Source organism: Diuraphis noxia, unplaced genomic scaffold (genome assembly GCF_037042655.1).
Source record: "Diuraphis noxia isolate RWA-SAM2 unplaced genomic scaffold, SU_Dnox_SAM2 contig0003, whole genome shotgun sequence".
Lineage (NCBI taxonomy): Eukaryota > Metazoa > Arthropoda > Insecta > Hemiptera > Aphididae > Diuraphis > Diuraphis noxia.
The window spans coordinates 49,424,031-49,496,119 of NW_028301713.1; the positions used below are offsets into that span (position 1 = coordinate 49,424,031).

Sequence of the window (72,089 nt, forward strand, 5' to 3'; positions counted from 1 at the left end):
TGGGTTTTTTTTAGTGATTACATTTATCGCATTTATTATTTATAAATAAGTTTTTTCACTTACTTAATTAGTGTTTTAGATGATTTTTAAGGTCATTTTTTGAAGTTTTTAGGGCATTTTTGCACTTTTTTAGGGCTCTTTTGCATTTTTTTATGGCATTTTTGTGTGTTTCTTAGGTTATCATCATCTTAACTCTACTTATAATATAAAATAATAACAACATTGCAATATTTTAAATTTAAATTTTATCGTTATTATTCTATCTTCAATATTTGAATTAAAAATAGAAGGAATAGCTCCTATTTTTAAGCGATATTTGCTTCTATTTCCAAGTTCCTGTAGATTATAGAAAAGTAAATATTTTATAACAAATAATTAACAATGTAAAAATGTTAATTATTACAATAGCAACATCCGGTGGGATTGAGTATGCAGACACCATATCTTCCGGAAGAAGATGATCAGCACACACAAATTGCGTAACATTGTCTTTGCAAATATACTTGTTGATTGCCAAATTCCATGCCAAAGAATTATTCTTTGGAACTTTAAATAGAGAAATCTTAGGTTTTTTTTACGCTTGAACATCCCAGAATTGAACACTTCCTTACTTTCATTTTAAATTTTCAAATGTAAAAACAAAATCTAAAATGTCTAGTATCGAACTACCGAAGATCAAATAATAATTATAAATGTATAAATAAATTATTTTCACTATCAATTTATTAAAAATATGGCGGTATATTGTTATCAAGGAATAAATGATAGTATCGTGCTTAAAAACCAGGTTGCGCTTGAGAGCATAAAAACCCCTAGTATCAAGAGTACAGACATTTGCGACCCGTCCCGCTATACACTCCTCATCATTTCGAGACCAGTCCATTTATAATCATAGTTCGTGACCGGTAATAACGGTGCCCGTTAAAGTGTTGAAAATAACCGATTACGATAATCAAATAACCGTACCGGTATTTGGAGCGCATGAGCAAAGGCTTGTTTTGGTAAATAACGTTATCGGATTCATACCGTATTTTTAACCGGCGTTGTGCAAAAACTCCCTATTTAACGGGTACGGTAAATTAATTTATCGTGTTAAATGATCGGCTAAAAAATACACTGATTATTAAAAGTTTATAAATATTCTTATAATGTCTTTGGTAAACTAATGACCAGTGACCACATTTAATTTTATTAAATTAAAAAATTAAAGTAATATAGTATGAACTCCTCAAGTAAAAAGGAACGTTTAAGATTCAGTACGGGAGATGACTTAGTCTTTTACGGGAAGTCTTATGTCATAATCCGTATAATGATTCTGGACAATGGTCCATCATTAAAAAAAATATTATTCTGTAGTTAAATAAACAATTTACTCTTCGAGCGATAAAAGAACACGTTGAGTATTTGTTGAAAATTTGGGCAAAAGAAGACCGTGCTAATTTGTAAAAGTAATTCATAATCATATTCATAGGCGCAGTAAGGGGGGGGGGGGCGATTAAGCAATATTTTTTTAATAGATTAAATAGATTTTACTTGAAGCTTGTTAAAATTATTGAGACCATTTTATTAACAACCAACAAAATAATTTATTGATGTTTATTTTATAACACGTCTATTGTAGTTTATCAGTTACAAATTATAATATTCATATTGAATAAAAAGATAAAAATATAAATGTATAAATAAAAATGGGAACAACACGTAATTGAATAATTACAACATTGTAATGATAAATATTTATTTAAATATTATGATATCGACTATCGGGTACCGTATTTGGTATTTATATAGGTACTAGGTAGGTACGACATTTACGGTAATGCAAAAACTATAGTTTTACTTATTATGCTATTTCTCATTTAACGGAACGTTAATTTTACCGTAAAGTTTAGCGTATCTCTGCAAAAACTCTCTAATAATTTAAAAAAATGCAATTTCCTAGCATACCACCTCTAGACTAAAAATGTAAACTACTAAAGATTTCGTTTGTGATGCTATGTGTTCATGAATCATATTTTATGTTACAACCCCTAAAAACATCAAGGAATCTTTATTGGAGGAAACAGAAAAACGACTCAAAATCAGTTTTTCTTTGCTAATTTGCTACTGACATTCTGTACTGACTTATTTTTCAATGTTTTTGCTTTTTGCTCGTTATAATAAGAAGGTATACTTAATTCTATAGGCATTTCATGCATTATTATGATTATACCAATGAATTTTCAAGTTTTTCTGTAGAATATAAAGTTTAATACATTATAATTAGGGTAAAAAAATCATTAGAACTTAATTTGAATTAGAGTTCATAGTTAAAACATATTCTTACTTATATGTCTACTATCAGGCCATGCATATAATTAAACATTATAAACCCGTAATTTAAGGTTAATATTTAATTATAATAGATTATAACAGCTTTTTTTATTTTAGAAACTCGGAAAATTTAATGCAGTAATTTAAAAAAAAAAAATCTCACTACTTATTTCAACCATGTCGGATGTAATATAAACATAAGATTAAAATTTAACATATTTAAAATGCAAATTATAAATCGTTTAAAATTAAATTATTATTTTAAGTTAAATCAACTTACGTTCCACTATAATAGACACAGAATATCCGATGATAAATAATACGAGTATAATATATTTTATGATTATTAAATATTTACAAATGTTATGATTAAAGTGTAAAATCAAGTGATTTGAAATGTTCGCAATGAATTTTCAAATTTTTCTGTAGAATATAAAGTTTGATACATTATAATAAGGGTAGAAAAATCATTTGAACTTAATTTGAATTAGAGTTCATCGTTATAAAATATTCTTTTTTATATGTGTACTATCAGGCCATGCATATAATTAAACATTATAAACCCGTAATTTAAGGTTAATATTTAATTAGAATCTATATATATATATAAATGGAGACAAAAAATTCGAAATTGCATCAGTTGAGAATGGCTGGGCCGATTTGGCTCAAATTTTTTTAAATGATAGAGAATGTCGGGGAGTGGGTTTATAGCATAAATTATGGACCTAACTGCAGTGAGTTAGAGGTTTAGAGACAAAAACTGGGTTAAACCCGTGGCGCCCTCTAGCAGATAAAAATAAAAATAAAATAATAATATAATTAATAATACAAATATCGATAATAGCAGTGCTTGAAATCGATTAATATCAATAAAAATCGTAAAAAAAAAAATATTTTTATATTCTGGTTGATATACATTTTTTATTTAAGACCCTTAGAACTTTAGAGTAAAATAATAATAATAATAATAATAATAATAGTTGGCACATTATTCATTTTATTTTGAAATATTATCGTTTTATGTAATTTATGAATTATTTCAATCAAAAACGACTATTGTTTTTTGGATAGAATTTTTATGCTTGAATCATGCCTCCTATGAGAAGAACAAACATTGGACGGCGTACACGTAATGCAAGAAATATTAATGAATTTAGACTTGCTCATAATACACAGGCCCGTGCTGCACAAACGCCACCTCAAACTCGACAACATGGTAATATAAGAAGAAGAAGTTCAGATGTAGCCTTGAATCGCGCTGCTTTCGAATATGATTCCGCAGTCGCTTACAAAGATCTTTTGTATGTTGATATCGGCTCATTATATATCGTATGCCAGCATTGCAAGGCATTGAAGTTTCGATTGGAAACCCCCGGCTTATGCTGCACTGGTGGCAAGATTATAGGAATAAGGAATAAGGATGTCGATAGCTTGAATTTTACAATTCAGAGTAAAATTGCTGGAGAACTGTGTTCATACAAATCCGTTGACAGCACGACCGACGAAAACGAAGCGGTCAACTATCCGACAGAATTTTTGAACTCGCTTGATGTGCCAGGAACTCTACCGCATAATTTACAGGTGAAAGTGGGTTTGATCATAATTATGTTGCGGAATCTAAATCCTCCTAAATTGTGTAATAGTACACGATTGTCCGTCAAGAAACTGATGAACAATGTAATACAATCAACGATCATCAATGGCAATTTCAAAGGGGAGGAAGTCCTTGTCCCACGAATTCCGATCATTCCAACATATCTTCCATTTCAGTTTAAGCGGATTCAGTTTCCCGTTATATTGGCTTTTGCGATGACAATCAATAAATCGCAAGGCCAATTGTTGGATGTCTGTGTGATCAATTTGGAATTTCCATGTTTTTTCACGGGCAGCTGTACGTTGCCAGTTCGCGTGTTGGAAAACCGTCATCGTTGTTTATTTTTGCACCAGAAAACAAAACGAAAAAAAATTGTTTATCAAAATGCAATGTATTGATTTCTGTAACAATTCATTATAAAGGAATACTTGAATTTAATTATCAATCTAGACTTTATTTGAAGGCTTTAAGTTCACCGGGTCAAAATAACTTAAAAAAAAAATTTAGGCAAGGGTCGGCTAGTAGATTATAAATAACAGCTTTTTTTATTTGAAAAACTCGGAAAATTCAATGCAGTAATTTAAAAAAAAAAATTTCACTACTTATTTCAACCATGTCGGATATAATATAAACATAAGATTAAAATTTAACATAAATAAAATACAAATTATAAATCGTTTAAAATTAAATTATTATTTAAAGTTAAATCAACTTACGTTGCTCTATAATAGACAGAATATCCGATAACAATAAATAAGTGTATAATATATTTAGTAGGTTAATAACCTAACCTAACCTAACCGTCTTTCTAACACACGTCTGTTGATTAAATTGAGTTCATAGTTTTAACATATTCATGCTTATATGTGTACGATCAGGACATGCATAGAATTAAACATTATAAACCCGTAATTTAAGGTTAATATTTAATTATAATAGATTATAACTAACAGCTTTTTTTATTTTAGAAATTCGGAAAATTTAATGCAGAAATTTAAAAAAAAAGTCTCACTACTTATTTCAATCATGTCGTATATAATATAAAAATAAGATTAAAATTTAACGTATTTAAAATTCAAATTATAAATCGTTTAAAATTAAATTATTATTTCAAGTTAAATCAACTTACGTTGCTCTATAATAGACAGAATATCCGATAACAATAAATAAGTGTATAATATATTTAAGAGGTTAATATAATATAATATATAATATAAAATTAATATAATATATTTAATAACCTAACCTAACCTAACCTAACCGTCTTTCTAGCACACGTCTGTTGACCGTCGTGCACGTACAGTACCGCCGTCCGCTTATCGCGTCTTTTAATTATCGCGTCATTAGAATTAATGAGTTCTAATTCGAACCGTATTATTCAGTATAATTATCATCGTTTTCCATATATTCCATACGTTTAAACAAAAATAAAATCTAATCCGTTACCACCGTACTTAAATCGGCTGTAGGCCACACCCTGTAACTTATCAACTGCTGTACCATGCAACGAAATAAATCAGACTCAATTAAATCTAAAATCGAATCGAAATTATCTCCGTTAGTTATCACAAATACCACTTCTCACATGACGCAGGACGAAACTTATGCAACCTACCACTTCAGCCAACAACCAAGAATGGAATACTGTTGATACCAACAAACGCATTAGGTCACCTAACAACACTACTTTGCCTCGCACAAAACAAACAAATGAGTCGCCAAATTTCTCCTCACCAAACCGTTATTCTCTACTTAACACAGACGAAGATAATATGGATACCGTAACAAGCACAGAAATCAACGAGTCACCTCCTCCACCACCTCCTCCGCCACTAATTTTCCTAACATCTCAGACTGATTTCGTCACTCTGTGTCAAAACTTAGATCAAATAACGAAAACCGAGGGATTCCTCTGCAAGTCCAACTCAAAAAGCATTAAAATAAACCTTCACTCGGCCAGTTTTTACCGTGCCGTTATATCATTGTTCAACGAGAACAAACTTGAATACCACACGTACCAGGCATATGAAGAAAAATCCTACAGAGTTGTTATTAGGAATCTGCACCATACAATCCTTACTGATTACATTAAAGATGAAATTGAAAAACACGGATTATGTTAAAAAATGTCACTAACATCCTAAAATCTCAATCAAAAGAACCCCTTCCATTATTCTTTGTAGACCTAAACCCTTCTCCAAACAACCAAGACATCTTCAAGATAAACAATTTACGTTTTTTTAAAGTCAAATTCGAAGCCCCACACATCAGACGGGATCTAGTCCAATGCCATCGCTGTCAACGGTATGTCCACACCAAATCATATTGCAATCATCTGCCTAAATGCGTCCGATGCGGCGATAACCATACTTCGGACCAATGCTCCAAATCCAAGGACCTCCCTGCTAAATGTGCACTATGCAGTAATGCTCACCCGGCAAACTACAGAGGCTGCACGGTACATAAGGATCTTCAACGTCTCCGGAAAAAATATCAACCAAACACCATCTCAAGAGAAATAGCACAAAACTCAGTCTCATCTCAAATCCAACCCAACAGTCATCCTCTTCAAGAAACAAGTCAACTTCACAACAATGTACCCACAACTACTCATAACGAACCCATTAACACTCAGCACTCATCATACTCACAAGCAGTAATAGGTAACAAATCAAAGAAATCAGATTTAAATAATACTAACGACCATACTTACAGTTCCAATCAAAAATTAACAAACCAACTAACAACGTTCATTTCTGAATTCACACCTCACAAATTAGAACTCCAGACAATACTTAATGATCTTAATATAGACATAGCCATGTCGTCCGAATCTCATCTTACTCCGTCAAAATCTATCAAAATACTCGGTTATAAAGCTTATCAAAGCAATCACCCTGACAACACGGCTCATTGATACTTGTTAAGAATAACTTGCCCCATTCCTCTCTTCCTATAATCAGTGAAACTTACATCCAAGCAACAATCATTCTTGTTCCCGTTAATAAACATATTAATCTGACATAGTCCAACCCATCCCAAAAAATACCCACTCCCGAATCACATTAAATTTCTTCTCCAAGAAAAACGAAAAGCTAGGTCCCGGTGGCAAAGACACAAATACCCCATCGATAAGATAAACAAACCTTCAACCAATTAAACAACAAACTAAGAAAAGCGCTCTCACAACACAGCTCTAGAACTTATCAAAAATACATACAAAACTTAACAACTCAACACTCTTCTCTCTGAAAAGCGACAAAAAAATTCTCAAAACCGTCTCAACTCCCTCTGCCCTTCGGAAAGAAGATAACACATGGGTTGTTTCTGATACTGATAAAGCAAACCTATTCGGCCATCATCTATCCAAAACCTTCACACCACACGACATCAATCTAAATCACACCCAAAACCAAATAGTCACACAATCATTGGACTCTGCATTACCAATGTCACTCCCAGCTAAACCCACTAGTCCCGGAGAAATCGAGTTTATTATCAAATAACTCTACAACAAAAAAGCTCCCGGGTACGATCGGATCACAAATCTCACCGCTAAAAACCTACCAAAAAAAATTATTATACTACTTTCGTACATCTACAACGCAATGTTGCGTTTATCTTATTTACCCCTAACCTGGAAATTTTCTGAAATTATACTAATTCCAAAACCCAACAAGCCTCCAGAAAAAGTTACATCATACCGACCCATAAGCTTATTACCAACTCTATCAAAAGTATTCGAAAAGATCTTACTAAAAAGACTCATTCCTCTAGCTATCTCAGCAAACATAATCCCAGATACACAATACGGTTTCAGACCGAACCACTCAACGATCCATCAACTTCACAGAGTAGTCGACACCATATCTTCGCCACTAGAAAAAAAAACATTACTGTGTTGCCGTTTTCTTGGACGTAGCGCAAACGTTCGATAGAGTCTGGTTTGAAGGCTTAATGTTCAAACTAAAAAAAATTCTGCTTGCGCCTTATTACTTACTTATAAAATCATAACTTAGTGACCGTACTTTCATCGTACGACAGAAATCATGTTACTCAAACTACTTTGACATTCTTGACGGAGTTCCCCAAGGTAGCGATATTGCCCCTTTTCTATATAATATTTTCACTCACGACATTCCAAAATCCTCCTATACCGAACTTGGTTCCTACGCGGATGACACGGCAATTTTAGCAACCAATGAAAATCCCATTATAGCCTCAAATATGATACAAAAACACCTCAATATTATACACCTCTGGACAAAGAGGTGGAAAATCAAAATCAACGAAACCAAGTCCTCCTTCATAACATTTACCTTAAATAAAAATACATGTCCTCAAATTTCAATGAACAACATTCCAATCCCTATATGCACACAAGTGAAATACCTTGAACTTATCCTTGACACTAAACTAACCTGGAATCCTCACATAGTTGATAAACGAAAGGCCCTTAATTCCCGTCTACACCTCCTAAGACCACTATTGAGATCTAAAATGAACATTGACACCAAATTACTAATTTATAAGTCTTTACTCAGGCCGCTATTGACATACGGCATCCAATTATGGGGAGCCGCAAAACCCTCCAACAACAGATCAATACAAGCCTTCCAGTTCATCTGTCTCTGTATAGTTTCTTCTGATCCATGGTACATAACAAACTCCAACCTTCACAAAGACTTAAAAATACTAACCCTAAATCAAATCTCTAAAACATACTAAATCGGATTTCATAATAAACTCTAATCACACACTAATCCACTAATCAAAAAATTATCATCTAAAACTCTACCCGACAACCCTCGACGGAGACTAAAAAGAAATTAGTGTAGGGATCTTTTACATCAATAATCATTAGTCTTTAACAAACGCACCTGCTGGGTGTTATCAATGGATAACTTCCCAATCATAATATTCGCCGTCATTTTATAAAGAAGATACTTTTTATCAAATCTAATTATTGTACAAAAATTTGTATAGATTGTAGATGTATTTTAAATAATAATAAAAAAAAAACTTATTTTTAAATAGAGTTCATAGTTTTAACATATTCATGCTTATATGTGTACGATCAGGACATGCATAGAGTTAAACATTATAAACCCGTAATTTAAGGTTAATATTTAATTATAATAGATTATAACTAACAGCTTTTTTTATTTTAGAAATTCGGAAAATTTAATGCAGAAATTTAAAAAAAAAAAGTCTCACTACTTATTTCAATCATGTCGTATATAATATAAAAATAAGATTAAAATTTAACATATTTAAAATTAAAATTACAAACCATTTAAAATTTAATTATAATTTAAAGTTAAATGAACTTACTTTTGTCTATTATAGACAGAGAATATCCGATAATAAATAATACGAGTATAATATATTTTATAATTATTAAATATTTATCAAGTGTTATGATTAAAGTGGAAAATCATGTGATTTATTTGAAATAATAGCAATGAATTTTCAAGATTTTCTGTAGAATATAAAGTTTGATACATTATAATAAGGGTAGAAAAATCATTTGAACTTAGAGTTCATAGTTATAACATATTCATGCTTATTTGTGTACGATCAGGACATGCATAGGATTAAACATTATAAACCCGTAATTTATGGTTAATATTTAATTATAATAGAATATTACTAACAGTTTTTTTTATTTTAGAAACTCGGAAAATTTAATGCAGAATTTAAAAAAAAAATAGTCTCATTACTTATTTCAATCATGTCGTATATAATATAAACATAAGATTAAACTTTAAATATATTTTAGATGCATATTAATATAATTCGTGTAAAATTAAATAATTATTTACTATTAAATCAACTTACTAAGTTCTATATTAAACAGAGAATAGCCGATAAATAATATATAATACGTGTATTATACATTTTATAATTATAAAATACTCATCAAATGTTATGATTAAAGTGGAAAATCATGTGATTGATTTGAAATGTTTGCAATGAATATTTATGGTTTCGGGTAGAATATAAATTTCGAACCATAAAATTACGGTAGAAAAATATTTTGAACTTATTTTGAAATAGAGTTCATAGTTATAACATATTCATTTTTCATACATATATGTCTTATATCAGGCGTTGCAAAGAGTTATACATTATAAACACGTAGTTTAAAATTCATATTGAATTATAATAGATTATTACTAACAGTTTTTTTTTATTTTAGAAAATCGGAAAATTTAACGCAAAAATTCAATAAAAAAAAAAAATCTGGCTACTTATTTCAATCATGTCGGATATAATATAAACATAAGATTAAACTTAACCATATTTAAAATGCAAATTATAAATCGTTTAAAATTAAATTATTATTTAAAGTTAAATCAACTTACTATGTTCTATATTCAACAGAGAATGTCCGATAATATATAATAACTGTATAATATACTTTATAACTATAACATATTTATCAAATGATATGATTAAACTGGAGATTCAAGTGATTTACTTAAAATATTTGCAATGAATTTTCAAGGATTTTGGTAGAATATAAATTTCGAAACATAAATTTTGGTAGAAAAATCATTTGAACTTAATTTGAATTAGAGTTCATAGTTATAACATATTCATTATTCATACGTATATGTCTACTATCAGTCCATGGTGCATGCATAGAATTAAACATTATAATCCCGTAATTTAAGGTTAATATTTAATTATAATAGATTATAACTAACAGCTTTTTAGTTTAGAAAAACGAAAATTGAATGCAAATCACACTACTTCTTTAAACCATGTTTAATATAATAATATAAACATAAGATATTTAAGTTGCATATTATAAATCGTGTAAAATTATATAATTTTTTTAAATTAAATCAACTTACTTAATGCTATAATAGGCAGAGAATATCCGATAATAATTAATAAGTGTATATTAAATTTTATAATTCTAAAATATTCATCAAATGTTATGATTAATGTGGAAAATCAAATGGTTTTTTCAAATGTTTGCAATGAATTTTCAAGTTTTTCGGTAGAATATACATTTTGAACCTTAGAATTTAGGTGAAAAATCATTTGAACTTTATTTGAAAAAGAGTTCTTAGTTGTAACATATGTATACTTATATGTCTACTATTAGGCCTTGAATATAATTAAACATTATTGGTATATAGTTTAAGAATAATATTTAATAATAATAGATTATAACTAACGTACCACATCTACTTATAAAGTATTCTGCAAATTGAATGTAAAAAAAAATCACATTTCTTATTTTAATCATGTCGGATATATAATAAAAACATAAAAATCATAAGATTAAACTTTATACATATTTAAGATGCATATTATGAGTCGAGTAAAATTAAATAATTATTTAAATATAAATCAACTTACTACAGACTATAATAATGAGGGTATAATATATTTTATAATTATAAAATAAAAAACTTATTTTTAAATAGAGTTCATAGTTTTAACATATTCATGCTTATATGTGTACGATCAGGCCACGCATAGAATTAAAAATTATAAATACGTAGTTTATGGTTATATTTTTTTATTATGGAGTATAGCTAACAGCTTTTTTATTTTAGAAACTCGGGAAATTGAATACAGATTTAAAAAAAAAATCACACTTCTTTTTTAAAGCATTATTATTATAATATAAAGATAAGATTAAACATTAAATATATTTAAGATGCATATAATAAATCGTGTAAAATTATATAATTTTTTAAAATTAAATCAACTTACATTTTGACTATTGACAGAGAATATCAGATAATAATGAATGAGTGTATAATATATTTTATAATTATGAAATATTCATCAAATGTTATGATTAAAGTGAAATATCAAGTGATTTATTTGAAATGTTTGCAATGAATTTGCAAGTTTTTCGGGGGAATATACATTTCAAAAAATATTAATTAAGGTAGATAAATCATTTCTACTTTATTTGAAATAAGAGTTCTTAATTATATCATATTCATACTTATTTGTTTATTATCAGGCCATGCATAGAATGAAACATTCTAAATACGTGGTTTAAAATTAATATTTAATTACAATCGATTATAACGAATAGGTTTTTTTTTTAGACACTCGAAATTTAAATGCAGTTGTTTAAAAAAAAAAATCTCACTACTTATTTCAAGCATGTCGGATATAATATTATAAACATAAGATTAAACTTTAAATATATTTAAGATGGATATTAATATAATTCGTATAAAATTAAATAATTATTTAAAATTAAATCAATTTACTTACTCCTATATAATCGACAGAGAATATCCGATAACAATTAATTAGTGAATTATACAGGAGGATTCTTTTATCAAACAACACTCTTCATTTTTGAATGTATTGACTTTCTTCAAATTTTTTTGTTTTTCAAAATTGTAGATTTACACTCTTCTTGAATTGTATATTTGTTTTATATTTTTCACCCTTATTAGGTAAACCATTATCAACTTTTGATTTTCAAATGGTAACCTATGCATAAAATTTCATAAATTAATAAAGCCATTTTTTTTATTAATTATTACGTTATAATTTCGAATTTAGCGCTAGTAGTTTATGGGTTATAGGTATTTAAGGTTTAGATTGGCAGAGTGGAGTGTTACGGGGTTACCCCTCAAAATGTTTGTACAGTACTCCGCTTGTCTAAACTTAAAATACTTATAACTCATAAACTACTCGTCTTAAATTCGATTCTTATGTATCAACATTTTTAGAAATATATACTGCTTTGGAATATGAAATTAAAAAACTATGTTGCCTTTCATAAAAGTAAAAAACTTAAAAAATGACAAGGATAAAAAATATTTTAAAATATAATTTTTTAATAAAAGCGCTGTTTTTTAACAACTTCAAACTTTGTAAAAAAATATTTTGAAAAAAGTCAATACTTTTTTAAATAATGAGTGTTGTTTGATAAAAGAATCACCCTGTATATTTTATAATTATAAAATATTATTCAAATGTTATGATTAAAGTTGAAAATCTAGTGATTGATTTGAAATGTTTGCGATAACTTTTCAAGATTTTTAGTAGAATATAAATTTCGAAGCATAATAAATTAATAATTAGGGTAAAAAATGATTTGAACTTATTTTGAAATAGAGTTCATACTTATAACATATTCTTACTTATATGTCTACTTTCAGGCCATGTATAAAATTAAACATTATAATCCCGTAATTTAAGGTTAATATTTAATTACAATAGATTATAGCTAACAGCTTTTTATTTTAGAAAAACGGAAAATTGAATGCAGATGTTTAATAAAAAAATCACACTACTTCTTTAAATCATGTTTAATATAATAATATAAACATAAGATATTTAAGATGCATATTATAAATCGTGTAAAATTATATAATTTTTTTAAATTAAATCAACTTACCTATTACTATAATAGGCAGAGAATATCCGATAATAATTAATAAGTGTATAATAAATTTTATAATTATAAAATATTCATCAAATGTTTATTTGGTTTATTTCAAATGTTTGCACTGAATTTTCAAGTTTTTTGGTAGAATATAATTTTTTAAACTTTGAAATTAGTGTAGAAAAATCATTTGAACTTAATTTGAAATAGAGTTTTTAGTTATAACATATTCATACATAAATGTCAACTATCAGGCCTTGCATATCTTTAAACATTATAAATACGTAGTTTAAGGTTAATAATTAATTATAATAGATTATAACCACGGTTATCTTCTCAGGTTGGAGCTTGCGGATATGCTGCACGTGTAGCTGCCGTGTCGAAACGGTGACCAGAGGTACTAACAACGCTAGGTGTTACTGGCCCGACATTAACACGTCTCATATAGGATATTAAATGGTTTTTTGTTTCTATCTTCTAAATAACATAATTTAGCAATAATTAGTACATAACTAAATTTGTTGGCCACATTGTTTTCTATCGGTTGATCAAATTATATTATTTTTATCACCAATATACAACAATTTATCGGCGTTGTGATGTGATCGTGACTACCGACTCGTGAGCCTGTTTGACCCCCGCGTTAATGTATTGTCTGATGTTTACATTGCCAATAAATAATTAACCTCGATTGTAATATTTACTATTATAATATATTTTGTATTATATATAATGTATAATAAACTATATATTTTTATTTTATTTTTTATTCATAGGTACATACAATTTCCAGTTATAACATTTAATAGTTTTGTTTTTTAACTTTTCCTTCACAAAACTGTATATATAATAATATTGTTTGTTAATCGGAATGTAATTAGGGAAAGGGATTAGGTCATTGATTACTTTTGAGTCTTTAATATTGATTAAAATTTTTTTACCATTTTTAAGTTTTTTAATCTAACCTAACCTTTTTTTAATTTTTAAGCATTTATGTATAGGTTTAATAATTTTAACATTTAACCGTTATTAAAAAATGTGTAGCTCGCGACTGCCGACCATATCATAACGCCGATAAATGTCCGTATATTGGTGATAAAAACAATATGATTTGGTCACCCGATAGAAAACAATGTGACCAACAATTTTAGTTATGTACTAATTATTGCTAAATTATGTTATTTAGAAGATAGAAACCAAAAACCATCTAATATCCTATATGAGACGTGTTAATGTCGAGCCAGTAACACCTAGCGCTGTTAGTACCTCTGTTCTCCACTTCGACACGTAATAAGGTCGCGAGCTCCAACCTGTGTTGATAGCCGTGATTATAACTAACGTACATTGTATAAATAATATTCCGTCTGAAAATTAAATTAAACATTTCTTATTTAATTAATGTTGGATATTATATAAACATAAGATTAAACTTTAAATATATTTAAGATTTATATTAATATGCATTTTTACGACGATGGACTTTCACTAGACTTCTTATTTAGAGATTTTTTTGTTTTGGTGTAACTTTAAAATAAATGACCGCAGATACTTGAGATTTTTACTGAATGTTTGTACAGGTATTTTATATTTTTCAAAATTTTCAAAATATTTGATTTGTTTTGAGCTGTTTACTGAAATTTTAATTTTTTAACTATTTTAGTTTTTTTTTCTATTAATATCGATAAAAGTTTATTTGTTGGATAGAAAAGCTTGAAAGTTTAATTCAAGACACTTACATATTGTTACAACAGTAGTTGAAAAATATTAAAAATTCATAGTCACGATTTTTTTTTTATAAGCATTTAAATTTAAAATTTTGACTAAATACGTAAAGATTACGCTTCAACGTTCAATTGTCAGATTTGAAAATTTAATATAAAGCTCCTAACATATTTATAAAATAAGTACATAGCCTTACATTTTTTAATAAGCATTCAAAGTTTGAATTTTGACAACATACGTAAAAATCACGACAATTCGCAAATTATATATAACATAATATGTTATGATTAAAGTGGAAAATCAAGTGATTTATTTGAAATGTTTGTTATGAATTTTCAAGTTTTTTGGTAGACTATAAATTTCAAAACATAATAATTAGGGTAGATAAATCATTTGAACTTAATTTGAATTATAGTTCATACTTATAACATATTCTTACTTTATGTCTACTATCAGGCCATGCATAAAATTAAACATTATAAATACGTAGTTAAAGGTTAATATTTAATTATAATAGATTATTAGCTGACCCGGCAATCCTTCGCTATTGCAAGATTTTTCAGATATTAAATTGCTATTTATTATCTGGATGTTTTTGAATGTCTTTTTATTCTAGACCACTTTTAGTCATGTTTTCGTAGTAATGTAGCCATATAAATTTAGCGTTGCCACCACGGATTCTTCATAATGTTTAAAAACATTTTTTTGTATGTATTGGTAAATGTTTATGTATGTAATGTAAATTGTGTATGTACATTTCGTAGGTATAACTATGGATGGAACAAAAGATATGAATTATGTCAGTATTTTGATAATTATTCAAATACTTATAAAATTTCTTTGAAAACAACGTTATCAACTTTTTCTGGATCAGGAGAAAAAATATAAAAATTAAATTTGGATGTCACACTTGACAGGGTGATGTATAGTTGACCGTGAGAAAAACATTGAACGCTTATTTCAATTCCAGCAACGTTAAGTGTTTGTCCCTGTGCTTTATTTATAGTCATTGCAAATGCTAATTTAACAGGAAACTGAATACGTTTAAACTTAAAAGGTAAATCTGAGGGTATAATTGGTATAATTGGTATTAATACAGTTTTTCCATTACCACAGCCTGTTAATATTATACACTCGAGTAATGAACTTCTCAATTTTTAATCGTCTTGTACCGTTGCAAAATGTGGGTGGGCTCAAATTTCTCATAATTACCATAATTTTTTAGGTAAGTCATTGCATCCTGTGTTTTTTCATGAAGATACCCCCCCCGTAAAACTTGATGGAAATATAACTAATTGTCCAATGTTATTACTTTGTTCATTTGAGCGCAATGCGTCCTGTAGATGAATATAACTTTCAGCACGTAATGTTTTTTGATTGTGTCTTATAAACGCCAAACGCTAAGATTCAATTTTGGCATACTGATCAACTATATATTGGTTAAATAACATGCCATATCTAAGTAAATGATTTGAATTATCTAGCATTTCATTATGCAATAGCAATAATATTTCATACATGAAACTGTTTTTTGTGTAGGAACTCTAGTAACAGGATCGACTTGAGGGATATCCACCTTCACCGTGGGAGAACATCAATGGATATTGAAGACTGTCGTAGAATTGGTGCAGTTCAGAAATTATTTGAAGATTGTCATCACGACATCACAGTACAATGTCTCTTTTGTCGAATTGTTGTCCTGTAATTATAATTCGCTTGTTGACGGAGCATTGTAACGATTGAGATGTTCACCATTCGGAAATTTGTTAGAGTGAATTACCAATTTATAGTCTGTAACATTAGAAGGAATGCTTTCAATGGCTGTTTTTAAAAGACTTTACATGCCTATTATGAGTATTTAACATGTCTTGTAAGGATCTCATTAATACGCTGTCGAGGATCCCTCTTGAATTTATGTTACATCGCGTAGATACTTGTGTATCAGGATCGAAAATAAAATAAATCTTCAAAAATTTATGGTCATCAGGATGATATGGAAAAAGACTGCCGGCAACGTGGTAAACGTGACCCTGTACTTTAAAGGTAGGCATAAAATGAATGAAGTCATTTGGAAAGCATTTTTGTAATAACGAATATCGCGTGTGAATTGATTATATTTTGTGTGACTTCCATTAATAAGGGAATTCAATGGTTCTGGTTGTATAATTATATCATATAATTTTACTTTGCCGTTAGAGCTACGTAAGGTTTTGCATTCGTCTTTCCATCTCAGAGCAGAACAAAACTGGCAAACTATTGTAGGATTTCCTATAAAAACTGATGGGTTATTATTGTAATCCACCGTTAACTCATAGTTCATAGCAGAATAATCATTTCTCGACTATGAACCTCTGCCCTAAACAACATCATCATTATTTGACTGTCGTTCTCTACGTACTACAAGCATTCTTTTGGCTTCATTCTGAGATCGACCAATGTTTAACTTTCATCTAGGCATTTTAAAAATGAAAGTAGTACAATCAATTACGCCTTCAAATGATTAAACCAGCCAACAATCAATAGTGTTTATATATTTTCCAGGCGACGCGAGCGCACAATACCTGCCTTGGTTATTAGTAGTATACAATATGACGTACAATAATATATATATATATATATGTGTAAAAAGTGATTCTTTTATCAAACAACACTCATTATTTAAAAAAGCATTGACTTTTTCAAAATATATTCTTACATAGTTTCAAGTTGTTAAAAAACCAACGCTTTTATTAAAAAATTATATTTTTAAATATTTTTTACCCTTATCATTTTTTAAAAATTTCTTACTTTTTTAAATGACAACATAGAGTTTTAATTTCATGCTCCAAAGCAGAAAATTTTTCTATGTATTTTGATTCATAAAAATCGAATTTAGGACGAGTAGTTTATGAGTTATAAGTATTTTAAGTTAGGCAAGCGGAGTAATGGACAAACGGGGTAACCCCGTACCACTCCACTCTGCCAATCGAAACTTTAAATACCTATAACTCATAAGCTACTAGCAATAAATTCGAAATTTTAACGCAATATTTAATAAAAAAAATAGTTTAATTAATTTATGAAAGTTTAAGTATAGGTTACCATTTGAAAATAAAAAGTTGATAATAAAACAAATATACAATTCAAGAAGAGTGTAAATCTACAATTTTGGAAAAAAAAAATTGAAAAAGTCAATACTTTTTGAAAAAATGAGTGTTGTTTGATAAATCAATCATCCTGTATAGGTATACAATTTAAATTTTTATTATAATTAATAATAAATAATTATTTATCAACTTAATCGGACCTTAAATCTTTTCCGTGATATCCTCTTTAATTTAAAAAAAATTGCACGACGATTGGATAAGTAGTATCGGAGTTTATCACAAACAAAAAAAAAGCAACTTCAATCTACATAATAATATATATAGATATAGATATAGATAAATAACAGTTTTTTTTTTAGAAACTCGGAAAATTGAATGCAACTATTTCAAAAAAAAAAAAAGCACGCTACTTATTTCAATCATGTTGGTTATAATATAAACATATGATTAAACTTTAAACATATTTAAGATGCATAATATAAATCGTGTAAAATTAAATCAACATAATTTCACTTAATAGACAAAGAATATCCGATAATAAATAATAAGAGTATAATATATTTTATAATTATGAAATATTTATCAAAAAATTGTATAAAATAAATGGTGATCCAACTAATCGTGGTAACTTTCCAACGACGTCCCACATAACGCCAACAAAGATTTAGGATGGTTTTTGGAATTCTTGGAAACAGTTGTACACTTTATTGGTATTATGTCATCGAAATTTTTCAAAAAATTCATAAAAAATAAACGGTGATCCAACAAATCGTGGGACCTTTCCAACAACGTCCAACAAACCGTCAACAACGGTTTAGGACGGTTTTTGAGTTTTTGGAATTGTTTGCCGCTGGTGCGAAGTTAGTGGCACTTTTTCAAAAAATCATATAAAATAAACGGTGATCCAACAAATCGTGAGACCTTTCAAACAACGTCCAACAAATTGTTATCAACAGTTTTGGATAGTTTTTTTATATTTGATTTAGTGTTGGCCGCTGATGAGAACTTGGCGGCACTTTTGGAAAATTGAACATAACTTTTTTTTATTGCCCAATAAATTTTAAAAACTTTCCAACAAACGTCCAACAAAATTGATGGATAGGTTTAATTGAATTCAGTTACCTTAGTGCCGCCAAGTTCACGGACATGACAGGTATTCGACTTAATTTTAGATTCTGAGCGGAGCGAGGAATGTTTTGATTTTACCATAATGTGTTTGGGATTTTTAATTTTTAATTTATAAAATTTGATTATAATAGATTATACCTAAAAGCTTTTTTTTTTTTAGAAACTCGGAAAATTGGATGCAGTAATTTAAAAAGAAAAAAATCTCATTACTTATTTCGATCATGTTGGATATAATATAAACATAAGTTTATACTTTAAAATATTTAAAATGCAAATTATAAATCGTTTAAATTTAAATTATTATTTAAAGTTAAATAAACTTACGTTTCTCTATAATACACAGAGAATATCCGATAATAAATAATACGAGTATAATATATTTTATAATTATGAAATATTTATCAAACATACCGTTTTGATAATTAAACTGGAGATTCAAGTGATTTACTTGAAATGTTTACAATGAATTTTCAAGGTTTTTGGAAGAATATAAATTTCGACACATAATAATTAGGTTAGAAAAATCATTTGAACTTTTTTGAAATAGAGTTCATTGTTTTAACATATTCATAATTATATGTGTACCATCAGGCAATGCATAGAATTAAACATTATAAACCCGTAATTTAAGGTTAATATTAAATTATGATAAATTATAACTAACACCTTTTTTTTAGGCGCTCGAAAATTAAATGCAGTTATTAAAAAAAAAAATCTCACTACTTATTTCAATCATGTCAGATATAATATAAACATAAGATTAAACATTATATATACTTGGGATGCATATTACAAATCGTGTAAAATTAAATCAACTTACCACATTCCTCTAATGGAGGACATAGAATATCCGATAATAATTAATAAGTGTATAATATATTTTATAATTATGAAATATTTGTCAATTGTTATGATTAAAGTGGAAAAACAAGTGATTTATTTGAAATGTTTGCAATGAATTTTTAAGTTTTTCGGTAGAATATAAGTTTCAAAACATAGTAATTAGGATAGAAAAATCATTTGAACTTAATTTCAATTAGAGTTCTTACTTATAACATATTCTTACTTATATGTCTACTATCATGCTATGCATAGAATTAAATATTATAAACCCGTAATTTAGGGTTAAAATTTAATTACTATAGATTATAACTAACAGCTTTTTTTATTTTAGAAACTCGGAAAATTCAAGGTGGTAATTTAAAAAAAGAAATTTCACTACTTATTTCAATCATGTCGGATATAATATAAACATAAGATTAAACTTTAATGATATTTAAGATGCATATTATAAATCTTGTAAAATTATATAATTTTTTTAAATTAAATCAACTTACCCATTACTATAATAGGCAGAGAATATCCGATAATAATTAATAAGTGTATAATATATTTTATAATTATGAAATATTTGTCAAATGTTATGATTAAAGTAAAAAATCAAGTGATTTATTTGATATGTTTGCAATGAATTTTCAAGTTTATCTGTAGAGTATAAATTTCGATAAATTATAATTAGGGTAGCAAAATCATTTGAACGTAATTTAAAATTGTGTTCTTATTAGTTATAACATATTCATATAATAGATTATAACTAATGTACATTTTATTTTACATTTTATTAGCATATTCATAATTATATTTCTACCACAAGGTCATGAATTTAATTTAGCATTATAAACTAGTAGTTTAAATTTACTTTAAATATAATAGATTATAACTAACAGCTTTTTTTTTTTAGAAACTCGGAGAATTGGATGCAGATATTTAAAAAAAAATCAAACTTCTTATGTAATTTATGTTGAATATAATATAAACATAAGATTAAACTTTAAATATATTTAAGATGCATAATATATATCATGTAAAATAAAATAATTATTTAAAATCAAATCAACTTACGTTCTTCTATAATGGACAGTGAATACCCGATAATAATTAATATGTCATCAAATGTTATGATTAATGTGAAATATCAAGTTATTGATTCGAAATGTTTGCAATGAATTTTCATGTTTTTGGTTGGATATTTCGAAAAATAATATTCATGGTTAAAAAGTAATTCGAACTTAATTTGTATAGTTATTTATCAGTCATCCACTCGTCTAATTTTTTTTTTATAAAAAATATATGTACAGGTTAGCACATTTTAGTTACAAGCACATTACTTTCGTTAACACAAATTAATTTTAAAAATTACAATATTGTTAAAGCCAAAAAACATAAAAATTACCTACCTAATTTAACTAGAAAAAAAAAAATAATAATTTTATGTTTACTTTAATAATATAAATTATAAAATATGATACCTAACTTATGTTTTTTTATGAACAATAGATTTCATGATTTTAAAGTATTTAGAATGTAGGCGTTTCTTTTTGTAATTTTTTCAATCATTTATGTATTTATATTTGAACTAGCTACACGATTTGAATTTTAAATAATGTTTACATTCACAATAAAATTAATCAAAATATGTTTTTTTTGGCGCTATGTCCGAGAGTAGGCCCGAAAATATGTGTTTATACATATGTTGTCACAAATTATAAGAACAATATTTTAAGTTTTTATATATAAACATAAGAAATATTTTTGTTTCAATTTATGCGTGGATAATTTTAGTGTAGTTAGTATAAATTATTTAAAATAAAATAGGTATGGATGATCTTAAAATCAACCTTAAAAAATAATATAAAATTGTTTATTTTTAAAGGTATTTATTTATATATAATAACAGATCGCGGATCCTGTGTGTGGCGTACGTAGATAACATTTAGCTAAAAATGATAATTTATCAATCAATACATAATCATAATCTAATCTAACCAAAATATAGTCCGATGAATAATAGAGAACCAAATTTTTGTATAGGTAAAGAAGTAATTTGTAAAGATAAAGAAATATAACAACATGTTTTGCATATTAAAACTGTGTATTAAAATAACTGTAATGATTTGTATCAATGTAATAACTAACACTTTTAAAAAATTCTTAAAAAATAAACGGTGATCAAACTAATCGTGGGACCTTTCCAACAACGTCCCACATAACGCCAACAAAGGTTTAGGATGGTTTTTGGAATTCTTGGAAACAGTTGTACACTTTATTGGTATTAGGTTATCGAAATTTTTCAAAAAATTCATAAAAAATAAACGGTGATTCAACAAATCGTGGGACCTTTCCAACAACGTCCAACAAACCGTCAACAACGGTTTAGGACGGTTTTTGAGTTTTTGGAATTGTTTGCCGCTGGTGCGAAGTTAGTGGCACTTTTTCAAAAAATCATATAAAATAAATGGTGATCCAACAAATCGTGAGACCTTTCCAACAACGTCCAACAAATTGTCATCAACAGTTTTGGATAGTTTTTTTATATTTGATTTAGTGTTGGCCGCTGATGAGAACTTGGTGGCACTTGAACATAACTTTTTTTTTATTGCCCAATAAATTTTAAAAAACTTTCCAATAACATCCAGCAAACTTCCAATAAAATTGTTGGATATGTTTAATTGAATTCAGTTACCTAAGTGCCGCCAAGTTCACGGACATGACAGGTATTCGACTGAATTTTAGATACTAAGCAGAGCGAGGAACGTTTTGATTTTACCATAATGTGTTTGGGTTTTTTAATTTTTAATTTATAAAATTTGATTAAAATAGATTATACCTAAAAGCTTTTTTTTTTTTTTAGAAACTCGGAAAATTTTATGCAGTAATTTAAAAAGAAAAAAATCTCATTACTTATTTCAATCATGTCGGATATAATATAAACATAAGTTTATACTTTAAAATATTTAAAATGCAAATTATAAATCGTTTAAATTTAAATTATTATTTAAAGTTAAATAAACTTACGTTTCTCTATAATAGACAGAGAATATCCGATAATAAATAATACGAGTATAATATATTTTATAATTATGAAATATTTATCAAAAGGTATGATTAAAGTGGAATATCAAGTGAAATGTTTGCAATGAATTTTCAAGTTTTTCGGGGGAAAATAAATTTCAAAAAATATTAATTAAGGTAGAAAAATCATTTGAACTTTTTTGAAATAGAGTTCATTGTTTTAACATATTCATACTTATATGTGTATAAGTATACTATCAGGCAATGCATAGAATTAAACATTAGAAATACGTAGTGTAAGGTTAATATTTAAATATAATATATTATAACAATAAGCTCTTTTTTTTTTAGAAACTCGGAATATTGAATCCAGACATTTAAAAAATAAAATCACATTACTTAATTAAAGCATGTTGGATATAATATAAACAAAAAATTAAACTTTAAAGATATTAAAGATGCATGTTACAAATCAATTAATATTAAATAATCAATTAAAATTAAATCAACTTACCTATATCTATAATTAACAGTATATATCCGTTAATAATTAATAAGTATATAATATATTTTATAATCATCAAATATTCATCAAATTTTTCATATTAATGTGGAAAATCAAGTGATTTATTTGAAATTTTGGCAATGAATTTTCAAGTTTTTCTGTAGAATATAAATTTCGATAAATTATAATTAGGTTAGAAAATCATATGAACTTAATTTGAATTAGAGTTCTTACTAAACACATTCTTACTTAAATGTCTACTATCAGACGTTGCATATATTTAAACATTATAAATACGTAGTTTAAGGTTAATATTTAATTTTAATAGATTATAACTAAAGTACATTTTATTTTACAAATTATTTACATATTCATAATTATATTTTTACCACAAGGTCATGAATTGAATTTAACATTATTAACACGTAGTTTAAATTTACTTTATTTATAATGGATTATAACTATAACAGCTTTTTTTTTAGAAACTCGGAAAATTGGATGCAGATATTCAATAAAAAAAATTTCACTACTTATTTCAATCATGTCGGATATAATATAAACATAATATTAAACTTTATATATATTTAAGATGCATATTACCAATCGTGTAAAATTAAATCAACTTACTTGTTGTAACTAATGGACATAGAATATCCGATAATAATTAATAAGTGTATAATATATTTTATAATTATGAAATATTTGTCAAATGTTATGATTAAAGTGGAATATCAAATGATTTATTTGAAATGTTTGCAAAGAATTTTCAAGTTTTTCCGGTAGAATATAAATTCAAAAAGATAGTAATTAGGGTAGAAAAATCATTTTAACCTAATTTGAATTAGACTTCATAGTTATAACATTCATTATTCATACATATATGTCTACTATCAGTCCATGCATAGAATTAAACATTATAAACCCGTAATTTAAGGTTAAAATTTAATTATAATAGATTATACCTAATAGATTTTTTTTTTTAGAAACTTGGAAAATTGAGCGCATATATAAAAAAAAAAATCACCCTACTTTTTTAAACATGTTGGATATAATATAAACATAAGATTAAACTTTAAACATATTTAAGATGCATATTATAAATCGTGTAACATTAAATCAACTTACTTGCATCTAATAGACAGAGAATATCCGATAATAATTAATAAGTGTTTAATATATTTTATAATTATGAAATATTTATCAATTTTATTGTTATAATTAAACAATTTATTTGAAATGTTTGTAATGAATTTTGAAGTTTTTGGTATAATATAAATTTCATAACATATAGTATTTAGGATAGAAAAAATCTCTTGAACTTAATTTGAATTAGAGTTCATACTTATAACATATTCTTACTTATATGTCTACTATCAGGCAATGCATAGAATTAAACATTATAAACCCGTAATTTTAAAATTTAATTATATTTAATTATAATAGATTATAACTATAAGCTCTTTTTTTTTAGAAACTCGGAATATTGAATCCAGACATTTAAAAAATAAAATCACATTACAAAATTAATGCATGTTGGATATAATATAAACATAAAATTAAAATTTAACGATATTTAAGATGCATGTTACAAATCAATTAATATTAAATAATCAATTAAAATTAATTCAACTTACTTAGATCTATAATTGACAGTATATTTCCGTTAATAATTAATAAGTATATAATATATTTTATAATCATAAAATATTCATCAAATTTTTCAAATTAATGTGGAAAATCAAGTGATTTATTTGAAATTTTGTCAATGAATTTTCAAGTTTTAACTGTAGAATATAATTTTCGATAAATTATAATTAGGTTAGAAAATCATATGAACTTAATTTGAATTAGAGTTCTTACTTATAACACATTCTTACTTAAATGTCTACTATCAGGCGTTGCAAATATTTAAACATTATGAATACGTAGTTTAAAGTTAATATTTAATTTTAATAGATTATAACTAAAGTACATTTTATTTTGCATATTATTTACATATTCATGATTATATTTTTACCACAAGGTCATGAATTGAATTTAACATTATTAACACGTAGTTTAAATTTACTTTATTTATAATGGATTATAACTAACAGCTTTTTTTTAGAAACTCGGAAAATTGGATGCAGATATTCAATAAAAAAAATATCACTACTTATTTCAATCATGTCGGATATAATATAAATATAATATTAAACTTTATATATATTAGAGATGCATATTACAAATTGTGTAAAATAAATCAACTTACCGTTCGTAGCTAATGGACATAGAATATCCGATAATAATTAATAAGTGTATAATATATTTTATAATTATGAAATATTTGTCAAATGTTATGATTAAAGTGGAATATCAAGTGATTTATTTGAAATGTTTGCAAAGAATTTTCAAGTTTTTCCGGTAGAATATAAATTCAAAAAGATAGTAATTAGGGTAGAAAAATCATTTTAACCTAATTTGAATTAGACTTCATAGTTATAACATTCATTATTCATACATATATGTCTACTATCAGTCCATGCATAGAATTAAACATTATAAACCCGTAATTTAAGGTTAAAATTTAATTATAATAGATTATACCTAATAGATTTTTTTTTTTTAGAAACTTGGAAAATTGAGCGCATATATAAAAAAAAAAATCACCCTACTTTTTTAAACATGTTGGATATAATATAAACATAAGATTAAACTTTAAACATATTTAAGATGCATATTATAAATCGTGTAACATTAAATCAACTTACTTTTATCTAATAGACAGAGAATATCCGATAATAATTAATAAGTGTTTAATATATTTTATAATTATGAAATATTTATCAATTTTATTGTTATAATTAAACAATTTATTTGAAATGTTTGCAATGAATTTTGAAGTTTTTGGTATAATATAAATTTCATAACATATAGTATTTAGGATAGAAAAATCTCTTGAACTTAATTTGAATTAGAGTTCATACTTATAACATATTCTTACTTATATGTCTACTATCAGGCAATGCATAGAATTAAACATTATAAACCCGTAATTTTAAAATTTAATTATATTTAATTATAATAGATTATAACTATAAGCTCTTTTTTTTTAGAAACTCGGAATATTGAATCCAGACATTTAAAAAATAAAATCACATTACAAAATTAATGGATGTTGGATATAATATAAACATAAAATTAAAATTTAACGATATTTAAGATGCATATTATAAATCCTGTAAAATTAAATCAACTCACATTCAACTAATAAACATAGAATATCCGATAATAATTAATAAGTTTATAATATATTTTATGATTATGAAATATTTATCAAATGTTATGATTTAAGTGAAAATCAAGTGATTTATTTAAAATGTTTGCAATGAATTTTCAAGTTTTTCGGTAAAATATAAATTTCAAAACATAGTTATTAGGGTAGAAAAATCATTTGAACTTAATTTGAATTAGATTTCATACTTATAACATATTCTTACTTATATATTTACTATCAGGCCATGAATAGAATTAAATATTATAAACCCGTAATTTAAGGTGATAATTTAATTTTAATATATTATACATAAAAGCTTATATTTTTTTAGAAACTCGGAAAATTGAATGCATATATTTAATAATAAATCACCCTACTTCTTTAAACATGTTGGATATAATATAAACATAAGATTAAACTTTAAACATATTTAATATGCATATTATAAATCGTGTAAAATTAAATCAACTTACTTGCATCTAATAGACAGAGAATATCCAATCATAATTAATAAGTATATAATATATTTTATAATTATAAAATATTTATCAAATGTTATGATTAAAGTGGAAAATCAAGTGATTTATTTGAAATTTTTGCAAAGAAATTTCAAGTTTTTCTGTAGAATATAAATTTTGATAAATTATAATTAGGTTAGATAAATCATTTGAACTTAATTTGAATTAGAGTTCATACTTATAACATATTCTTACTTAAATGTCTACTATCATGCCTTTCATATAATCAAACATTACAAACACTTTGTTTAAATTTACTTTAATTATAATTGATTATAACTAACATCTTTTTTTTTAGAAACTCAGAAAATTGGATGCTACTTATCTAATATATGTTGATTGCAATAGAAACATAAGATTAAACTTAAAACATATTTATGATGCATAATATAAATTGTGTAAAAAAAAAAATTATATAAACGATAATCAACTTACCTAGTCCTTTAATTGACAGAGAATATCCGTTAATAATTAATAAGTATATAATATATTTTATAATTATAAAATATTCATCAAATGTTATGATTAAAGTGGAAAATCAAGTGATTTATTTGAAATTTTTGCAATGAATCTTCATGTTTTTCGGTAGAATATAAATTGCAAAACATTGTAATTAGGTTAGTAAAATCATTTGAATTTAATTTGAATTAGAGTTCATACTTATAGCATTATAAATACGTAGTTTAAGGTTAAAATTGAATTATTTTCAATTATAATATATTATACCTAAAATCTTTTTTTTTTTTAGAAACTCGGAATATTGAATGCAAACATTTAAAAAATAAAATCACACTACTTATTTAAACATATCCAACATGGATATAATTTAAACATACCATTAAACTTTAAAGATATTTAAGATGCATATTACAAATCAATTAATATTAAATAAACAATTAAAATTAAATCAACTCACGTAGTTCTACAATTGACAGTGAATATCCGTTAATAATTAATAAGTATATAATATATTTTATAATCATCAAATTTTGTTTTTTTCTATATAGACTAATTTTATTGAACAAAATATAAAATACTAGAAACTTTCAATAAATAATAAGTGGACTGTATATTTTGTGAGTGTCGTACCAATTGGCTGGTCCGACGACAACTAACTAATCCGTGGGGACATATTACGGCACAAGCATACAATGATAATTTTATAGATAACAATTTTATATATTACAGCGATACTATATATAAGTATGTATTTCGGTGTTCACGCCGTAACATGGGCCCACCTTGAAACACGGTTTCAAAATATAACACATATTATAAAAAGAATAATTAAACAATATAAATGACTTATTAAATATAAATTATTACAAGCAGGTTTCATAAGATTTTACAATAACCAATAAAAATAATAATAATAAATGTAATAAACTAATTAGGCGGTAGAACTAATATTTCACTAAATAGGTGAACAAACATCGAAAATAATACACAATATTATTGACTATCGCTACAATTAAGATAACAATGGTCGGTCATTAAATAATAATAAATATGTATATGCATCAATATGGATACTTAATAGTTGATATTAACTGACCTATATAATATTTATAAATAGTATTCTACATTTGTACAAGTGTAATGAGGTGAATATGTATAGTAAAAAAAAATATATATATAAAAAAAATTAATTAGCACGTAACCGGTGTGCTTCATGTGTCTATGGGTAATGGACATAATAGCCGAACAGCGCGCTTTTTGGGTCCCAAATTCGTATACACCGTAGCTACTCTTACGACACCATCAGGTCCTGGGTGAACATTTGTGACTCTGCCTAATAACCACTTTAAAGGAGGTAAATTATTTTCCTTTATTAACACCATCGTCCCAGGTTGAATGGATGGTCCTCTGCATTTGGACCACTTGTTTCGTCCTTATAGTTGCCCCAAATATTCCTTGCTCCATCGTGCCCAAACGTGTTGGACAAGTTGCTGCACTCTTTGCCACCGAGACAATCTATTAATAGACATATCTCTGTCGTCAGGTTCAGGCAGTGCGCGGAGTGAGCTACCTATTAAAAAATGGGCGGGATTAAGGACATTCAAATCCGTAGGATCCTCGGATAAAGGAATTAAAGGACGGGAGTTTAAGCAACATTCTATTTGTGTTAATACAGTATATAGTTCGTCATAAGTTAACCGTGAATTTTCAATGGTTCGATTCAAGTGTTTTTTCACGGCCTTGACAGCAGCCTCCCATAAACCACCAAAATGGAGGGACTGAGGCGGTATGAACTTCCACGTAATTTCGTGTAGTGTTAAAGTGTCTTGAACGCGAACTTTGTGCTGTTCTGAAAGAAGAAGTGTGGACAAATCACTTAACTTTTTGTTAGCACCCACGAAATTAGTACCATTATCGGAATATATGGTATGGCATTTACCTCTTCTTGATATAAACCGGTGCAAGGCAGCTATAAAGGCATCTGTGCTGAGATCACATACTAGCTCTATGTGCACAGCCTTACTTGCGAAACATAAAAAAAGGCATATATATGCCTTCTGTATCTGCGCGTTTCTACGCGCGTGCGACTTCATTAATATTGGTCCAGCATAATCAACACCCGTAGTTTCAAAACATCTCATTGGTCGGTTCACTCTTGGTTTTGGTAAAACACCCATAATTGGCTCTACAATACTAGGTTTGTTTTTGACCTCCGGTAGCTATCAATGGTAATCACCAGTTAACTTACCCACTAGAAATAAGAAAACTAGTCCAACATAAACGTCGAGCGAGACGAACATGGCATAGTACACGGAACCCAACGGATAAAACGGAATGGAACCGAGTAAGCAAAATTCTTCATGACAAAATCAAAGAAATGAAAAATGAAACATTCAAATCATACTTAAGTGGTCTCACTGCGACGGATAATACTGATTATTCATTATGGAAAGCCACAAGACTCATGAAGAAGCCCCGTGTTCAGATACCACCACTCCGCAAAGAAGACGGCACCTGGGCACGAAGCGAACAAGAAAAAGCCGAAATATACGCTCGGCATCTTGAACACGTATTTATGCCAAACACTATTGACTCTGAGCTTGACACCTTGCAATGCCAATCTCTTAATGCAGCACGTGAAAAAATCAAATATTTCTCACCGTTGGAAATTGCAAAAGAAATAGATAACAACTTAAACCCAAAAAAATCACCAGGCTATGATGAAATTAGTCCAAAAATACTGAAAGAACTTCCAAAGAAGGCTATCATTCATCTTACACACATATACAACGCTATTTTGCGCTTGGAATACATTCCAGAACAATGGAAACGGGCACAAGTTATTATGTTGCTCAAACCAGGAAAACCACCTGAAAATGTCACATCATACCGACCGATATCACTCCTTCCAAGTTTATCTAAACTTTTAGAGAAACTTCTGTTCAAACGCCTAAAACCGATTATAGAGGAAAAAAATCTTATACCAGAACATCAGTTTGGATTTCGCAACAAACATTCAACAATCGATCAAGTACATCGAGTTACTAATGTGATTAGTAAAGCTCTTGAAGAAAAAAAGTACTGCTGTGGAGTATTCCTTGACGTAGCTCAGGCTTTTGACAAAGTCTGGCACAAAGGACTCCTCATCAAACTGCGTGATCAGCTGCCACATACCTGGTGTGCACTTCTTGAATCATACTTGACTGACCGTCAATTTCGAGTCATACACGAAGAAGCGATAACCGAATGGAAAGATATATCAGCTGGAGTACCGCAAGGTAGTGTTTTAGGACCTATCTTGTATTTACTCTATACGGCTGATATACCAAACGACGATAACACAACATTAGCTATGTTTGCCGATGATACAGCAATTTTTTCAACACGTAATAGTCAGCTTACTGCAACCAATAACTTACAGAGGTCAATCGACAATATCTTTGCCTGGACAAGACGTTGGAAAATTAAGATTAATGGCGATAAATCGGTGCACGTTAACTATACGTTACGCAAAACCGAAACCATCCAAATAATATTGAATCAATCACCAATCCCACAAAAAAATTCAGCAAAATATCTTGGAATGCACCTTGACTCTCATCTAAACTGGAAACACCACGTCCGTCAGAAAAAAATTCAGATTAAAGAACAAATGCGAAAACTTTATTGGTTAGTCGGACCTCACTCTGAGTTAACCATAGAAAACAAACGTCTACTATATGTAGCAATTATAAAACCGATCTGGATATATGGCATTCAATTGTGGGGTTGTGCCAGTAAGTCTAACATCGATGTAATACAACGCTGTCAAAATATTGCACTTAGGACCATCACTGCAGCCTACCGGTTCGAAAGAAACAATGCAATTCACCGTGATATGATGCTACCTACAATAGCAGACGAAATCCAAAGGTTTGCTCGCAAACACGAGACGAGGCTAGATCACCATGTCAATCCATTGGCCATTCAATTATTAGATAACTCCAAGGATATCCGACGTCTTAAGCGTCTGAAACCATACGACTTAGTTTAAGATTTAGATTAAGGCAGGAGACACTTCATTGGAAGTGACTCCATCAACATGTAATATACATATATATTTTATGTCAAGTATGTAAAATATGTGTAATTGTCAAACATATTTATAAAGACCTTTGGGTTGTTTAAATAATAAAGCCCCAGGGCATTATAAAAAAAAAAAAAAAAAAAAATCTTATGTTCAAGAATTGGTAACGACACTTTATAAATGAAACTATCCGAGTTTGAATCCCAATACAAACCTAATGTTTTTATTGCTTCAGTTTCCATATTTAATGAGTATAGTGAGTTTTCATTAGGAATTGGTATATATTTTAATAAATCGGCATGATTAGCTGTCCACTTACTTAATTCAAATCCGTTGTTACTTAAGCATTTAATTAATTCATTACGTAAATTTAAAGCCTCCGATAATGTAGAGGCGCCCGTTAAACAATCGTCAACACAAAAATCATGCTTTATTATCTGAGCTATCTCCGGACGTATTTTATTTACATCCGCCGATTTATGAAGACATGCAACAGTTAAGAAGCTTGCAGGTACCGTTCCGTAAGTTACCGTACACAATCTATATTTCTTAATAGACTCATTAGGATCACCGCGCCACAATATGCGCTGATAATCTCTATCTGAGTAGTATGTTTTAGTAGGTTCTGGGTCCCCTGCAAATCCGGCGAATCCGGCTACCCCGCCCGCCCTATGGTTCGAGCTATCGCGACCGTGCTCGGCCATGCCCCATCCCCTCTCATCCATCACATGCCATGCCCATCCCCCTCCCATCTATACTTATTACATACCCCCCACCCCCTCCCCCAAAAAAATAATACCGTTTGAATAGTATTGAATGAGTAAATTAAATAATAAACGAGCATTTAATATTTCATATTATAGAATATGAAAGTATACAATTTTTAATTACTGTTTACTGATCTTCATATAGTAAATAAAACTATTAACTAATGAGTTAGTGTAAATGTATAATTTTATAAGTTTCTCTTCTTTTTGTTTTTTTTTTAACTTTTACTAAACAAAATCATTCATAATCATACTAGCTTATGTATTTCAATATAAATAATATTTAAACATATTATTTAGAGTGGTGTTTATATAACATTAACAATGCTAATAATATAATTAGCTAGTATATTTTTTCTATTAGCCTAGAAATTACACATTCAAACAAAACGCATTAGAAAAATTACATTAATATTAACATGATAGATCAAGTTTTCTAATATCTTAACTATGGATATTAATATGTTATGATAAACCTATTATGAAAAATAGATATACCATATACGTTAACACTATGTAATGAGGTTAGATAAATCATATATATAAGGGGACTGATTTCACTCAAAGGAGTCATACTGTTTTTCAAGCTTCTTGTATACAGTGTACGTATTACTATTGTTATTAGTCTAGTGTTTATTACATATCAGTAAAAATGTTCAAGTGCGGTGTTTGTGATAAAGTTTTCACCACGAAGTCTAATATGCTTAGACATAACAAATCGCATAACAATAACAGATTTACATGTGTCGAATGCCAACAAATGTTCAGTCGTCGAGATGACCTTGTAAATCATATACAGAAAAAACATGGTATGTATTATATTTAATTTTATATAATTGAATAATAATTAAAATAGTATAATATTATATAGATATAAAAGTATATAGGTATACTAAATAATTAAATATTATTATAATATAGTATATAATAATAATAATAATAATTAGAATAATAATATCTTTGTTTAATTTAATTATTTAAACGAATATTATATAATATTATTAACACAATTAAAATCGTGTAGTGAATAATATTAAATATAAAGGAATAGTAAGTAACTGAATATTAGCATTTAATATAGATATAATCATATAGTATAAGTCATAAGAATAACCTATGATTCTATAATTATTATTTCTCTATATTAGGTTTCATTAAACATAATGCTGAATACAATAGGGCTATGGGTATTACAGTCGGACGACAGTCATTAAGTGAGTGGCATTTATATTATATTATTTAAATGTATTAAGCTCAATAATAATAATAATTATTATTATTTTATTTTATAAGGTTCGGGTGTTATAGATTGTGTAGCTTCCTCATCAAATACGAATGTTATCATTCCACCACAAGCTCCCACCCCTCCTACTACGTCAGTTAAACGTACTAAAACCGACTCAGCGCGTAACATTGTGAAGTTTAAAAAGGTCCGCATAGGAATGGTTAATACACCTGGTTTTATCGAGCTCGACTCTTCGCTGGATAAGACCGTAGTATGGTATTATAGAGGGAATACTGACAACAGTCTGAGCTATCCAGCGTTTTTAGAGTCGATAAAACTAGAATTGGTGAATAAAATCAATAATTGTGTGCGTATTAACCCGATCAAGTATAATTTAAAGTTGGAGGCAGTGTATGTACATAGAGAATTACCAGCCGAGGATAGAGCTTTTAAAACTTTGTCGAGGGAGGTGTATATACATAGCGATGTGAGCGCTATGGTCGATGAGGACTTTGCAGCACTCATGTCAGAGGAAGATAGGTATATTAAAAAGGGGTCTGGCTTCACCCTATCTAGTATCGATGGCTTACTGCTAGGTATCTATGAACATACCCCTCTAGGAGGGTCTTCGTATATTCCACTTCCGGAAAACATTATGCGGAAAAAGGCTGTCATAAATCCAATGAATATCGATGACGATTGTTTCAAGTGGGTTATTCTAGCCAGACATGTTCCAGTAGTCAACCAAAGTCGTGTAGGACAAAATTATTATAATGAGAAGCATCGGTACGATTTTTCTGAATTATCCTCCCCGACACCAATATCGGAAATCTGTATATTTGAACGACGGAATAAGAGGGTGTCGGTAAACGTATATGGATTGAAACCTGGAAAGGTGGGTAAGGGGGTTAAAGATAGTAAGGAGAGGAAAGTGGGTAAGGAGAGTGTAGTGTATCCAATCAAGGTTGTCGAAAACGAGAAGGCGGTTCATTTCGACCTTCTCGTGATTGAAGGTTTGGAACGGATGCACTATACGTACATCTCAAATTTTTCACGGTTGGTACGGAATCAGAAAACATCCCATGAAAGTCGACTTTTTATCTGTAAGCGGTGTTTCACATCATTCGATGAGCAGGTGAAAAAAAATAAATTGCGTGGTAATGAGGCTCTCCGACAACATATGAGACTGTGCGGACCAAATAAACCGATTTTACCTGTTATGCCGGAGGAGGGGGAAGTGCTCAAGTTTAACGGGTGGGGTAGCATGCAGCGTCACCCGTTTGTGATATACGCGGATTTTGAAGCCCTCCTGGAAAAACAGACGAAGCGGGTGGGGGCGAGCACTGATGGAATACACACACATCACCCGATGAGTTACGGGTACTTTGTCAAGGCGGCGGTAGACATACCCGTAGCGTTGATGGAGAAATACGATATACCGCAGACACCTGTCATATATCGCGGTTCGGAATCCCGCGACGAGGTGGCCAAACACTTTATCGCCAGTGTGACCGCGCTCACCACCAGGTTGGGGAACCTGCTGAAGGCTACTAATGTACCGATTTCGATGAGTGTGGAGGATGTGCGTGCGCATAATGCGAAGAGTGTGTGTGATATGTGTAAGTTGGCGTTCACCGAGACCAGGTGTAAAGTCGCCGACCACTGTCATCTATCGGGACGGTTGAGGCATACCCTCTGCGCACCGTGCAACCTCAAGCTCGTCACACCTAAGTTTGTACCGTGCTTCCTACACAACCTCTCGAAATGTGACGCACAATTTATCGTAACCGAACTCGGTTACGATAAAGAGTCGATAACGGTGATCCCCAACAGTGAGGAGAACTATATCTCGTTCTCGAAGCGTGTAATGCCTGACTTTAGTGTAAGGTTCTTAGACTCGTATCGGTTCATGATCTCAAGCCTGGCCGAGTTGGCTGGGAACCTTCTCACGAAGTCTGGTGAGTTTGAGAAGTTCAGGGAGACCGCCAAGGTATTCCAGCCCGCCGACATGCCGCTAGTCACACGAAAGGGTGTGTTTCCTTACGAGTATACCGATAAATGGTCGAGGCTCGAGGAGACCGCCCTACCGCCGAAACATGACTTCTATAGTGTGCTACTCGAGAAGCATGTGACCGACGAGGACTACGTACACGCGACGGAGGTGTGGCGTCACTTCAATTGCAAGACCCTCGGAGACTACAGCGACCTATACCTGAAGGTCGACGTTCTCCTTCTGTCCGACGTCATGGAGAACTTCCGCGACCTCTGCATGTCAACGTACAACCTCGACCCCGTGTATTATTATACAGCGCCGGGGTTTACGTTCGACGCGATGCTAAGGTATACGGGCGTTTCGCTGGAGTTTCTAACCGATTACGATATGGTCCTATTCTTGGAACAGGGGATCAGGGGAGGGTTGGTCCAAGCCAGTGAACGGTACTGTCGGGCAAACAATCCCAAGACGCCGGGGTACGATGCCGAGAAGCCAACGTCTTGGCTCGTCTACCAGGATTGTAAATATACGTACATCGCTTATACAATTAATTGCATTACTAACTTTGAATCTATTCTTACAGGCAACAACTTGTATGGATACGCTATGGGGGAATATATGCCTTATGGAGGGTTCAAGTGGTATGAGGGGGATCTGGATCGCTCTCTAGAGCTGTTGGACGGTATGACCGACAAATCCGACGTTGGATGTATCTATGAGGTAGATATCACCTACCCCGACGGCCTACACGATACGCACAACGATCTCCCCTTCCTGCCACGGAATGCTATACCCCCAGGCTCTAAAGTGAACAAGTTAATGGCTACGTTAGAGCGGAAAGAGCGATATATTGTTCACTATAGGAATTTAAAGCAGGCCATCGCTAATGGACCGATAGTGGAGAAAGTAAATATATATAATACATATTTTCACCTGAAATGTGATTACGTGAAATTAACCTAGGATAATAGGTTCACAGGGTGTTGGAATTCAAACAGTCGGCGTGGCTTGCTGAATATATAAATTTAAATACGGAAATGAGGAAGAAGGCCAGTAATGAATTTGAACGTGATTTCTTCAAACTGCTGAACAACGCCGTGTTTGGTAAATATTTCAAACGACCCGTCATTATCATTTTTAAATCATACTCATATTGATATTATACGAATTTCCAGGAAAAACGATGGAATGCGTTAGGAATCGTATTTCCATAGAATTGGTGTCCTGTCCACGACGAATGCGGAAACTTATAAATAAACCCACGTTTAAACACGTCACCACGTACACCGAGAATCTGGCCGCCGTATCCTTGCAAATGAGTGACATACGTTTCTCCAAAACCTATTTACGTAGGGTTCTCCGTGCTGGAAATAAGCAAGGAGTTAATGTATGACTACCATTACAACGTGATGCGGCGGCACTATAACGACTCGATTAGACTAATGTATATGGATACAGGTATTTACGAGATAATAAATAATATTTTTACACTCATATAATATTATCTAACGTACGTCTTTATAGATTCCCTGATCTATCGAATACATACGGAGGATTTCTATAAGGACCTGCTCGACAACCCCGCGCTCCTCGAGCGGATGGACACCTCGAATCTCCCCGCCACACACCCCTGCTACGTTGGTACGCGTAAGAAGATCCCCGGGCTCTTCAAGGACGAGACGGTGGGCCGAACTATGCACGAGTTCATCGCACTCCGGGCTAAATCTTACGCGTATAAAATCGAAGGGGACGAAAAACTCGTGGCCAAGGGGATTCGAGGGCATGTGGTGCGAAATCATATGACGTTCGAGGATCATAAGCGCTGTCTGTTCGAGGTCGACGACGCTGGTGATGGAGACGAGAGTGAAGAGGTGGGCGATGACGAGGATGATTACGAGGAGGACGACTTTGACGATGATGTAACGTTAAAGGATGAGGAGCTGAAACGGCGTGCACGTCTGATGGCCCGATCGGTTATCAGCACGATCCACGAGAATGCCGCCGCCGCTACCACCGCCGCTATTGCTGGTGTGGGATTCACTCCAACACCACTTCCCCCATACACACCGTACACACCGTATAGGCAAAACGTGTCGATCCGATCGTTTGAGCACCGCGTCAAAACGATTAAGACCGTGAAAATGAGTCTTAATCGTTTCGATGACAAACGCGTTGTCGACGACGATCGGATACGTACGCGTGCTTACGGGTATTACGCACTAAGCGTGTGATAATATATTTATTTTGTTTATATTATACACATTTGTATGTATTGTAATTATATTATATTTTATAGGCTTGAATAAATAATTGTAGTATAATAGTATAGTATGTATGTAATTAAACAAAATATATATATATAAAATTGTATAGGTTAATGAAATCCATATAATAGTATGATGTATAATTAAAAATAAAATATACAATTATGCACGTTAGTTAAATACATATATATTAATATTAAACTGAATCCACGTTGAGCTTGGTACACTTGCTGAGAGTGACCGTGCTGTGAGCGGCCGTGCTGCATCTTGTATTAGGGGTTTCAGGAATTATTTACAAACCATTTACGTATGGCGAAAACTTTGTAAAATGTACATTGTTTCGGGTTAAACTCCATGTGAAAAATACAGCAGGGTAGTGTTTCTTCACCACATATTTGATCCAATCGAGGACATCCCAAGTCCTCGATGTTGACAAGCGTAACGTGTGGGATATAGTCCATAAGAAGTTGTTTTTTCTGCTCGCCTTTCACGTAAATGCAGTCGAACTTCAGTGAATTCAATATCCGACTGAGTTCCTCGTACTCGACATCACCGTATTCCACAGATAGTTGATGATAATTACGTTCAAGCCATTTATTCGTTCTACGACTCTTGTTGTCCTGTTTAGAGTTTGAATTCTTGAAAATCCAGTGTTGAGTTGCCCACGATTCCGTGTCTACTACAGACATTTCTTTTATCATATATTTATTGTCAACCGCGAGAACGCACTGAATGTCCACGATAGCTAACGAGGACGATGAGGACGATGATGATGATAACATTACATATAGTAGTATAAAGTAAGTAGCTATAGAATAGTTCCGCAAAGGACTTCTGAACACGAGTGTGTATACACGTTAACTGAAATTATTTACCAATACCTATCTGTATAATGATATCATATATATGTATTGTAGAAGGGGTAATATATTTCACAATAAATTAACTATCTATGAAAAATCAAGATCGTTGAGTGTAATCAATTTTTCTTGATATAATTGTCTTCAATGTTTTTCACACGTGCATGCAGCTCTGAAATATACGCCCCGTGATTCGATAGAGAATTTTCATCGAATTCTCCAGTTATAAGGTTTATTACGTTGTCCAAACGAGTGACATCTCTTCGAGTTATACTAATTATTGTACTAGTTTCAGCATACTTATTGAATAGAATCGAAACACGGCTCTCGAGATTGTATAAAGACTTATTATTTTGCTGTATATCATCTCCCATCGATTTTAATTTCACTTCAAGATTAATTATACAACTTTTCAGATTATCGATCTCCGACTTCAGTACTTTTACATCGTATAGAATCGTTTTATTACTCGTATTAATATGTGAAATAATATTCTTTCTACGTCCATCGATAGAGTTATTGAAAATATCCATGGTTAATACATATTATTATTATTTTTCTAGATATTATAAATATCTTCGATTGTCTTCAAACGTTTTTCCAAGGCTGAAATAAACAGCGCGAGATCAGATAAAGGTTTTCTAGTACGATTTTCGGACTCTAATAAAGATTTTATAGTTTGACGTATATCATCTTCCAGCGATTTTATCTTTACTTGCAGATTTACAAAATCGCCTTTCAGAGTACCTATCTCCAACTGTAGTATCTTTAAATCGTATACAATTGTTTTGTTACTCGATTGAATATGCGAAATAGTATTTTTTCTACGTCCGTTGATCGAGTTATTGAAAATATCCATTATCAATACACATCTTGCACATATGAAATGTATTAAACTACTGAAATTAATTTTCATAGTTTAAGCTCATCAGATTTTAACCAGCTATTATGTGTCGCGTCAAAGCCCAACCACTTTACAAACACTTGATCACCCTTTCTACGTATAATTTTCTCGATTAAATATTCATTTCGGCGATTAGTTTTATGTATTTCTTCGGAATAAAAACATCCGGCAATCGGTTTCCCCGTATAATCTTGCAACTGATAAGTAACGGGTAACGTTTTATTTATTTTAATAATCTCAAATATTTCCGTAGACCAGTTTGGTAGATAACCTTTTGTAAAAACCCCTTTTTGAGTGCTAATCCGCACGTTATCACCCACTTTAAATTTAGTTTTTACATTATTAATTGCACGCTGTTTTATCTCTACTATAAGTGGATTGGCATCTGCTTGCACTGGTGTCATTCCAATAGTTCTGTGTCTGGAATTATTATATTCTAACAACAATCTCGGTAAAATAGTAATCCATTCGTGAGAACCTCGCGCGGTAAACTCTCTAAACATTTTTTCTTTCAGCGTACGATTGAATCGTTCGACAATACATGCTTTCATTATACTGTACGTAGAATATTTGTGTATGTTATATTCACCCATCAACTCATCGAATGTCTTGTTATAAAATTCTTTTCCGTTGTCCAATTGCAAGAGTTTTGGCGTTCGATTGCGTAATATTTTAGACATAGCACTAGTAACTTCCTTACCGGATTTTGTCCTCAATGGTAGAGCCCATGCAAATTTAGTAAAACAATCGATTACACATAAAATATATTTTTAACCTTTGTTTTTCCTCGAATATGGTATCATTTCAACCAAGTCAGCTTGCCATAAATCATTTTTTCCATATATGTTTACTCTACGCCTCGTGAAATTTCTCCGTGACGGTTTGTGGAGTTCAATAGCGATTTCACGTTTAGACATTTGGAATTCGTTTAATTAACCCGACCTCGTGCAATTCCTCGAAAATAGATATTATTTCGTTGGAAACACCTGTATTGCCAGCTGATTTCGACGCTAGAAGTAATCGGAGTCTATCGACCAACTCGTTCGGGTTGTCCCAATACACTAAGTTATTTTTCTGTACTTTCATAGACAGTCCACCACCACCACCACCAGTAGTGGGGAATAATTTACTTATAATATTTTTATATTTTTTACAAGTAGTATTCCTAATTTTTAAACCACCTGCAGTTAAATGCGCTGACGTTTGAATTAATATCGATTTATATATATCTTCAAATCGTTATCAGTGTAAACAAGTGGATTTTTCAAAAATAATAACTGAATAAGACCCGAGGTTGTTGGATAAGTAGTTCCATCGATGATTATCACGTTTTGAGTGAATTTCACTTCTTTATCGCCCAAGGTGATATCATCGTTTGCAAGTTTTCTCGGTCCAAATGTTTTATCTATATCCTTTGATTGAAACCAATTTTCAATCTCTCGTTGATAGTTATCGTAATTATCACCCTCATTGGTATTAATAATTTCAGAATCTATTCCAACATCATCTTTCCTAGTTCGCTCAGTGTATAAATCACGTGTATTCGATATTTTAGTTAAAGGATCTATAATGGGTTTGAATGTTTGTGTCATTAATTGTTGAACATTAGCTTCACCAGTTTTTAACGTAGTATATTTACGTTTTATACTTTCCTTAGCCCGTACCAACTCCTCTAATATATTACTGTGCTCCTTCATGACTCCGTTTTAAATGATATTTTTTATTATAAACATTAACTTATATAACTACATAAGTGTCAAAACCAAATCGATAACGTCTACTATCACGTTCACTATCTTTGCAAATGACTATAAACGCAAACCTATCATGGTTCCAGCACACGGTGCAAAACTGTTTGAATTGAATATACGACATATCACCGGAACAGTGTTCGTTATATACATGTTTTAAATTAGTTTCGTCTTGTTTGAACAATACTATTAAATTAGCATTATCACGTATCAACTGTTTAGGTACTTTTGAATAACTCTGAGCTAGATAGAATATATCTACTTTATTATGTCTCCCTCTGGAAAAATATTCTCTTATAACACCTTGCTGTTCTCCGATGACATCGTCCATTATAAATATAGAGTTTGGTAATACTTTTTCAGGTGTGATGACTTTATCGTTCTCGAAAAATGTGAAAATGTTAACCCCCTCTATACCGTCAATTATACGTTTCAGTAATTTATATTTCGGTTGTTCCAAGGTTTTAGAGTATATGTAAATGTTTTCAAATCGAAGTCCGTTTTCATCGACTAGTAGAAAGTATATCAAATTCGTTTTACCACAGCCTGAACTCCCCAATACTAGAGAGCGTATCGTATTTGGGAATAGATCGCCATGTCTAAATTGAATTGTATCGGGGGTATCAATGTTATAAATTCGAAGTTTTTTCTCTTGCTCGATAAAACGCATTTTCAATTACAATATTGTTCTCTATAAATACAGATGTATCGTCTATGATAGCGTCACACGATGTCTCGTGTTCGTAAACGAATGAACAATAAAGGTTCGGGCCTCGTTAACTCGGTAATAAACCATTTACCTGTGGAATTACATTTACCCGGCTATAGGTAAGTCACTATACTATATTATTAGACCAATCCTAATTTAACATATAATTATTTTCAGATTTGCCGGTCCTGGGACTAAATTAAAAGAAAGGTTAGCACGCGGTGACCTAGGTGTAAACAGCCTAGACGAGTTGGCTAGAGCTCATGATATCGCCTATGATAGAAGTAATTCACTAGCTGATAGACATAGGGCTGATGAAATATTAGAAAATCAAGCTTGGGAGGTGTTTAAATCTAAAAACAGTGGTATTAAGGAGAAAGCGGCATCCTGGCTGGTTACTACAGCTATGAAAGTCAAACGTAAGATGGGGGCAGGTTGTGGATTTAAACAAATGGTTGCAGCTGCTAAAAACTCGATCAAAAATAAACTTAAAGAAAAGAATATAACTAAACTGATAAGAACTTGTCTGACAGTGGCTAAAAAATCGAAAACTAAGAAAACTAAAACTCCTAGAATTATACCCATTCCTAAAAAGGGGGGTGTTTTACCTTTAATACCTATATTTGCTGGTTTATCCGCATTAGGTGCACTTACTGGTGGTATTGGGAATATAGTAAAAGTCGTGAATGATTTAAAATCTGATAAAAACACTCCTATTCATTTAGGTAAGGGCTTATATCTCACACCATACAAGGGGAGCTCTTATAAAATCGTAAAAGGTAAAGGTTTATACCTTACACCGTATAAAGGTGGGTCAGTGGTGGGGAAGTCAAAGAAAGCTTCAAAAAACTAATTGATACGTTACCCGATAGAGCATTGTATGATTATGAGATTATAAAATACATCGACTTGTTGAAAATACCTCATTTCATTGGAGTATTTTCCAGAGACAAGTTCCCTCTACATTATAAGCATCGTGAGTCGGCTATAGTTAATCTTGATGATGAGAAGGGTGGAGGAACGCATTGGGTAGCGTATAAAAAAATCGGTAAACAAGTTGAATATTACAATAGCTTTGGAAATTTACCCCCACCGCTAGAATTACGGAAATATTTCAACGATTGTAATATCGAATATAATTACGATAGACATCAGAAATACAATACAACAAACTGCGGTCATTTATGCCTACGATTTTTATCATGTACACTATAACATTAAACGGTTATTCTAGTGAATTATCCTGTGACTTTTTCCCACCGATAGAAGTCAGTAAAAATGCTAAGATCTGTCTGCTAGGTTTTCAGACAAATAATTCTATTCCAAATATAAACAGTAAGTGCGATCAAATAGGTTTTATAAATAAAAATGATATGGGTTATACAACCCGTAAAGTTTACTCATTACCCACAGGCTCTTATGAATTGAGTGAAATCGAAGCGGTGATAAAATATTTACTAACTGATTCTAAGATATCTTTCGAGTTAAAGGGGAATAATAATACGTTAAAATGTGAAATGTTATGCAGTGAATCTATAGATTTATCTATGGCTAATAATATAGGTGAACTGTTAGGTTTTGAAAAACGTATATATGATGCTAATGTTAAACATCAATTGGATAAGTTGGTAAATATTACAAAGACAAACTGTATATATATCGATTCAAACTTAGTCATGGGCTCATTCAATAACGGAAAGCAGTGTCATACAATACACGAGTTTTATCCAAATGTACCACCGGGCTATAAAGTGATAGACATTCCAACACATTTGGTTTTTTATTCTGTCAATTGCACATCTATAACGCATGCAGAGATAACTTTAAAAAATCAGGATAACGAGTTAATCGATCTACGTGGAGAACCAGTATCAATACGATTATTAATCAAGGACTTATGATATAATGGGTTTACAGTTTTATAATATAAATAGTCGAGTATATGAGAAACCTGCTAGTCGTGTTTGCGACATTATCAAGTCAACAACTCTGAATAAAAAAAATAAAAAAAATTTTAAATACTCTAAAGCGGGAGGTAGTCTAACAGCTGAAAATTTAACTTTTCTAAAATCACTAAACGCTATTTAATATGGATGATATGTATTTAGACGTATCAGGTGGATATGTTGATGATTGTAGGATAACTCAAATTGATTATCATTCTTTTCTACCTTATTCAACATCTGCTCTCTCTAATAACGATGAAGTGCGTATTGCTTTACATAACACAGAGTCGTATACTCTACCGTGTGAAAGTTACATCTACATAGAGGGGACAGTAACCAAACCTGCTGATTTGACAGATGACATTCGATTTATAAACAATGGACTAGCATTTCTTTTCTCTGAAATGAAATATGAACTGAACGGGATTCAAATTCAGAAACTCGTTAACCCCGGCATAAGTTCAACATTGAAAGGATATTGCTCGTATAATAAATCAGACATTGTTTCACATTATAACGCTGCTTGGGATGATGATATTAAAAATGTTAATAAAGATTTTATTGAGAGCGGTGTATTTAACGGATGTATCAATCTTAAAGATCTGTTCGGGTTTTGTGAAGACTATAAACGCATTTTAATAAACTGTAATCAAAAACTGATATTAAATAGAGCGTCGTTAGATATAAATGCGGTAAAGCAGTATAAAAATAATGAAGTTCTCGCTGACGCACCCAAGCTAAAAGACGTTAAAATAAATATCACTAAAATATTGTGGAGAATGCCTATAGTCAAGGTCAGTGATAAAGAAAAAATACAGTTGTTGAAAGTAGTGAACCATCAGAAACCTCTAAAATGTGCATTTAGATCGTGGGAGTTGTGTGAATACCCATTTCTACCTCAAAACACTTCGCATTCATGGAAAGTAAAAACGTCTAACAAATTGGAAAAACCACGATATGCTATAATTGGATTTCAGACTGATAGGAAAAACAGTATGAGTAAACCGATGTCATGTTTTGACCACTGTAAAATAAAAAATTTGAAGGTTTATTTAAATTCCGAAGTTTTCCCCTACGAAGATTTCCAAAGTGATTTCACTAAGAACAGGATGGCTACATTATACCGTGCATATGCAGAGTTCCAGAAATCCTACTACGGTCGTGATAATGTTACACCTCTATTGACTAGATCAGATTTCAAAAAACTATCACCGATTATAGTTGTTGATATGAGCAGACAAAATGATAATGTGAAAACTTCGACTGTTGATCTAAGAATTGAGATGGAAACCGAAGGAGCGTTTCCCGCATCTACTTCAGCATATTGTTTAATATTACACGACCAAATCATAACTTATAATCCATTTAATGGTGAAGTAAGAACATTGTAAAATATTGATTGTAAAACCTAATATTATTTTAATAAATGAAAGCATATATAATATATCATGTCTTTTTATTTCACATAAATTATTAATTCATTACAACTATTGAAACGAGTTTTCTCTTTTCACTCCATATAATGGTCTTGGGAAGTGTGCATACGTTGTTTGATTTTGAGGAAGTGTGGGTTGTATGTTGAAAAAATCGGGGCCATCGTTAACATCGAATGACTGTAGTACTCTTTCAATTGTATCATATGACTGAAAAAAGTATATTTATACATAAATTATGTATTTATTATTATTGTATTTATTGTATTATTATAATTAAAAATTGTATACTTTCATATTCTATAATATGAAATATTAAATGCTCGTTTATTATTTAATTTACTCATTCAATACTATTCAAACGGTATTATTTTTTTGGGGGAGGGGGTGGGGGGTATGTAATAAGTATAGATGGGAGGGGGATGGGCATGGCATGTGATGGATGAGAGGGGAGGGGGCATGGCCGAGCACGGTCGCGATAGCTCAAACCATAGGGCGGGCGGGGTAGCCGGATTCGCCGGATTTGCGGGGGACCCAGAACCTACTAAAACATACTACTTATCTGCATTATCAACCCATACCTGCCTATACATTTTTTTAATATCAGCTGAAAATGCATATTTATATGTACGAAATCTCGTAACAATTTCTGTGAGGTCGTCCTGTAATATAGGACCTTTTAACAATACATCGTTTAGCGACAATCCAGATTCTGATTTGCATGAGCCGTCAAATACCACTCGTAATTTAGTTGATCGGCTGCTATCATTAAGAACGTAAGAGTGTGGCATATAGTACGTTTTCACTGATAGGTCATTGTCCTCATTAACTTTCTCCATATGTCCCAAATGCTCATATTCTTCCATGAAACCTTTATACTGACTATATCGCTCGGGATTTTTTTCGAGACGTCGCTCTAACGATAAAAATCTTTTTAACGCGATGTTATATGAGTCGCCTAACATGTCTACGTTATCTCGGAATGGCAATTTTACTACAAATTTTCCCGTGGAATCTACTGATACATTATCTTCAAAATGTTTCCTACAAATTACATCTTCCGACGTTTCGTGCATATTTGCAATAGAAAATTCTTCGATTTTCCAAAATTCTTCAATATCCTTTTCCAAATTTGAATAATTATCTTCACTTATTACAAAGCAAGCCATTGAATTATTTTTTGATGAAATTTCATTCACTGGTCCTACAATAATCCAGCCGAACATTGTTTGCTGCAAGTACGGACCCATTGTGTGCAGTTTGAAATTTCCCGAGCATATTATTTCCCAATAGGTGTCGGCACCAATCAATAAATCTATTTTTTCCGGCTTAAAACACCTATAATCTGCCAACTTAATATCCGTGGGTATAGACCATTTGTTAGTATCAATATTGTTGGTCGGCAGTTTTCCGTTAATTTTTGGCAATGCCAGCATGTCCAAGGTGGCAGAATAATTATTTATGCGTGACTTAATAGACGCGGTTACCTGATACGCCGCACGACTCACTATCTCATTTATACCTATTATTGATTTATTTATTTTTGTTCTCACAAGACCTAATCGTTGTGCCATTGCTTCAGTCAATATATTTATCTGTGAGCCGTTATCTAATAATGCCCTGCATACAACTAGTTCGCCGCATGCATTTAATATATGTACTTCCGCAGTCGCTAATAGTACTTGTGCGCGCGTTTGACCACGGGCGGCGTGACTCACCACCACTTCCGCATTAGACACGTTTGACGTAGACGGATTTTGTACAACTTGTGGTACATCACTATGCAGCAACGTATTATGCGCTTTATCACATTTGGAGCATACCCTTTTCGATCTGCACACCTGTACATCCGTGTGACCCGTACCCAGGCAATTGCGACATAGGTTTAGTTCATCGACCTTTAGTAATCTTTCATTTGCATTGAGCGCAATAAATTTTTGACACTTGTAAATAGGATGTGATTGTTTACATAAGTAACATGCTAAACGATTGGTAGCAACAAATGCATTTACTTTTTTATTATTTTTAAATTGGACGTTTTTATCAGTTGGATTACGATAATTTTGCTTAGAATGCGTATAATGCGACGTACTTAATTTATTCGATAAATTTTTTGAGGTATCAATCGCCTCTAATATTTTACACCGTTCATTTAAAAATGTTGTCAACTCCGTTATAGAGGGTAACGTATCTTTGGTAGCCACAGATTCCCAATTGCGTATTGTATTATCTAACTTGACTAAAATCACATGTAATAATAGCGCACCCCAGGCATCTGGATCATGACCTAACGCCTTTAAAGCTTGCATATTCATATTTAAATCAGCGGTAAACTTTCTTAAACAAACACTTGACTCCTTTTGCATAGGTTCTAGTTCATATATATTTCTTGTATAAGATTGTATGAGAATACGCTTATTATCGTATCGTTCTACGACAGTGTTCCATGCAATCGAGTAATTGTCACCTGTGGTTGCTAAATTTTGTATCAGAGCCAATGCGTCCCCATGCAAATACATTCTTAAATATACAAATTTTTGTACACCTGCTATAGTTGGATTTAAATGTACCGTGGTCAAAAATAAATCTTTAAATGTGGACCACTCTTCAAATTTTCCCGAAAACGACGGTAATTCTAACGGCTTCATTCTTATCACCGGGTCACCTCCTATCGCAAGATTGCCCGGTATACTCAACCTGTTTATGCCATTAACTACATTTGAACCTTGTGCCATAGTCTCTGCCTTTGCAACTACATCAAAATATAAATTTACAAACGTATCTCTGTAGTCCAATTGCTCATTACTGATATCTATTGCCTCGATATTATTTTGAACTACATCAAACTCAGTCCAAAGTTCTTTTATTTTCTCTAGACGTATCTTTATCTGCATGGTATTGTTATCCACATCCACATTATGGATATATGTTTGGAATTTTGTCAGCTACGCCTTTAATTGACCTCGCCTCAATACGCAGACGGCCAATTCATTTGACTGACTACTCTGTATTATTACGTTTTTGGTTTTTCCCTTAATTTATAATTCCAACCTTATGAAAACTTTTTTTGTATATATGTGTTTTTAATTTTTATAGAATATGCCTAAAGGAAAATGAATGGAAACTTATGCCCTTATTTTCTAATATTTTTAGCTCACTCACCTGGTTGTATATCGGCCGATGAATGTTCAGCCACTGCACACTACAGCATTGAAAACCCGGACCACTTTTACAATTTTTCCTCCTTTTTTGATTGTTCAATTTGACTATGATATTGCCACTGCACGGTTACTGTGTCCGCGGGGACGTTATATTTATTTATAGGTATTCAAAACGAACTAAAGAAAAACATACACTTTAAAATTTGAACTAGCCAATATGTCCACTGAACGACAACGAATTCGCGGGACGTACTAACGCAAAATGTATTGCTAATCAATCCGGTTAGATTGGACCAAAATGTTTATTTCTATATAAACTAATTTTATTGAACAAAATAAAATACTAGAAACTTTCAATAAATAATAAGTGGACTGTATATTTTGTGAGTGTCGTACCAATTGGGTGGTCCGACGACAACTAACTAATCCGTGGGGACATATTACGGCACAAGCATACAATGATAATTTTATAGATAACAATTTTATATAATATTACAGCGATACTATATATAAGTATGTATTGCGGTGTTCACGCCGTAACAAATTTTTTTTATTAAAGTGGAAAATCAAGTGATTTGTTGGAAATTTTTGCAATGAATTTTCAAGTTTTTCTGTAGAATATAAATTTCGATAGATTATTATTTGGGTAGAAAAATCATTTGAACTTAATTTGAATTAGAGTTCATACTCATAACATTATAAATACGTAGTTTAAGGTTAATATTTAATTATAATAGATTATAAGTAACTAATATTTTATTTTACATATTATGAACATATTATTCATAATTATATTTGTACCACAAGGTCATGAATTGAATTAAACATTATAAACACGTAGTTTAAGTTTACATTAATTATAATTGATTATAACTAACAACTTTTTTTTTTTTAGAAAGTCGGAAAATTGGATGCAGATATTCAAAAAAAAAAAATCTCACTACTTATTTCAATCATGTCGGATATAATATAAACATAAGATTAAACTTTAACATATTTTAAAATACAAATTATAAATCGTTTAAAATTAAATAATTATTTACTATTAAATTTACTTACCACGATCTATATTCAACAGAGAATATCCGATAAATATATAATAAGTGTATTATATATTTTATAATTATAAAATACTCATCAAATGTTTTGATTAAAGTGGAAAATCATGTGATTGAGTTGAAATGTTTGCAATGAATTTTCAAGTTTTTCGGTAGTATATAAATTTTAAAACATAGTAATTAAAGGTAAAAAAATCATTTGAACTTAATTTGAATTAGAGTTCATACTTATATGTCTACTATCAGGCCTTGCATAGAATTAAACATTATAAACCCGTAATTTAGGTTAAAATTGAATTAGAATAGATTAAACTTAAAAGACTTTTTTTTTAGAAACCCGGAACATTGAGCCCAGATATAAATCACACACTTCTTTAAACATGTTGGATATAATATAAACATAAGATTAAATTTTTTATGATATTTAAGATGCATATTATAAATCATGTAAAATTATATAATTTTTTTAAATTTAAATTAACTTACTTAATACTACAATAGGCAGAGAATATCCGATAATAATTAATAAGGGTATTATATATTTTATAATTATAAAATATTCATCAAATGATATAATTAATGTGGAAAATCAAGTGATTTATTTGACATTTTTGCAATGAATTTTCAAGCATTTCTGTAGAATGTAAATTTCAATAAATTATAGTTAGGGTAGAAAAATCATTTAGACTTAATTTGAATTAGAGTTGACACTTATAACATATTCTTACTTAAATGTCTACTATCAGTTCTTGCATATAATTAAACATTATAAATACGTAGTTTATGGTTAATATTTATCTATAATAGATTACCTATAACTAATTTACAGTTTATATTATATATTATTAACATATTCATAATTATATTTCTACCACGAGGTCATGAATTGAATTAAACATTATAAACACGTAGTTTAATTTTACTTAATTATAATAGATTATAACTAACATTTTTTTTGTTTTAGAAATTAGGAAAATTGAATGCAGATATTAAAAAAAAATCAAACTACTTATCATATTTATGTTGAATATAATATAAACATAAGATTAAAATTTAAATATATTTAAGATGCATAATATATATCGTGTAAAATGAAATAATTATTTAAAATGAAATCAACTTACGGTTTTCTATAATGGACAGAGAATACCCGATAATAATTAATAAGCGTATGGTATATATTTTATAATTATAAAATAGTCATCAAATGATATTATGATTAAATTGGAAAATTTACAAGTTTTCGGTAAAATATAAATTTCAAATATAGTATTTAGAGTTCATAGTTATAACATATTCTTACTTATATGTGTACTATCAGGCCATGCATATAATTAAACATTATAAACCCGTAATTTAAGGTTAGGTTATTAAAGGTAATTATAATAGATTATACCTAAGAGCTTTTTTTTTTAGAAACTCTGAATATTGAATGCAGACATTTAAAAAATAAAATCACACTACTTCTTTAAACATGTTGGATATAATATAAACATAAGATTAAACTTCAAACATATTTAAGATGCATATTTTAAATCGTCTAAAATTAAATCAACTTACTTGCACCTAATAGACAGAGAATATCCGATCATAATTAATAAGTATATAATATATATTATAATCATAAAATGTTCATAAAATGTTTTATATTTAAGTGGAAAATTAAGTGATTTATTGGAAATTTTTGCAATGAATTTTCAAGTTTTTCTGTAGAATACTCGTATAAATTTCGATAAATTATTATTTGGGTAGAAAAATCATTTGAACTTAATTTGAAATTGTGTTCTTATTAGTTATAACATATTCATATAATACGAGTAGATTATAACCAAAGTACATTTTATTTTACATATTATTAACATATTCATAAGTATATTTCTACCACAATGTCATTAATTGAATTAAACATTATAAACACGTAGTTTAATTTTACTTTAATTATAATAGATTATAACTAACAGCTTTTTTGTTTTAGAAACTCGGAAAATTGAATGCAGATATTAAAAAAAAATCAAACTACTTATCATATTTATGTTGAATATAATATAAACATAAGATTAAAATTTAAATATATTTAAGATGCATTATATATATCGTGTAAAATGAAATAATTATTTAAAATGAAATCAACTTACGTTCTTCTATAATAGACAGAGAATACCCGATAATAATTAATAAGCGTATGGTATATATTTTATAATTATAAAATAGTCATCAAATGTTATGATTAATGTGAAATATCAAGTTATTGATTTGAAATGTTTGCAATGAATTTTCATGTTTTTGGTAGGATATATCGAAAAATAATATTTATGGTAGAAAAATAATTCGAACTTAATTTGTATAGTGATCAGTCATCCACTCATCTAATTTTTTTTTTATTAAAAATAATTATACAGGTTAGCACATTTTAGTTACAAGCATATGACTTTCGTTAACACAAATTAATTTTAAAAATTCCAATGTTATTAAAGCCAAATAACATAAAAATTACCTACCTAATTTAACTAGAAAAAAAAAATAATAATTTTATGTTTACTTTAATAATATAAATTATAAAATATGATACCTAACTTATGTTTTTTTTATGAACAATAGATTTCATGATTTTAAAGTATTTAGAATATATGCGTTTCTTTTTGTAGTTTTGTCAATCATTTATGTATTTATATTTGAACTAGCTACACGATTTGAATTTTAAATAATGGATACATTCACAGTAAAATTAATCAAAATTATGTGTTTATACATATGTCGTCACAAATTATAAGAGCAATATTTTCAGTTTTCAGAAAATAATAAAAAAGTGAACCTATTATAGCACTAGTGTTTAGAAGACTTTCAGTAGAGGTACTCCGTCATTGTAAGATGTAATTTAAGTGAGTCATTTTTAATCAATGACTAACAATATTGAATAGATTCGGTGTGTTAGCCTATACTACAAAATATTTTAAAGGACAGGTATTCGACTCTTTTTTTAAATATTTTTGCTAAAATTCCGACATGAGCAATGAAAGGTATTGATTTTACTTTAATGTACATTTTTTTTTGTCAGTGATTTCAAAATGTACGGGCCTTATAGAACACAGAACTCTATGATTTTTAATTTTGGGTATAGTTTCCAGTTGGGATTTAGATCCATTTGATGTAGTTGCTAATGAGCTTAAACATTAAACTTTATTGATGAAAATGCAATCTAAATATTGAGATTGAAATCTTATATGTATTGAATTTACAATGATGTATGTTTTTTTATTTAATTTTTTTTTTTTTTGGGTCTGTCATCACGTTTTGGAGTAGAAATAATGCTTTGATTTTTGAAAATCAGCCAATCTTGAAAACTAAAATTTATCTAGTTGGTATGTACTTTGGAGCCGTCAAAAGTAAAAAATGTCCAGTAGTTTTCAAAAGCTTCAATAAAAACGCTAAAAAAGTTTCATTACGCATAATCAGTTTTCGACAAAATCGATTTTTCTTACTTTCCGTAACTCAAATACGAATTATTGTGAATATTTGAAATTTTCGATTTGTATAAGTTTTTTTTCCTTTTAATTCCTTCAAAAATTGGCTACCCAAAAATTCTTTACAATTTAATACAATGTTTATTATAAGTCTTACTTATCGTGGTAAAAATAAATCAAACATTGTTTGTCACCATTTTTGTTTATAAGCATTTAAAGTACAAATGTTTACGAAATATATCAAAATCGCGAAAATTTACATGGAATAATGAAGTTGAAATTCATAAAATTGTTCTAAATTATGATTCCTAAATATTAATACTTCTGTAGGTAGCTTTCTTCCAGTTTTAAAATGGTGTTAAAACAAGACTGCCTAAGCATTGAGAGCTGGTATTGGCCAGCAAAAGCAAAAACCACACAGTGCTTACAAAAAGCACCATCAAATTGTTCAGAATAGAATAGCTTTTATGGAAACACTTTCAACCATTTGTACTGGAATCGTAGACCTCTTTGTTCCATAAATCTAATAGTGATTACCAGAAATTTATAATTTTCTGGTGGTACCCATAGGTCAGTTAATACCTCATAAGAATTAATTGCATATCAGCATTCAATAATTTATTAATTATAAACTATAAATATAAATAATTTCAAAATTATTTTGCTTTTAGTTTTTTGTTTTGTAAATCATTATAAAAAGGTTCTAATAAACTTACTATGTTTTTTTCACTATCCGACAAACTACGATTAATGAATAAACCTACATCATTAGCATTATGCATTTGCTGTAAGCTGTAATTTACCTTAAAGTAGAAAAATGCATATCAATTAAATAAGCAGACAGGTAAGTGAAAATAATTATTATTGCTATTATAATTTGACTATATACTGATACTACAATATTTCATTGTATTAATGACTAACCTGATCTTGATGTGTACTAGACGTTGATGTTGAGCACAATTCAAATATTTCTCTATCATCCTTTCTGACTTTAGGTGGAAGAGATGTTTTTTCAACCGTACTGCTTTTAGAATTAGATTTAACAGTAAAATAGTTTTTTATATTACTCATATTGATTAATTAAATAGAATAATGAGTTCAAACTTGACACTTCACAAAATATGACAATATTATTTATATTTAATATAAAATAATAAAATATAATTCATATCTCATAGGGATTTACGTGAAAATTGATATTATTGTATATTACAATAAATTGAGATAATATTTTATATAATATTGATAATAAACACGGTTAAAGACAAGGTTTATAGATAATAGAGGTTGCCTCATACCGGAATTCTATTAAAAATGGAATTGGGGGAAATTGCACTGTGACGTTAGCCGTCGTACAAAATTGTTTGTTTATCATAACACGATATAGTACGTTGATGGTTGATTTGCCGATTTACACTGAATTTATTAGTTTATTACTTAACTATCAGCTAAATTAGTTTGTTTTAATGGCAACTCCAAAGTCAAAAGACGGTTCAGTTGTTGTGCAGTTGCCTCATGCAAAAATTATTCAGGCAAAGCCAAAAATACTGGTAGAACCGATTTGTCTTTTCATAGGTATGTTATAATTTTGTTTTTTAACTACATATTAAGCAATATTAAAATATACATACCTATCTTACACACCTATTTATTAGTTTTTATATATTATAATAGAAGTTTATTTTAATTTAAAAGGTTTCCAAAGGATGATTTGCTTCTTAAAGTGTGGTCGAATAAATGTAGAAGAAATGATGCATGGAATCCTAGTAAATCATTTATATGTTCTGATCACTTTAAGTAAGATGATTTTGTTAGAGATTTAAAATCTGAACTGTTGGGGTATGCTCCAAGAGTAAACATTTTAAGACCTGATGCTACACCTACACTTAATTTACCTGATGGTCATGACAAGTGTGTTTCAGAGTCTGGTATTCAGCTTCAAAAACGAATAGAGACTAAATTAATTAGACAGGTAAATATTGTTGAACATAATTGTTTGCTTTTATTTTAAGTATACAATCTGTACATGTAAGAAGGTACTATAAGAATACGAGTTACAAACATTACAATGAAACTATATAATTAAAATATTCTATAGTACTATGTAATGTTTATATTTCATAACTTATATTCTTTACCTTAATTCATCATTACATCACAGACTTGTATCTTTATTCCTTTTATTTACTTATCCAATGATATTATTTCACTAAATAATTTTTATTTTAGGCGCATAATAAGATTATCACTTTGGCTCTAAGTGATAATGAACCATCTTCTTCTACTCAGCATTCAGAATGTGACCTAGAGTCAGCTCAATCATTGGGCTCACATCCTTAAAATAAACATCTTTACAATAAACTACTTCTAGAACACGAAAAATTGTTAACCATTAAAAAATCTGAAGTTGACTACAAAAAAATTAACGAAAATCTACAGTTTCAAGTCAGGATTTAGAGAAAAATTTAAAAATGTCAAATTTACTTTTAAAAAATACAGAAAAAAATAATGCAAGACAAATACAATTATTATCAAAAAATAAAATCCGAGACATTGATATACAAGCCAGAAAATATTTTTCCAAAAATCAGTTGGACTTGATTATGAAGAAAAAACAACGTGTTCACTGATCAAGAGATAAAATTTCAAAGGCATTTACTCTTAGATATTTTAATAAACGGGCCTATGTTTATGTTAAGGATGAACTAAAATATCCACTGCCTGGTAAATAATATTAAATAATTTATGATTTATATTTTTTCACAAATATCTTAAAATAATTTTTTATCTACATCTTTACACATTTTAATAAATATCTTATTATTATAGGATTGTCATCTCTTCAACGATGGGCCAAAAGTATTAATATGAGAAATGGTGTGCTTGAAGATGTTCTTAATATAATGAGATTGAATGGAGAAAGCTTGTAGGACTATCAAAAATTAACAGTTTTAATGTTTGACGAGGTTAAAATTTTAACTGCCGTAGAATATGATGTTCATCGAGATGAAGTTGTGGGCCCTCATTCTCAAATGCAAATGGTTATGGCAAGAGGTGTGGCGTCACCATGGAAACAACCTATCTACATAGACTTTGATAAAAAAATGACTAAAGAGATTCTTTTTAATATTATTGAAAAGCTTGATTAATTTGGTTTTAAAACAATATGTTGTGTAAGTGACTGTGGTGGAGGTAACGTTGGTTTGTGGACAGCCTTGGACATTTCTTATGAAAATCCTGTATTTTCCATTCCTAATGGAAGAGAAATAATATATGTACCTGATGCACCACACATTTTAAAACTTATTAGAAACTGGTTTTTAGATACTGGATTTGGATATAATGATCAAATTATAAATAAAAAACCACTTAAATCTTTAATTAATGCAACATCCACTGAGCTCAGTATTTGTCACAAACTGTCAACCGATCATTTAACTTGTGAAGGTCCTCAACGACAAAAAGTTAGATTAGCTCCACAATTATTGTCCCACACAACTTCAACAGCACATCTGCACTGTGAACTGCACAAAGAAGATGCAAGATTAATTGATAATGTAGCTAATTTTATTGAATTGGTTAATAATTGGTTTGACCTAGTGAATGTATTTCATACAAATGATAACCGTACACCATATAAACAACCATATGGTAATAATATAGAAGAACAAATTCTACTACTCAATAAAATGTATGATACATTCTTAAAAATGGGGTGTATTGGAAAAATTGGCCTCCAGATTTTCCAAAAGGCTATACCGATGCACATTAATGGGACAAAAGCATTGTTAAAGGTTTTACAGCAAAATGGGTTGAAGTATCTTTTAACCCGTAAAATAAATCAAGATGCATTAGAAAATTTATTTTCCCAGCTTCGTTCAAGAGGGGGACTAAATTACCATCCATCTCCTTTAAACGCATTGTTTAGAATACGTTTAATAATATTGGGAAAAAATCCTGGCATAGTTTCAAATCAGTCAAACACTGCTGATAAAAATGTCGAAGAGTTTATGGTAGCAAAAACTTTGCAACAACTCGATTTGAAAATAAATAATGTAAAAGAAAATTCAGAAGATGCTGAAAGTTTAACAGATACAACAAGTGAAAATGGATGGTGATGAAATTCAACATGATTTGGAACTGGATGCGACGGAATACCTAGCAGGTTGGGTTGCCAAAAAGTACAAATTGCAATTTCCAGAACTTGGTTTAACCACAACAACTGTTAATTCCAACCAAAAAACACATGGACATGATTACTCGGTACCATCATGGATAAATCGTTTGTCCTATGGTGGTTTAATAATACCTAGTAATGAATTCAAATTAAAATGTTTAGGGTTGAAAAGCTTTATAGAAAAATTACAAAGCAACAAATTCCTAAAGGGCCAGGAGTTGTCAAGAAACTAACAAAAAAATTTTATCTCGGATGGAAATTGCAAAAAAATATAATCCTGTTGTGCAGACTTATATTAAACAAAGAGTACTACTCATCCAGATGAAATATTTGAATGAGCATTCCAGCAAATTATTTAAAAAAAAGAAAGCAAAATCTCAACTTTTCAAGCTCCAAAAACTAAAAAGACTGATGACTTAATTGTGACAATATTATTATGTATTTTATATTTTTGTATAATGGTTTTAATTAATTAACCATAAAATACACTATTTATATAATTAAATTTATTTCAGTTTCTACAATCTACAAAAAAAATAAACATATGATTTTAAACTATATTTTAGTAGTATAATTTTTTGATACTATATTCATAATGAACAAAAATCATTCATAGAATGGTATTATAAGGTGTAATCTTAACAATTTTAGGTAACCATAAAATGTTATAAAAAATTATATTTTTTAATTCATTTAGGAACTACAATAATAAACTACAACTTTTGGTTATAATGGTTTATCCACCTAACAGAAAATATAAATGATAATATATTTTATTCATAATAAATAAGGAATTTTACAGTCAGTTTTGTAAAAATAATGTGAAAGTTGACGAACTGTAATCATAAATGTAAAACTTCTATTTATTCAAATTAGTGTTTAAACTATACTATAATAATACTTGTATATATTATATTTTATAACACATTCGTCATTTATAGTCAGTGGCGCATTTAAGGTGGGTGGGGGAGGGCAATAGTGCCCGGCGGTAGTTTTGTATATATTTATTAAACAATAATAATAAAAATTAATAATATCTATACACAATACACATAGTATATTTTGTAGTTTCAAATTTATAATATTAGGTAGGTACCTACCAAACACTGAATGTCTTTTTCAGCTTTAAAAGTAGTAAAATCATATTTACATTCAAATATAAAAGAGGAAAAATTAAATGTATTGAAAATGACAAAAAAATGAAACTAAAAAAAATATTTTGAATGATTTCTGATTAATTTGTATATCCATATAATTGTTGTTTTTTTTTAAGAGAGTAGGGGGGCAAAAATATTTTGCCCCGTGGCGCAAATTTTCCAAATGCACCCCTGTTTATAGTAATAAATAGAGTACAAAATACAAAAAATCATCCTAATCAATGCCCCGTCTCAAAATGTGTACGACGGGTGACGTCACGGTCACGATAGGCGCTGCAGAAAAAAAAAACGAACAATTAAAAATTAGGTCAACATTTACTAAACTAATTTTCTTTTTAAAAACCAGTAATAACAAATTGACAAATGAATAAATGATAGTATAATAACTATACTCTATAATATAATTTTACTAATAAAAAATGAATTTATTTTTACTTTTTAAATTGTGACGTAATCACTCATCAATGTAGGCTATTGAGGATAATACAAGTGTTAACCGGACATAACCATTGTGGTAACATATATTCACTTTGAGCACATACCAAACCACCTAATGTCCTATCCATGTATATATTAACTATGAATAAACCACGGTTTAAGATATACAGGTTAGCTATTGGTCACCTAAACTGGATTGATAGTTGCGCTAGTAGTAAGTAGGGTCATATAGTAAGTTTTATTAGTATAGACATTGATTTTAGAATATACAGATAAACGGTACTGTGTATTATTGTGGCGACCAGTTATGCGACGGCGACCGCAATAGAGCGCTCTAGTCGCTGACGGCAAAGGTGGTGTTCCTCATCATAGTATGAATAGAGGGAAGTGGTTATTCGCGGCGCGGGGTAATGATGTATATTTGAAAACTCAAGTCGTGCATTGTTATCGCATGCGCCCGTTAATTTGACCAATATTATAGTATTATCGTTGTATTGTTATTATACTGTATTTTCCGGATGGCTCTGGCGATCGCCGATCACAATATTATATAATTATATTGCTATCGTAATCTTTGTACAACAGTATTCGCATGGGACTTGTTACGGTATCTATAAAATATTGATTTTAGAATATATATTATAATATAGTATATTCTAAAATCCTTAGGTCATATTATACTAGTATATGATTTAAGATAAAATTAATGCTATAAAGTAGGTACTACAGTTGAGTTGAACAACTGTTCTGTTATAATTATTGACATTTAAAAAAAAAATTTCTTATAACTAAATTAAGTTTTAATTTAAAGTTCTTATCATGCCTGATAGTACGTGCCAATATTTTAACTGCGGTAAATCCTCCAGTAAATTTCAAAATTGTAAATTTTATCGTTTTCCAAAAGACAATAGATTAGAAACGTGGAAAATTAATTCAGGTATACACGTAAATATTATTATTCATATAAGTTTTATGAACATATTTTAAGTAAATATAATTTTAAATTTAGGAAACATAAAATTATTTTCGATTGATGATGAAAAGTGTTATAATCGGTATTTATGCCAGGAGCACTTTTCACCAGATTCATTTATGAACCAGGTTTCAAAAAAACTAATAAAATCAGCTATTCCTTATAAATATAATGACATTGACCAACCAACATCAAGTGGTGAGTACTATTTTCTTATTTTGTTGTAATTAAATATAATTTTCTATACACGGAGAAATATTTTGACTCTTTTAGTGTTATTTATAAACATTTGAAATTAAAAATATCGTTAATTTTCGTAAATTGTTTAACTTTATTGTAGGTAGTAGTTTGAGTGTTGGACTAGTTGTTTCCGAATTTTCGCCTACAACTCCCATTAGATTTGAAAAATCAAAAGATTACACAAAAATCAGTAATACAGAGTGTGTTGAGCTAGTATTTCCTAGTCCTTCAAAAGATACTACAACCAATATATCCGATATAATTGATATACCTAGTCCTATTACACCAAAGAGAAAACAAAATTATGATATGGACGTTGATACTCCTAGGAAAAAAAAATTAAAACAAAAAATATTTAATCAAAAACATATAATGCAAAATAAAAAAAAACACATTTCCAAATTGAAAAATAGAATAAATAATTTAAAAAACCGTAACCAATTAAAAAATTTAATTTCCTCACATAATTTTCCATCCAATAATTCAAGAGCTATTGTTACAATGCAGTTTAGAAATAAACGTCGCCAATGGACCACCGAGGAAAAAAATCTAGCATTAACAATGTTTTATAAATCACCAGCAACATATAATTTCTTAAGATTACAGAACCTTAACCTACCAGGTCCGTCGACAGTCCGAGGTTGGATTGGTCAATCCAAATTTTTACCAGGTTTCAATAAAATATTTCTCGGCCATTTAAAAAAAAAATTTGAGTATAAGGAGTACAAAGAAAAAGCCTGTAGTATTTCTTTCGATGAAATGTCAATAAAAGAACTTTTAGAGTATTCTAAAGATTTCGACTTTATAGAAGGTTACGAAGATCTGGGTAGATACGGAAGGACAAGTAATACTACAAATAGCTGTTTAGTCTTCATGGCAAGAGGTATATATTCACCCTGGAAAATCCCTGTTTCTTATTTCCTTGCTCATTCTGCTGTTAAACATGCACTTCTCAAAAACCTAATTATAAATGTATTGCAAGAACTTTTTGATATTGGTATTTCACCCAAAGTTATAATTTGTGATCAAGGTTCGAATAACCAAAGTGCCCTGAAATCGTTAAATGTTACGGAAAATAAGCCATATTTTTATGTAAATGAAAATAAAATTATTTCTTTATTTGACACGCCTCATCTCCTTAAAATTGTAAGAAATAATTTTATCGGAAACACTTTTAAAAAGAATGAAAAAATGATGTCTTTTAATGATGTCATAGCAACTTATAACATAGACAAAAAAAATAAAAAAAGTAACGCTCTTCTTAAAATAACTGAGGCTCATATACACCCTAACTCATTTCAAAAAATGAGTGTTAAATTGGCTACTCAAATTTTTAGTCACTCAGTGGCATCTGCTTTACGAACATGTATATCTACAGCCGAATTGAAAAGTAAAACTGCATCCGATACAGCAGATTTTATAGAGTTCATGAATAATCTATTTGACTGTCTAAACAGCAGAAATTTGTTCAGTGATAATCCATATAATTGTGCATTAACCAATTTCGGCGTAGTTAAACAATTTCTAGTAAATGCAAAAAATTATTTCAATGATCTTTTCAAAATCAATAGTAAAGGCAAAGTAACTTGCCCACCATGCTTTAGCGGATTCACTCAAACTATAAACGGAGTTTTGAGTTTTTTTGACGATGAAAAAAAAAACAATAATATTCAGTTCCTATTTACAAATAGATTAAATCAGGATACACTAGAAAACCTTTTTTCAATTTTCCGACAGAAAGGCGGGTATAATAAAAATCCTACGGCGAGAACAATCAGAACTTCATTCAGAAGCACATGCGTGTTTTCCTTAATAACTTCAAAAGGTACTAACTGTGAAAATAGTCAAAACATAAACGATCCTGCTTTAGTACAAGATGTTATTACACCTGAAAAAAACATTAATGAAGGGTCAGAATCCTGTTCGGACACAGAATCCTCGTCATCGTCTTCTTCAACAATCAAAGTAATATCAGAAAAATGTAACACGAAAAAAATTAATGAAGCTATAACGTTGGAAGACTGTTCAGTGACATATTTTTCAGGATACCTGGCTTATAAATGTTTAAAAAAATTTAATTGTATCGAATGTAAGATAAATCTAATAATAGAAAAAAGTTTGAATGACAAGAATCAAATACTGTTAATTCATAAAAATTATTCTGATATCGAAAAACATACAGGACTCATGGCGCCGTCAAAACAATTAAATCACGTAATAGATCGTACTTTGTCTATATTTGAAACAATATTTGAGAAATTTCAACATAAGAAAAAATTAAGATCGAACTTATTAACAGTTTTGAAAAATGATGAATTAATATCAAATTGGATTGACGAAGAGAATAACAAGTGCACAGATCATTATGTTTCTATTTTAGAAAAATTATTAATATGTAAAATTTTTAGGACTTCAAAAACATTTTCAACTACAACTCATCAAATCAAATTAGCAAAATTAAAAATTCTGAGTCATATTTAGTTTTAAGTGTACCTCTATGTAAATTTGACGTATTTAACTGAACTTTGTAACTTCTTGATTTTAATAATTATTTTTCAAATTGATTATAAATCAATTATTTATGATGTTTACATACAATTTAAAAATGTTAAATGAATTATTACAAATAAAAATAAACAGTTTAATCTTTATTTTATTAATATTTATTTTGTTAATATTATATATTATGTAAATACGTAAAGGTGAATGTGATTGTGTTTCAAAGGAAACAAAGTACCTAATAACCGGTCTCCGGTTGTATAATGTAGATAAGATTTTATGCCAGCACGGCAAAAAAAATAATTAAATGTTCACGGTAAATACTAAAAGAATACTACAACGACCTCTGTCGTGAACAAAATTGTGGTCGCTGAATATTCCTATATCACCGCTTATCTGTATATTCTAAAATCAATGGTATATATCAGTTTTTCTATTTTTGGTATTTTATATAAAGTATATATATATATATATATTTAAAAAGTCCATGGGGGATCCATCCCCCCATATCCCCCCCGTGTCTACGCTATGATAAAAATTCTATTTCGGTAATACCGAACAGTAAAGAAAAGTTTATTACGTTTTCAAAATACATTAGCAACTCCTTCACAATAAGATTCATCGACACACTAAGATTTATGGCCTCCAGTTTATCGACACTTTCAAAAAATTTAATTACACCAGGATTTGAAAAATTTAGAGATAGTGCCAAACATTTTTCTACACAGGATCTACCAAACCTAACCCGTACGGTTATACAGATGATTGGGATAAACTTGACGAAACAAGTTTACCGGCAAAAGTAGATTTCATTGGAAGAATCACATCATATATAAAGATGAAGATTACGAACATGCAAAGACATGCAGTTTGGAACCATTTCGACTGTCAAACACTAGGGAATACTCAGACCTTTATTTAAAAATCGATGTACTATTGTTGACTGACGTGTTTGAAAACTTCAGAGACTCTGTATAACCACTTACCACCTGGACCCATCATTTTACTATACAGCACCTGGATTTAGTTTTGACTGCATGTTAAAATACACTGGTCAACAGCTGGAATTAATTCATGATTATGACATTCTGCTCATGATTGAGAAAGGTAACGAGTTTATTTATATAAAAAAAATGTGATGGTTAATTTATTCTGATGTCGTTATAGGAACTCGGGATGGATTGACTCAGGCAATCATGAGATATGCAAAGGTGAATAATGAAAAGACACCAGATTATCATTCTGTGACGGAGCACTGAGCAAGATCATACACGAACTTTATCCTACTGTTCCTATTGGATATAAAATTGTTGAGGTACCTAGGCATCCAGTTTTTATGGTCTCAACACGACTTCAATAACCAAGGTAAATATTGTGCTAAAAGATCAGAACAATTGTCTAATTAATCTGCGTGGTGAACCGATAACAGTTCGTTTACAAATAACGCTTGGATATAGCACTCAAATTTAATATAAAAAGAGCTACAATCAAAAAACCTCTCAGTATACCGCCTGCTGTTAAGAAGTCTACATCTAAACCGAAAAAAACCGAGATCAAGCTCACGAAAAATAATTTAAATTTTCTTCGTTCTTTGCAGATGGATGACTCATATTTAGACGTGACGGCCGACTATGTCGTCGATTGTAAGATAGCACAAAAGAGTTGCCATTCGTTCACGCCGTATTCAAGCACAGCTCTATCATATAATGAGGAAATTAGAATTAACGTTAAGAACATAGATTCTTACACTTTTCCGTGTGAGAGTTATAATATATACATCAATGGCAAAGTTAACAAGCCAGCCGATGCAGTGGGGGAAGTTCGTTTTTCAAATAAAGGATTAGTATTTTTATTCTCCGAGATGTGATATGAAATAAACGGAATAGAAATACAGAAATTGAAATCACCCGGAGTGTTGTCTTGCTTGAAAGCATACTACTCGTATACTCCAAACGATTTGAATGCATTAGAGAATGCGGCTTGGGACTTGACAATGGATAGTGAAGATAAAAAAATTTTATTTTCCGGGTGTATTCCTCTAAACTAAGTTTTCGAATTTTGTGAAGATTACAAAAAAATATTACTCAATTGCAATCAGCAACTGATTTTAAATCGCGCATCTACCGACCTTGATGCGATACATGTAGTGGGCGAAGGTGCAACCGCTGCCGTCGATAAAAATAAAACAATTACAATTAAACTGACTAAGGTGACTTGGAATATGCCTATTATCAAAGTCATTGATAAAGAAAAATTAAAGTTATTAAAAGTATTAGATTCTCGTAGAACGTTATCGTGCGCGTTCAGAACCGGGGATCTATGTGAGTATCCCGTGCTCCCTAGAAATACTTCTCATTCGTGGAAGTCTAGCAGTTAACTAAAAAAAACCAAGATTTGTTTTGTTTCGATTACAAACAAATAGAAAAAACAATATCGAACTGACGCTAGGCGGTTTGATCACTGTCAAATAAAAAATCTTAAGGTGCATTTCAACTCTGAATTGTATCCATATGAAGACTTTCGAGCAGATTTTAAAAATAATACCACCAGCATACTCTACAAATCTTATACAGACTTTCAAAAATCGTATTACGAAAGAGATTGTTGTGAACCATTGTTATCAAAACATATTTTTCAAAACTATGTTCCAATAGTCGTTGTTGATTTGTCGTACCAGAAAGACAACGTAAGATCATCGACCTACGAATAGACTTTGAAACGGACAGTTATTCCAGAAAAGACTGCAGACTTGTTTAATACTACATGACCAGATTATAACTTATAATCCGTTTAGTGGTGATGTTAGAAAACTTTAACCTTGTTAATGCCTTGTAAATATGTTGTGCCTTATTTTCAAATAAATGAAAAAAAATTTGTTTTTAAATATCACGCTTGTTTTTATTTTCATATAAATTATGATCAAATATTAAATTATGTACAAATATTAGAATAGTCGTCACTTAACATTGCGTACTGGTGCTTGTTGAATGAGACGGTGGTGGTGTAATGAATTGAAATGGTGATAGTGTCCTGAAATAATCTGGTCCATCATTTAGATCACATGATCGTTAGTTATGAATCTCATCTGGTATTTTTTATTTACAAAAATGTTTACGTAAATTACCTCTGACTGTCTGGGTGACGCGCATCTGAGTAGCGGATCGTCGTGTATGCTAGATATAGGTGAAAAGCATGATGACAACAGTGAATCAATTTCACGATTCTGTGACTAAAAATTTTTTTATTAAATATATTTTCCTGCATATAATAATATATATTTATGAATTACCTCATGCGACATCCGATTTAGCACAGATTCTGCCAGTTGAAAAGCTGCGCATATTTGTATTTGGCTGACCAAGTTTGGACAAGTTTTCTGGGTTCGATCGTTTTCCACGTTCTTAACGAATGTTATCATCTCTTCTAAATCTTGCGGTGGCGGTGGCGGTGGCGGTGGCGGTGGCGGTGCGGTGGCGAGATCGCATATCTCACGTAGGTATGCCGCAAATTTATCAGTCTGTTTTATAATTAATGGAGTGGTGTAAATTTCTTTACGCACAATACACTCGAAAATACAGCATTCGAGATATTGAAGCCTAATAAGATCAGCTCGATTTAAGAGTACTCTGCATCCGTCTTCGGTTTTTGATTCAATTACAAGCACATTTTCACCACTGTACATCATGCTGGATATTTTATAAAATTCGGATTCCAAAAATAACATACGCTTATATTTCTGGGGTTCCTCCAATACAAATGACAGAAAATTCCCCATCAGCGAAAATATGCGTCTTAGAAAATCTGGTGTGATTTTGACATGTCACGATGAAGTTAATCAATAGACAACAACTTGATACTTAACTCGGGTCAATACCGATATGCACAAACTTACGGGCTGCAAAATCAAGTGTGTAGCTTGCGGATTCGATGAGTTTAGCTGGCGGTGTAGGTGGAACGTATTAAATTGTTTCGGGTATACGGCAGCCATGTTAATATTTATTTTAAACAGTAAAATAAAAACTCACAAAAATATTTTTAATACGGAACGAGCGATTTTTACGTGAACTACGGATTATGGTAGGTAAACGACTGCTGACTCTTACAATCAGGAGTCTCTAGACTCTAGATGTCTTAGGACATCTTGTCTACGCATGCGCTGATGACAAACTGGGTGGAGTGTATCTGCCGTCAAAGGACAACGCAGATCCCATGCTCACAATAAGCCTTTGAAAAAACCCGCCTAAGACTCCCTGCTCTAGTTAAATAAGTGAAAATAACAAAACATTGTTATACGACCAGGTAGCCCAGTGGATTAAAACGTCAACCTATAAAATGGGGGTCGAGGGTCGATACCCGATCTGATATTTTGTAGTTTTTTCTGAGTCGGAATTGTTGCTTTGATAATATGATAAGTGATAACGGTAATATGATAATACGATAACAGTAATATGATAAGTAATAATATATATCTCGCACAAGTATGCGACGGGCCAAAAGCCGTTCTCTTAAAAATAATAAGAAAAAGAATAACGAACATATCAATTAGTATCTCATGCCAACCAAAACTAAGGTAAATATTCCAAATAATAATTTAGTATCAGTCTGTGTAAAAGCTTGTGCTATGATATTCTAATAAATTAATGCTTTTGTTTATAATAATGAAATTATAATTATTATGTTTTTGAACTTATAAATACAGTAATATTATTATAATTGCAGGCCGCAGCTGTTGGTTAACGCTTAAAAAATATTATTTCAATACAACATTATAATTATAATTATAATTTAAAATATAATATAATATAATTTATAATTATAATTATAATTGAACATTGCATGAACGTTAATTTGTGACATTGCATACAGTATGGCACTTATGTGTATCTTAATACTGAATATAAATACATATTATTACATAAGATATATAAGTTTTATAAATTCAGTTAGGGAGTTTATGTTTCAGTGTTGGTATACATGATTTGTACAAGTTTTTCTTTTTTTTTCTTAGTTCTTATCAGTTGTAAGAGAACGGCTACACACACGAATGGCTCTTAGCAGGAAAAATTTTTTGTAGAATCCATGACGTCAAATCTCATGAAACTGTGATAAGACGGACTATGATAACAATGATAACGAGAATATCAATGTTTTGTTTTTCAAACTTCAACTGAAAGTCTGAAACTTGATGACCTTGCCAGATGATACGATCTTGGTGGGAAAATACGATAATTTAAAGTTTGGTACGATCCCCCACCAAACCATTAAAAATAATAATACTACCTATTAAAATAAATGTTTATTAATAGCAAAATAGTAAATTGTAATATAATATTATATAATATTATTTTTATTTTATAAAATGGTATATTAAAGTATTTTACTATACTATTACCTCTTTGCAAATAAGTAAATAGGGAGTAACGACTATTTTAATAGCAATTATTATTTATAATATTAGCAAGAGCAGTACTATTTTATTGATCTTAATCAGTCAGTTCTCAGTTCTTCCATCGTTTGCCTATTGTTAAATCATATTTTATGTTGTATTAAATTATTAATTCTTTTAAAATGAACAGTGAAACTAAAGATAATCCTGATAATCCAAAAAGGGTGAGAACTCCGGAACATATTAAACGATGAAGAGGAGATAGGTAAACTAATTTATTACTACATTGTTGGTGTTGTATGCAGGTGGTCTGGCTCAGAGAATACAATTATTGCTGGTAAATATTTGACTTAAATAAAAGTAGATACATAAATATTCTGGGTACCTAGTAAGTTAATTTATTTTACTTTATCATATTTTGAATCTGTATGTACTATTTTATATTCACCAAGGCAGGGCAAATTAATGTTTTACCCTCAGATATTGAATCTAATTGATCAAACAAAACTTGTTAATAACATAGTAAAAATAATATTGCAACAAAAAATTGCTACAGTGTTCTTTATAAAGTTAAGAAAATTATATTATGTCAGAGTTGTATATTATAATTGTAACCTAAATGTATAACTGACCAATAGATATTCTCCCCATATTTATATCAAAATAACTTACCTCTTAAGTTTTAGTGGTTATAAAAATGGGTATTAACAAGTTTAAATATTGAATGATTTTAATTAATTGCAGTTACAAAAATCATTAATTTGCCCAGCCTTGGTAAATAGTACATACAGATTCAAAATATGATAAAGTAAAAAAAAATTAACTTATTAGGTACCCAGAATATTTATCTACCTACTTTAATTTAACGCTCACATAATGAATACTTTATAAAAATAAAACTGATCCAGTCATCGACAGTTTCACAATAAAACACAAAAAACACAACATTTCTCCAGGTACTTATATCGTTATCCTAGGCAGAATTAAACAATATTAGACACAAATAACAAAATTACCAAGTACGATATTTACCAGCAATTATGGTATTCACTGAGTCAGAGCACATACATACAACACCAACAATGTAGTAATAAATTAGTTTACCTTCTATATTTTGAAAATGTAGCAATTTCGTCTCAATATTTACATTATGTATACTCTGTAAATGAACAATCAATCCAGACATTGATGAAAAGGATTTCAGACATAACGAACATAATGATTGACGCTGTACATTTTTCATCAAATAGCTTACTCGTATGCGACCGGTGGGCCAGCGATGTTCGACAAGAAGGTGACGGTAAATATACGTCGCGCACGCGCGCGACCGGGTTTCAGCAGTGAGTCAAGGATATATAGTTAGGGATCAGCAAGCCAGCATAGGGATCAGCCAGCAGGATCAGTGGCTAGAACTGTCTTATTTATCCTACTAGTGTGTGTTAAGTGTAGGTGTAATATTTATATATATATTAAGTGTAACGAATGTTACATTCGTGTACAATGATACCTGTCATTTCATTCAAAATTAACACATCCATTATAGTGACCTACGGTAGGTAGTATTGGCACACATATGGGGGTGCCGGGGGGTGGTTAGCACCCCTAAGTCCTTAATCAGCACACCCAAATTACTTTGAATTAAAAATGTTGTTTAAAGTGTAATTTTTCATTTAAAATGAATTATTTCCAGTTTATATTGGTAATGCACTAATTTTTACTAAAAAATTTTGCTTTCGTATACAGCAATTTCTATTGGAATGATGATTTATTGATATAAAAATAATGATTTAAACTAAAATTGTTTAGTTTGATAGTATAGAACTGTTCTTAGTTAGTAATTTTTTAATATGGTGTTTTTGATTCGGTGAAAACATCAATGATGTTAAATTATTTTATTTTATCATTATTTCCATTACATTTAAATTGAGTAAAACAAATGAAAAAAATTTTTTAAAAATGCTGTAAGTAGTGAAAATGTAGACGACACTGATTGCAACACTTTGTGGCGGTCCTGGACGTATACCATAAAGGTGAGTGTGGTGGAGTTTAATAAAAAAGAAACACACGTTTTTTTAGGTAGCAGAAGTGCGGTGGTTGTTGGTATATTTAAGGAAACAGAAAAAAAAAAAGAAAAGAGAATGTGTGGTTGAACAACTCAGAAAAAGTCGCACAACAGTGTTGATGAAAAACTACTTTTAAAACAAATAGTAGTGTGGTGGTGGGGTACGGAACGTGCGAGGACGTTGGTGGTGAGGTAATTGTCACTCGAGCGCGGCCATAGAACTAACTCTCTACGAGCCGGTTCACGGTACGGGCGGTCGACATTTCCAGTCGCGCTTATCGCGCGTGTCGGTGTCGGCCGTCGTCGATTGGCGGTTGAACACAGAAGTGACGGCGCGGGTTTCCACGCAAAGGCCGTTTGCGTTTCAAATTCAAACGGCTATTACGCGGGACCGCGTCAACTTGTTCATTTAATAATATTATAATAGTCGTTATAATAATCATGTATAGGATATATTGAAAATCAGATAAATTTTTAAGGAATCTTGTATTAAATTTTCAAATCTTAGAATTAAAAAGAAAATTTTCTATGAATTTCTAGCTTAAAACAATTTGCGAATTTTTGTGATTATTACGTATTATGTCAAAATTCAAAATTTGAATGCTTATAAAGAAAAATTGTGACTATAAATTTATTTTATTTTTCAAGTGCTATTGTAACAATATATTAAGAGCCTTGTATTAAATCTTCAATATTTTCTACCCAAAAACCAAATTTTTATCGATATTAATTTTAAAAAAAACTAATAATGATCGAAAATTGCATATAGCTATGAATAGTACAACATAAGTCAAAAATTTTTGAAAATTTTATGGTGGATAGAATATACTTATAAAAACATTCGGTGAAAATTTCATGTATCAATGGTCATTTGTTTTAAAGTTACATCAATAATCAAAATCGATTTTGTCAAAAACTTATTGTGCGTAAAATTTCCCATTTTTCCTTTAATTTTTAGTTTGTTTATCCCGATTATTTAGAAAAATATACTTTTGACCACTAAAGTACCAACTAGATGCACTTTCTGATCGAATAAGGTACTGAAGTTAAAAATCGAAGCACTTTTACTGCCCCAAAACGAGATGACAGACACAAAAAAAAAATATATTCAAGGTTTTGACGAATTGTTGTCAATATTTGAACTTCAAATGCTAATAAAAGAAAATTGTGCCTATGTATTCTTATAATTTTTTAATCACTATAAGAATAACTTATGAGAAACTTTGTATTAAAATTTCAAGTATTTTTATAGGGCCAAAAAAAATTTATCGACACTTCAAAAAAATATTTTCAGACAAATTGAAAATTTCAGTCGTCTATAAATATCTCAAAAAAAGTCAAAATATTTTGAAAATTAAATCATGTAAAGAAAATGCCAATCTAAATAACTGATTAAATTTTCAAGTATCTACGACTTATTCTTTTTGAATATTAACAAATTTAAAATCGTTTCAGGATAAATCGTTATCGTTACGCTATTTCGTAAAAATTTAAAATTCAAACGCACTTAAAATTTTTCCTATAATGATGCTTCAAGTTTTCTCTATAGCTACTTGAAGGAAAACTTATGAAAAACTTAGTGTTGTATTCTTAATTCTTAGTTATAACCGCAAACAATTTTATGATTTTTCAACTTCAAAATTACTTGTAAATTAAATTTTCGCGTTTTCGACAGATTTCGTAAAATTTTGAATTATAAACGCTTATTAAAAAAAATTGTGAATTACGATTTTAAATTTTT

At 29.9% G+C, this 72,089-nt stretch overlaps 4 protein-coding genes, 1 long non-coding RNA gene and 1 pseudogene across 5 annotated transcripts; 2 read left to right on the forward strand and 4 right to left on the reverse strand.

Annotated features, from left to right (window-relative positions):
- Positions 1–14,757: 14,757 nt before the first annotated feature.
- On the reverse strand, positions 14,758–16,800 carry LOC149057483 (uncharacterized). The gene is made up of 3 exons (XR_016191079.1): positions 16,324–16,800; positions 15,542–15,781; positions 14,758–14,920 (listed from the first exon to the last, which is right to left on the reverse strand). It is a non-coding gene; the product is annotated as an uncharacterized LOC149057483 (long non-coding RNA).
- Positions 16,801–29,248: 12,448 nt separating this feature from the next.
- Positions 29,249–29,992, reverse strand: LOC149057484 (uncharacterized). The gene has a single exon (XM_089223433.1). It carries the CDS (start codon positions 29,990–29,992, stop codon positions 29,249–29,251), a length of 744 nt encoding a protein of 247 aa, XP_089079559.1.
- Positions 29,993–36,118: 6,126 nt separating this feature from the next.
- On the forward strand, positions 36,119–38,097 carry LOC107170781 (uncharacterized; annotated as a pseudogene).
- A 6,346-nt stretch (positions 38,098–44,443) lies between these two features.
- On the forward strand, positions 44,444–45,691 carry LOC149057485 (uncharacterized). Its single transcript, XM_089223434.1, has one exon. It carries the CDS (start codon positions 44,444–44,446, stop codon positions 45,689–45,691), a length of 1,248 nt encoding a protein of 415 aa, XP_089079560.1.
- Positions 45,692–46,287: 596 nt separating this feature from the next.
- Positions 46,288–48,877, reverse strand: LOC149057486 (uncharacterized). The gene has a single exon (XM_089222023.1). The coding sequence runs from the start codon at positions 48,625–48,627 to the stop codon at positions 46,288–46,290; it is 2,340 nt and encodes a 779-aa protein (XP_089078149.1). The 5' UTR covers positions 48,628–48,877.
- A 16,895-nt stretch (positions 48,878–65,772) lies between these two features.
- On the reverse strand, positions 65,773–66,886 carry LOC107170782 (uncharacterized). The gene has a single exon (XM_089223936.1). It carries the CDS (start codon positions 66,673–66,675, stop codon positions 66,145–66,147), a length of 531 nt encoding a protein of 176 aa, XP_089080062.1. The 5' UTR covers positions 66,676–66,886; the 3' UTR covers positions 65,773–66,144.
- Positions 66,887–72,089: the final 5,203 nt, after the last annotated feature.

Excerpts from the sequence above, each read along its gene's own strand:
- LOC149057484 (XM_089223433.1), bottom strand. The coding sequence starts at position 29,992 with ATGGGTGTTTTACCAAAACCAAGAGTGAACCGACCAATGAGATGTTTT.
- LOC149057485 (XM_089223434.1), top strand. The coding sequence starts at position 44,444 with ATGGATGATATGTATTTAGACGTATCAGGTGGATATGTTGATGATTGT.
- LOC149057486 (XM_089222023.1), bottom strand. The coding sequence starts at position 48,627 with ATGCAGATAAAGATACGTCTAGAGAAAATAAAAGAACTTTGGACTGAG.
- LOC107170782 (XM_089223936.1), bottom strand. The coding sequence starts at position 66,675 with ATGGGGAATTTTCTGTCATTTGTATTGGAGGAACCCCAGAAATATAAG.